The sequence below is a fragment of the Aplidium turbinatum genome, chromosome 2, assembly GCF_918807975.1.
Source record: "Aplidium turbinatum chromosome 2, kaAplTurb1.1, whole genome shotgun sequence".
Classification (NCBI taxonomy): domain Eukaryota; kingdom Metazoa; phylum Chordata; class Ascidiacea; order Aplousobranchia; family Polyclinidae; genus Aplidium; species Aplidium turbinatum.
This window is the reverse complement of record NC_137473.1, coordinates 38,575,609-38,647,697: the sequence shown is the minus strand read 5'-3', so window position 1 is coordinate 38,647,697 and position 72,089 is coordinate 38,575,609. Positions and strand designations below refer to the sequence as shown.

Below are 72,089 nucleotides of genomic sequence, written 5' to 3'. Positions count from 1 at the left end.
CAAGTAATATAGGTTGGGGAATCGCCAAGCACAGATTAATCCAAATCGGTTCTAAAAAATTATTAAAAAAGAGCCAAATAGCCAAACCCCAAATACGGAGCTAAACACTTTTGAAAATAAGCGATTTTTTTTTAATTTGGCGATAAAATTGCCAGTATGGCTACCCTAGGCGCGCTGTTCTAGACGGAAAAACCTAGAACATCACACGACTAAGGCGAAAGAGAAAATTGAATTGAAGTTTGCATCGGGAAAAAATGATGGTTTGCGAAAATGAGAGAATTGAAAGTAGCTACTTTTAGCGCCAAAAAACTCTCTTTCGCAAACCATCATTTTTTCCCGATGCAAACTTCAATTCAATTTTCTCTTTCGCCTTAGTTGTGTGATGTTCTAGTCGTTACCGTTCTAGACAGCGCCTAAACGGTAGCTACTTTAACAAGTCGAAATTCTGCCACTAAACTTGACTAGAATGAAACCGCCAACCAATCATAAGCTACGGTTGAAGTGACGTAAAAAATGGCGAAAAGAAGATGATAGAAAGCAAATTAAGTGATGGATTTTTTGTCAGCTGGTTGGCTTAGGGGTTAGGGTTAGGGCTAGAAAGTAGTCATTTCATTGACACGGGTTCGATTCCCACCACTGCTATTGCTCTTTTTCTTCTGTAATTACCAAATAAAGTTCAAAACAAGCATTAACTCTCTGGATGAGCGATAGAAGGGCCACAATTGGACGGTAGCCTCTTATAACACGTTCTGATTGGTTGGCGGTTGCATTGTAGTCATTCGCAGTGGCAGAATTTCGACTTGTTAAAGTGGCTACCCGCCTAAACGACGAATGTTAGGCTACCATTGCCAAACTGACAAACTACCTCATTGTCACGTGACTTCAATTTGGTTTGTTCGTTTTATGACGCTCGCGTTTACGTGCATGGAAAATCGCAACGCCACGCAGAGCAAAATCTTAGCGGTCAAGCTTGAGTAGAAGTGTGACAATGAGGTAGTTTCCCTCTCTCAGAAGGCGTTTCCAGTCAACAAAGCGAAAAAATTGGAAAGATCTGCAATCCTAAACAAATTTAATTAAAATACTGAGAAATCACAACGTGTTTTACATTTCTTATCACGGGCAGAATGAGTCAAAAAAATTTGGTGGAGTTGCAGCCCCACAGCACCATTACACGAACCTTCACTGCTGTCATCGACCTTTTTTTGCTGTAGCTATTGCCTACTAATTTCGACTCCTTGCAGATCAGGGTCTACATGCTGTCGGTTTGTAAATCTGTTTGTCAAGAAACAATAAAGCAGAAAATTTCAAACCCAGCACTCACGAACAAGTCGCAGTCACTTTGCATTCGTGAGAACGATGAATATTGTATCACTTTTGTTAAAAGTTCTTCATTGTTGCAAATCAATCTCTCCCGCAAAGATGAATTTAGAAAATCAGCTAACTTTAAAATTTCCCTGAAATGAACAAAAACAAAGATCACAGAGACGTTTACGACGAATTACAAACATTCATGCTAATAATTCAGAAAATTCATGAAATTCTTTATACAGCAGGGACAGCATCAAGTAGTCTTCCCATAGAAAGTTAGTTGCTCCCCAGTTAGCCTACAGCTTGACAAGCATTTCAGCAACTCAGTACGAGATGATAGTTTTTACTCGATACCACATAATGGAAATATGTGATCAATCTGCTAAAATGAATCATGCAACCATATTGTAGAGGTTTACTTCTTTACATATGACAAAACGGTAATGCGTGTCTTGAAATCGCATCACTCCCTATCAGTGCCGGTCTTTGGGGTGTGCAAACCGTGCGATCGCACAGGGCCCGCAAATTAGGGGGCCCGCAATTTACTCAAAAAATGCAGTAATTTTGACATTTTCAATGGAAAAATTCAAAAAGGAATTAACAACAAGAAAACATAGAGACTCAACGAATTCAACCTATTTCGTCCCCTGAACATTTCGTAACCTGAAAAGATCGAGAAAAAAAACACGACATAGCCGAATTCGCTGATCGGAGTTGCCGCAAACATTTCAAAATTTCTCGATCTTTTCAGGGGACGAAAAAAAAAAACATTTGTTACACGATTTCAGGGTACGAAATCGGGGTACGAATTTTTCAGGAGACGAAATAGGTTGCATCCAGACTCAACATAGAGACGTAGCTTTATTTCCGAAAAATGCCAAAGAAAGCATGATCTTATCCTTTTGCTATGCCACCGGACAGCACTATATTACAGTAATATTCATATCTAAATTTTTGTTGAACATGCTCTAAGAATGCCCCAAATTCAAAGTAATTTTTCAAAATTTTCTGGGGGAGACCCCCCAGACCTCCCACCGCTGATTGTCGCCATCGACGATCACGCCGCCCCTCCCCTTTCAAAGTACCTAGCTACGCTACTGAATTGGATCATTGGCATTGGGGCCCGCAAAGCATATTCCGCACAGGGCCCGAAATACCCTAAGACCGGCACTGTCCCTATACATATTTCGCCCAATTAAACGTTACAATATTTTCTATTGACAGCTAGACTGCTAGAATATTTCTTCTATTCTTCAAATCTTCTATTTCTTCAAAGCTAAAAAACTCTCACCAAAAACTTACTCTTTTATATCATTCTTCATATCTTCGTATAACATAACGTGAATGTTATTTCTTTTTGCACTTTCTGCAATCCATTCGGCTACCATCGAAAAGTAGTCTCCGAAATCGCACCCTCCGGACATAAAAATCTCAAAAAAGTCATCAAAAGATCCATCTTTATAGTGATAATATGTCTCGAACCCAACAGTGTGATAGAAAAAGGATACTATAACATCCTTTGGGTTTCTCACTAGAAAGTAATTGCATGCATTGAATAACTCTGGAATATTGCAGAAATGCGCCGAAATACGTTATTCGCTATTCCTTAATTTATCCACAACCAAATGAAGCAACGTAATTCGATATCCACAACTTATGACGTAACAATGATAACAGGGTGATTTCAAGGCTGCAACGTGCGTCAAAAGTTTGTACTGCGAATAGATGCCCAAGATTCTTCTTCTTCTTATGAACCTTTACCTTCGCCACTCCAAGGGTTAAGGGGCTTTGCCTTTTACCACCATTGAGCAGTGGCGCCGACTCGTTCTGGAATAGTGTTTGGGCAGGTGTCGATCAGCCACTGAGCAGATTCGTCATCCAATTCTCGCACACCACGCACACCACTTGGCGCATGTTAGATGGTGCACTGGTGCAGTTGCAGATTGTGTGATCTGCTGTTTGTTCCTCCTTGTCACACACACTCACGGATCCCTTATATCTATTACTTACTATCAATATTCTAATTATTTTTACAGAATCATTATCAAACAATAAAGCAAATAAAGTCAGTTTTTTTTTGAAAAACGAGCATAAATTTTGAATTTTTTAAAAGTTACATTTTTGTCAATAAGGATTTGATGTCCAAACATGACGTGTGCACTGCAAACGTTGTTTTGTCACATTGCTTTTTTATTGTGACTGCAAAGCAGTAATATTTACAAGATTAAGAGAAATTATTGGCTAATTCAAATTCAGTGCCCATTAAAAAAGTAGGCCACTAAAGTATTAGTAGCTTATTGCTTTAATCGCAATTTTAATAAGCTCTTTGGGATCCGATAAAACTACGTCGCGGAATAGATTAAGCCCGAGGGCCCAAGTTTGGGAATTGCTGGAATAGGAAGTATGGCTTCACACGTCTTCCCATTTTAATGGGATGAATTGTGTCAGTTTCACAAACGACGTAGGTTGTTAAACGAAGTAAAGCCATTCCAGTACGTTTATGCAAAAACTTACAAATTAATTTGATCTGTATCTGTTAAAAGTTATCCGTGTCTTCCTAGAAAAGCGCCTTAGGTCAAGAACGATTGGTGAGCGAATTTTGAAAAGTATTAAGCCTGCCATCAACCAAGCGCTCTTTCAATAGTACATGACGCTCGGAAGGGACATCAGTGACAAACGTAATAATCATCAGTGCAAAAGTAATAGCCTACTAAAAACAAAGTAATAACCACCAGAGGCATCAGTGACAAACATAGGTGACCATCGTAATTCGTAATAATTAGCGTCATACTGAAGGCGTATTTGTAATCTGCAGTCGCTGCTTTATACATTGTTTATGATATTATATACACATTACACCAGATGGTAACATCTTTAGACATTTGAACGGCCTCTTATAGCCTGCAAGTCAGTCGGATTATTTCAATTGTTGGAGCACAGTTACCGGATAATCATAGAGAAATTCGGACTAATGCTTTATTTATGGTCCAGCACTTTACTGATATCATTGGTTATTAAACGTTTTCACAGAAAAACATGTCCGAATGACTTGCTAGCCGTCGGACACAGTGTATAAAATTAGGTCAATTTTATCGTTTTTTTGTCCAAATTTTAGGCCACCTTGCAATCGTGTGCTGGAGCACAATGCTAATGCTAATCTACGATTACTTACCAACAAAAGTGTATTTCACTTCATCTCTGAACGGAATTAACTTAAAATATAGATGCGACTTTATCGTACGAGGCTTAGGAATTTTCTGCGTAAATTCTCCACCGTCAAATTCAAGAAATGGAATTACTTTGTCCATGTTAGTATCCTTGGCCAAAGGAACACCGTTGCTACTGATCAGGTGTAATATATTCATCAGCCATGTTGTGCCATTCTTGGGGTAAGATACGATAAAAACGTCAGTTGGGTCTGGCTGGTAGTTGACAGCTGAATCGAATATTTCTTGTGTGACATTGGACACTATTGGATAAGGAGCGTCCAAACAAGGATGATTCACATAGGCATAGGTTGGGATAGTCCGTTTTGTAGCACCATTGTCGCCCATTGTAAGTTTGATAAAGAACAGTCTGTTATCCTCCTAAATAGCAGGGCAAAGTCTATCAAACAAAAACGTTGAGTTTCTCGTCGCGATAATTGAAAACAGAGCTATGGATCAAATCTAACTTACTACAGATAGATTTTTTAACTGAGTTAACAAATTCTATATCTGAATGCATGCTTTTCAATGATTGATTGTGACAGGTGTACAAGGCGCACTCAAATGTGGTGTAGCGGGCTTTATTTCATGGAAATTATTAAACAAATTATTTAGAAATCCAGATAACGTTTGAACCGCTAAACTGAGTGGTAGTCGTGATAGCTCAAGCACAAGCTTTAAAATGGTCGCGGTTTTTAAAGCTGCAGAGTACAGCCACAGCCGAATATTGATTGGCTGATTGATTAATGCTGAATGCATAAAACAGTATATTCAACAGTACATTTATTAGTATCCTATGTCAATAAAAAGAAGATATTTTTTCCACTATTTCAATCACAAAGTAAATTAAATTATTTTGACTAGCAGTATATATTAATTATAGACAGACAATCGATAACAACTTAATAACATTGAATTGCATAATTCAAAATTAATACAGAAATGAAACAGATACATAATTTCAAACGTTTTGGGCAAAACTTTAAAACCTATTCACGAATAATTTTGTTTTGTTTAGATGAATTAAGATATTTTCCTGAAGAGGGCAGAAAGTTTTGCCGAAAACGTTTGAAATTATGTATCTGTTTCATTTCTGTATTAATTTTGAATTATGCAATTCAATGTTATTAAGTTGTTATCGATTGTCTGTCTATGGTTTTTAAAAAGTACCTCTCTACCAAAGCTATATATTAATTAGGTCACGAAAAACACTACCAGGGTGAAGCCTGTGACCTTCCTACTACCACTACTGAAAAATCTGCTGTTTCAGCCTTATTTACAGTATCTTGGTTGTGCCGTTCCTCTCAAACTTTGAATAGCTGCACTCTGGACAAGCGATTGTATGTTTAAAGCACTAAATGGTCTTTCGCGTATAACAGCACTGTACAAAAGACTACCGTTGTCTTTTTAAATATACAACAATGTGGGTACTTATGCTCACAATCTACTTACAGTTATAGAAATCTGACAATTAATAGCCTGTTTGTTTCGTTTTCATTCACTACGTTTTATTCAACGAATTTCACTTCGCACACCTACACCAGAACATAAATCTAAGCTGAAGCAAGATACTAAAACAGAACGACTGATACAACTTTTTGACCGCATCAAGTAGCCTATTAGCCACGCTTCAATTGACTTCTAGCAATGTCTGTAGAAGCAACATTAACGTTTACCCACAGAGTTTGCTGTGCAGAAACACAAAGGGATAATTTGTTCTGTGAAAATATCGTCAGCTGGGCAGCCACAGCAATGCTGACATAACGAAATTCACGAATATCTTTGCTGACTGCACAGCACACTGCTGAAAAATGCGGCATTTAACATGTTGCTGGTAAAACTTTTGAACGCTTCAAATAGCCGTTGGCATTTTTTCTTCTTATACGTCTGTTGAGCGTCTAGTGATGTTCAACACAACAAAACGCGCTACAACTAATCAGTTCTTTGGTTCTCCTTGACGGCTGAGCTATTAAAGTACACAAACGCAACTGAAAGGTTATGAGAATGTGGCAAACCAAACAATGAAATGCATCGGGCTTTGCATGTGTTTGCTTCCGCGTTATACCAACTTGTCAAGACGTGGCGTTGTCGACATTAGTTGCTGTTATGCAATTCTTTGTTCAAAATACAATGTGACAGCTGGATCACTACCCTGCTGGTTGCTGGAGTTTCATGAATAATTTTTCAACAAAGCAAGCAAAGAACCTAACTCCACTTTAAACATTTTATTTCACTGAACATTACCAACAAATGGATAGTTATTATTAGGGCAAGCTTTTTTTGCATTAACAAAGTGAGAAAATTGCATTTACTTTTAAGAAAAGTTCCAGGGAAAAGTTGTATTCCCGCAAAAATTCAAAATGCAGTATTTTATTCACATGGAGCTAAATGTTTCCAAACATGCTGTGTTAAAAATTGGCGATCGTTCACTATACATTGGGGCAGGGGTCACCAACCTTTTTTGCATGCGGGCCACTTTGGCACTTAGGAGAGCTGTGGCGGGCCGCACTAATAAAATTTTAGGTAGGTTGACTCTTATGCTAGAAAAGAACGCATTTCGAACACAGTATCCAGCGTTACATGTTGTTCATATTTATGTTAGAATACCGCAGCAGCAAAATTAATCAAACAACGCTACTGCCAGGCCAAGCTCCTTTTACAACACGTTTGACTTTTTTAACAATGCCTAATAAACTAGGCCACTTGTTTTGCGCACTTATAGCGAGGCGAGCAGTTTCATCAGAATAATCATTGCCAAGCAAGAGTGGTGTTGTCACTTCGCTTCACAAAAGATATCTTGCAATTAACAATTTCAGTAAACAAGGAAATGTTTGACACATCGCAATACAGGCAACAATAGTGATCTGCAAACATATCAGCGAAAAATAGGCTCCAATAACAAGGAGAAAGAAACCAGGCACCATGAAACAAACGCTTGTGGAAATCATTGAAAAATCGTAATTCATGAACAGTCTTCCCTCTAAAAAAGCAATGAGTTGGTTTTTCATCCTTTTTGATTGATTGATTGATTGTTATGGTTTGTTTTATGTCGCTTTACAACATCTATGGTCTTTTAGCGACAGTCATTATTATAATAGCTATTTAGCACAGTTAGAACACAACAGGGCATAGTGAAGGGTGCAATACGACACAACACAACATAATACGATACAGTAGTTTAAACACATCATTAGAGGAAAAGAAATTCTTGTAAGAGATTAGGCCCACGAAAGTCAGGTACTTCTTTGGAATTGCACGCTTGGTGTTACAAACTGAAACAAAATAAGGAAAGCCCAGCCAGCAAATCAATGTCCAAAGACGCTGAATCAATGTAAAAAGCGATCGATCTCTTGCTGGGAGCAGACACGATACGGGTGCACTACAGCAGTGGTCTCCAACCTGTGGGTCGCGACCCCAAGTGGGGTCGCCTTAACTTTTCCTGGGGTCGCCAAAACTCACCGTATTCAATTCATTACCGAAAAAAAAAAAAGACTGATAGTTTTTTGTTCTACAGTAGTTTACATCCTTTGTGTTTTGGAGTAGCCTACAGCTTGCTACCTCGTGTCACAATTACACGACTGTGATGCAATAATCAAAAACAGAATAGTAGCGACAAGTAGGACAAGCAAAAGCATTCACGATGCTAGTTTAGAATTAGATTAACTAGCATTTATTATCATGGTGACTCCAGAACGAGCGAATGGTTATTTATGCAGGTGTAGTGTGCAGACATTTCACCGGCTGTTTACGGTTTGCTTTGCAGCTAGTAATGGTTATTTGTAACTAGTAAGCACAGATAAATATTGTACAAAAATGGCAGCAAAAAATACCAGAAAAAGGTCGTATGACGACTGACGAGACTTTTTTAAAACTTTGTATTACTGATTCTAATTGCAAACTAAAGTGAAGAATGAAGAAAAATAAACTTAAACGTCATTTAGAAACAAAATCATCCAGGCTGCCTGAATGGATAAACCATCTGAATTTTTTGAACGTAAATTGCAATCTCTTGAATTCAATTTCACTATCAGCTACATCAGTAAAACGTAGGATTGAAGATTATGTCCAATGACGTTCTTGACCAAATTGCAACCATCACATTAACAGTGCAAATTAAATGTTGAAACAAATTGACAATTTTGTGTTCGTGAAATTGAGTTCATGTATTAATTAAAACTTCTTAACAATCATTTGGAATACTTCATTGTAGCCACATTTCTCTGTAATTGTGCATACTCACTCGTATTATTTAATTTCAGCATTACTTGAAACATTTTTCTTCGTATTGGAAAACAAAATGGGGTCGCATGGAAATGCTGATTTCGTTTTCGCTTAAATTGGGGTCGCTTCTTAAAAAGGTTGGAGACCACTGCACTACAGTATAACATGGATGATTACAGTGATTAAAACAATAATTTAAATGAGCTTATTGCAGGAGTTTATAAAAGCCAGCAGATGTGTAGTATCGTTTCTAGCACTAGTTGCTACGTTCATCTGATGAAATTGAAAGTAAAATCAACAACAAACAAGATGGTTTATTGTTTCACTGACGTTTCGCGCACCATGACAATGCGCATCCTCAGAGCGAATAATATACAAAATAAAAATTATTCGCTCTGAGGATGCGCATTGTCATGGTGCGCGAAACGTCAGTGAAACAATAAACCATCTTGTTTGTTGTTGATTTTACTTTCAATTTCATCAGATGAACGTAGCAACTAGTGCTAGAAACGATAATTGTCCTGATGAACACCCAAACTTTTCAGTATTCAGATGTGTAGTAGTTGGACGATTTTCAGCAAAATTTTTCACCGATATGTTTATTCCATACTTGCTCAGATTTTGTTCAAGACACTTCCTTTGAGTTGCATATTTACTGCAATGAAATAGAAAATGATTCACAGTCTCAGGGGTCATACATGTGTCGCATAGTCCAGAAGTGTGGCATCCAATCTCAAAGAGGTGTTGGTTTAAACGGCAGTGACCGGTGATGAGTCTAAAAACGGTTGGATGGTCAGGCACTTTGTTTGTTCCTGCACTTTTGGTGTCAGGATATATAGATTTGTAGAGTTGGCCTGTGGTACTGTTTATATAATAATTATTCCATTTTTGCAGAGCTAGATCTTTGGTGAGGTTTTTGACTTCACATAGGCTGAGTTTTGTGTTTGCGGAGATGGGGGTAATGGCTGATGTTGGTATTGCTGGTATGGCTCCTGAAGCAAGTTTTGCTAAGAAATCAGCAGTTTCGTTTCCAGGAATGCCTACATGACTAGGAACCCATAAAAACTTTACTTTTGTTGTATTTGATATAATGCTGAAGTGAAGCAGAAGTATGTCATTGATTAAGCTGTGTTTTGTCCAAGTTGGATTTGAAATCGTCCGTAGTGCACTTAAGCAGTCGCTAATGATGACCGACTTACTTTGTTTGGTCTCTTTTATCCATATAAGTGCAGCCTTTATTGCAAACAGTTCGGCACTGAACACAGATGCGGATCTATTAATTGTGAAACAGCGTTTTATTCTATGGCGGTTTACAAAAAAGGAAGATCCGGTTTTCGTGTTGGTTTTGGATCCGTCTGTATATATGTTGAGAAATTCTGAGTAATTTTTTGTGAGGTGCTCAGCGACTATTCCAGAGATGGCATTTGGATGGTCAAGCTGGGAGGTTTCAGTTACAAGGGTGTAGTCAGTTGTGGGTATATAGACTTCCCAGGGTGGGATAGATGGTTCTTGGATGAGGTTTACGGTAATATTCGTGTCTATTGTCTCGGTGAGGGAATGGAATGGTTGGTAGTTACTTGTGTTGATCAAATTTCTTGGCAAACTTTCCTCGAGGATGTCATGTGCTGGGTGGCGTAAAAATGTCAGAATGTGGGCTTTGTAGTTTAGACAAAGTTGCTCGTATCTAAGTGACAAGGGTAATTCATTGCAGTAGTGTTGTAGGTTTGAAATTGGGGTACTTTTCATTGCTCTGGAGCATATTCTTAGAGCTTCATTTTGTAATGTCAGAATTGGTTGGAGTGTGGTTTTGTTTGTGGCAAAATATGCTTCCATACCATATTCAATAACCGATCGTATTATGGCTCTGTAGATGCAAAGCAGTGCTGATTTTCCTGCTCCCCAGTTTGTGCCCTTCAGTACACGAAGAACATTTAGTCTTGATTTGGATTTTTCTGCAACATGTTTAGCATGGATGCTATACTTTCCATTTGACTGAAATGTGATTCCAAGGTATTTGTAGTCTTTTTTGATGGGGATTAACGATTTTTTTATTTCGAGTGTACACGGATCATATTTACGTTTGTTTGTAAAGAGCACAACCGCTGATTTGTTTGCGGAGATCTTGAAGCCCCATTTTTCACACCAGTCTTTGGTTTTTGAAAAGTCAGATTTGATTATATTAGACAGAGTTGAGATGTCTTCTCCTGTTTTTCAAAAACAGAAGTCATCTGCAGAAAGTGCTGTAGAAGAGGTAATTAAGTTTGGTAAATCGTTGATCGCTACGTTGAATAGTAATGGACTAATAACGCTGCCTTGAGGAATTCCGTTTTCTAGTTTTCTTGTGGTAGATAAAGCTTTGACAACCTTGAGTTGAAAAGTACGATTTGACAGGAAAGATTTGATCCAAGATAGCATGGCTCCTTTGATCCCTAAGTCATATAGTTTTAGGAGGACTGCGTCGTGATAGACCATATCATAAGCTTTCTCAAGGTCAAGAAATACTGTTTGTACTGATTCACCGCAAGATAAGGATTTTTGGATGGTGTCGTGGAGTCTGATAATATGATCTGTCGTTCGACGTCTTTTTCTGAATCCAGACTGTTGAAGATGGAGTAGATTGTTTTGTTCTAGATACCATCTGAGGTGATTAGTTACTATTTTCTCCATAGTTTTGCAAAGGGTGCTGGTTAAAGAAATTGGTCTGTAGGAGGAGGGTATACCCGTTGGTTTGTTTGGCTTATGAATTGGGATGATGATTGAATGTTTCCATTTGAGTGGCAGTGTACCTGTTGACCAGACGTAGTTAAAGAAGTCGAGGAGGATATTCAAACTGCAAGGGGGTAGATGACATAACATTTGATAATAAATGCCGTCCGCTCCTGCGGCAGTGTTTTTATTACCTTTAAGGACTGTCTTCAACTCGTTCATTTGCAGGGGTGAATTGTAAGTTTTATTGTAGAAATGGGTTGCCAGTTTTGATTGTAGATTGTTCGAAATTGAAAGACTGGAATTTTCACGGAATATTTTTGAATAGTTGGTTGAGCTGCTAACTGAGAGAAATTGATCTGCAAGGAAGTTGGCTTTGTTGGTATCACTTTCTGCTTTAGTGGCAAGAGTGGGAATTCTTTTGGTTTCCTTTATGCCTGAAATTTTTTTAATAATTTTCCACACTTTGTCAAGCTTTGTTTTACTATCGAGGGAACAGCAGAAATTGTTCCAGCTTTCTTTTTTTGCTTGGATGATGGTTTTTCTGGCAATTGCTCGGAGGCGTTTAAAGGCTTGGATGTCTGTTGGGTGTCTGGTACGATGAAGACGTTGTAGTGCTATTTTTTTGTTCCTTACTGCTCGTTTACAATCGTCATTCCACCATGGAACGTCATTTAATTTGAATGGTTTGGTTTTAGGAATTGCTATAGACGCGTAGAGTTGGACAGTTTCGGAGAGGTTTTGGTTAAATGTATTTATATCATTTGAAACAACAGAAGAATTTAGATTTTCTTGGCATAATTTTGAAATACTTTGCCCAATCAGCTCTTTGGAATGCCCATGATGGTACAAACTCTGCATTATCTGGGGAAGAAACATTGACTGTAGTAGCGACTATGCAGTGGTCACTACCCAAAAATTCATTGGTGACATCGGTGATGCATTTGTGCCCAAGGGAAGTAGAAGCAATAGTGAGGTCTAGAGTGTTCCATCGGATTTCCGGCTTATTTAAACACATGTGGGTGGGAACAGTGGTGTTGAGGATTACTGCATCATGATTTTCAATTAGTTTAAGTAGAGCATACCCTCTATTATTATTGTTGTTGCACCCCCACATGACATGGTGGGCATTGAAATCACCGCAAATTAATAATTTATCATGGTTAGTGAAAATACAGTTTATTTGGTCACCTGCAAATGAGTTTGTGGGTGGGTTATATATACTGCATACAGTTAGGTGTTCGATTTTAATTGCAATAATTTCCAGCCGTGGGTCTGCATCCGGGATGGGTAGCTCTGTAAAGGAGATATTTCTTTTAATGCAGATTCCGACACCACCTCCTTTTCCCAAGTAAGCAGGTCTGTCTTTTCTGTAGAGATGATATCCATTAATATTAGGGGAGTATTTAGGAGTTAGGTGTGTTTCTTGTAAGCAAATGATATCCGGTGGGGTTTGTGAGCTTGCTATTAGTTGATTCAATTCCGGGATTTTCCTATAAATTGACCGACAGTTCCACTGCCACACTGTGAGGAACATTAAATTATTAGTGATTTTAACATGTCCGAGTTTGTTAGAAATCCCATTCTAGAACCTGCTGCATCGGCAATAATTTGAAAAATGTCAATTTCTTTATTTTGGCTTTGAGCATACGTTGTCTGGGTAATCACTTCTGCTAAAAAGGCAAGAAATAAGATTGGGTTATTTATAAAGTGGCTGCCCTCGTCTCCTACATGGTTGGTTTAGAGCAGGGGTTCCCAACCTTTTTACGATCTCGTACCACTTGGACGCTCTGTACTGCCAAGCGTACCAGTTCTTGCAAAACAACTAATTTGATCGAATCATATTTTATTCAGAAGAATAAAATTGGCTTACTAAATTAAATACCACTAAAGTACCACAAATAAATTTCATGAGATTTTTGTTTACTGTCCACCAATTGGTCCATGCGCGGTGTAAATTTGCCAACAGCGCATCGAAAGTCATTTCCGAGCGGACCAAGTCGGTTTCGATTTTTTGACTTAATGTTCATCATGACCGAAAATCCCTGCTCACATTCCCACGTAAAAGGGAAAATCAGTAGCTGTGAAACAGCATGGGAAGCTAGCGTTGAATATGAAGAGGCCATACTGAGCTAGAAGTTTATTGGAGAACATTCCTTGTAACCAATATTGAACATTTTATTTCGATCCATTTTTAGCTTACAACTAGCATTATTCAACGCTATTTGCAGCTTAAGCTATAAAACAGTAGATGATATCTATCAAGAACAATCATTTGACATAATTAACGCCAACTGTCCCGCGACCCGCAGCTTTGTTGGTAGGCTACGGCTTTTCAAAGTAACTTCGCTCCTTGGTGACAATTGACATGGCCTGTATTTTGAAGATCGTAATGATATGAAACAACAGGAATAGTTACGTAACAATAAGAATAGGCTTCGGGAATTTTTTTTTTTCTTGTAAACAAAACCAGATAAACAAAACATAAAGTTAAGAAAAAAACGGAAGCTACCCGCGCACCACCTGAAAAACCTTTGCGTACCACTAATGGTACGCGTACCACAGGTTGGGAACCCCTGGTTTAGAGGGTCCGGGTTTTTCCATTGTGACTGGAGTTATATTTATACCGTCATTAGTTTGGTTACAGGATAGATTTTTATTCAATTGGCTTGTTTGAGTTGTGCTTGCTACAAGAGGAGGGAAGTCCAGATCATAACTTGGCATTTCTGTATTTACAGCTCTTTGCTGCTTGCAGGCTTCAGCATATGTTAGGTTCTTAGTGGTTTTCATTTTCTGAATGGCTTTTTCTTTCAAGTACTTGGGGCAGTTTTTAGAAATAGCGACGTGATTTCCACCACAATTTGAGCATTTTACTGCTATACTTGGGCATTCATCATGCCTGTGTTGTTCATCGCATCGGAGACATTTGGTTTTAGATCTGCACAATTTTGCTATGTGTCCAAATCGATTGCAGTTGTAACATCTTAAGGGTTTTGGAATGTATTGCGAGACTCTAAATCGTTGATAGTCTATTTTTATTGAGTCTGGTAGTGATTTGCTATTGAAGATTAATAATACAGTAGTAGATGCAATTAGTTCAGACGAGTCAGAATTTCTTTTATTAAACCTTTTAACCGACCTTATGTTCGCATCCTTCAGCGCCGCAAGAATATCTCCATCCTCCATGCCGAGAGGAACATTATATATTACTCCACTTGCTCCAGGTGGTCTTTTGGCGTAGGCGGTGATCGGAATGTTGATGGTGTTTCCATCCGTCAGTGTCTTGGTTTTGAGGATAACCTCTATCTGGCTTGGGTTTGCATTTATCTGAAGTCCTCCATCTTGTCTTGCTGAGCAGGATTTGTATTCGCCTATTAGATATTGCAGACATCGGTCGATCAGTATCGGCGAATACATTTTTAATGTTCTTTTTTGCTCTCCCGGCTGGTTCGATTTCAATATGACTGTAGTAGTATTGTTGCCATTTTCGTCTGGGTTGTTTTCCGTTTGGTACTCCTCTTCGGAATGCATTCGTTTTCTTTTTAGAGACGGCGTCTCCTTCTTGTTTTCTGGGTCGTCTGTCTCCAGTTTGGTTGAGTTGATTTAAAATTGAAAGCTCAAATTTGTATTTCAAACTACACCTTCCTTCTTGTTCTGCACCGCGCAAAACACTTGCTTCTCTGGGCAACTCGCAAGCAAAAAATCGGCTATGCTTACCAGAAGAAATCTCACAACCTTCCTCTAGCTTGAAAACTCTGAAAACCTCATCCTTTTTGTGAGAGTCTATAAAACCGTCTTTCTTTTATTATAGACAACTGTCACTTGCGATGCTTATTACTTATCAGCCGTCAGCGTGGCAAGAATTTGTTGATTAACAACATTTTGCAGTACTTGCTTCGGCAGTAGGCTACGTGCTTCGGCAATACTAAAATTGGAACGATACAGAGAAGATTAGCATGGTCCCTGCCCAAGGATGACACGCAAAATCGTGAAGCGTTTCATATTTCTTAAAAAAAAAAAAACATTTTGCCTTACTAAGCTAAACATTTTCATAATACAATCAGAAAAAGTCTTTGAATTTATATACAATATTTTTCCAATTTATTATAATTGAGTTGGCACACCGATCTATTATGCCAACAAAAACTTGCATAAAGATAAGAATAACACTGCTCGTGAAACACCATAACGATGAAACCCGCACTAGTGTTTACATGATATTTGCAAACTTAAAATAAGCAACCCTATGCTCACAGACATTTTCGAATTTCGAAAACAGACATTTTAATCAACCACTGGGACAGTGTGGCTGGACATTCAGTGGACATCGCATTGGTATAGCTTTAACCAACCCCCCACCTAGAACTGTAATCGGATTGGTCGGTCAGTGGAATCGTATGCAAAGCGAAAATATGCTTCCCGGAAAGTATTTTTTGCCTTCGTGCTCTTTAACTTCTCAAGAAAAGTATTTTTGGTTATACTTGTACGCTGATACCTTCCGTGGGCCGCAGCGATACAGCGTGGCGGGCTGCATGCGGCCCGCGGGCCGCCAGTTGGTGACCCCTTCAATATACATGCATGGCTGAAGCTTTGCACAATACTGCACGAAGTTACTTTACAACGTAATAATTGGCATGCAATGATGAAGTAATGTTTGGCTGGGAGATATATTGGTTTTAGGTCATTATTCAGTTCAAACCGATGATCCAAATGCATGTTCATTTCAACCTGATTGCTGTATTAGTCAAAATGAAACTTTTTCTTTATTATTTTTTCTTTCGCAAAGTGCGAAAAAAAAATTGGATTTAAAAAGACAAAAGTTGCATTGTAAAACTTTTGGAAATAGCTACAGGTCTGTTTATTGTTAAAGCTGTTTGAAACTGCAAAAAAGAATTGTAAACGCAACAAAACTTGTGCATTGCAAACGGTATAGCCTAAACATTTTCTGGAAAGAAAAACTTAACCTATACAAACAGTCTGCTTGAAAGAGGTAAACTATTTTATATCAACACATGCATTGCAAATAAAATCAGTATGAGTGTACCAGCTTCAATTTGACTAACAAAGAATGTTTTCACGTTGGAAACTTAAGAATCTCTAAGAGCGAAATAGATTTTTGTTGAAATTAAAACTGGAATCTTATTTGCTATTCACTACAAAATGATTGCTCTGTTTCATTGTACGCTAGATGGCATTTTTGAGCTACTATGTTTTCAAGCCACGTTGGAATGTTAATGTAGCTACCGCAAATCAGCGCAGTGCTCACTTTTGGTTTTTCAAGTCGCGTGTGCTTCAGGACAGAGAAAAGTCTGAAAATTCTTGTCGACCATGAAGATATGGTGTGATGAAATGTGTTCATGTTGGGTTCGAAGCATGTTACAAGCAGCGTTTGCAGTGACAGAAAATTGTGAAAACCGAAATTTTTCTTGAGGAAACCAACAAACTGCAGTGCAGTATCAGCTATTGCGTTTTCTAATGTTGCTTGTTGGAAAAAGCCTAACAATTGGTGGTTTAATGAATCATTAAGCACTCTTGTGCATTGATAAATAAAACAAGATGATAGATAAACCTAATTCAAGGCAGGAAATCATAGCTTGAAAATCGTAGCCTAAACATTGTTGGCTGAGTTTACTTTTTACTTGTCAGTCAAGCACGACATGTGAGTTTGATGTTATAGGAACAGAAAAAGAACTAAAAGTAATCATATTCATACCAATAACGTTAGCTGTGACATAAGGTATCACTGTGATGCCAAGTATGACCACTGTGAAGTTCTGTGAGTAAAGAAACCATCAACTCAAAGAACAACGTTACAAGTGGCATTTAAACGTAACGCTTCTAAACAAGCCAAGACATCTGTCTGCTATGTTGTTACAATGTTCCTACCTACTTTCACTTGTTGGAGTGTGTTTTGCTGCAACTAGTAAGTAAACATCTCTCATTGTTAAAAATAAAACGGGTAGGCCATTGTTCACGTTTCATTTGTATTCCTGACGCTGCTTTGAATCATTTTGCTGAAGCTTGAAATATTGCTCCATGTAGTTTGCCGAACTTTTTCCACTCTCTGAAGGCATGAAGTTAACTTCACGTGCACCTGTCCACGTACAAACTAAGTAGGATCGGCAAAAGTTCATTGCAACCACTCTCACATGCGATTGGGCACACGATGTTTCATGATATTCTTTGACTCCAACAGTTGGTTGGATGCCATTTTGAATGATGTTGTTTTCATGTTTGATTGCTTCAACATTTTACAGAAATGGGTTTCCTTCAAATAAATTGTCTTAATTGTCTTTCATACTTGAAAAATAACCAACACGTCTTGCATAGAAATCGTGCCCTTTTATACCGATTTTGACCAAATATGTATGACGTGATGTGTAAACACTTTGTAATAGTAGCGGAATCAATGATGTGACGACGTGGTTATCACATACAACCGTCTTTCGCATGCGTTCGTTGTGGACTGTAATCTCTGCCTGTGGTCGCTTTCTATAAACATAGAAAAGACAATGGTAACGCTTGGTATTCCAATGTCAAAAGTCGTCGAACAAGCGTTTGCTCCGACTGTCAGAGGTTTGTATGACTGCAGCGGTTATGAATGGATTTGCTTTTCCGCTTCGCTTTGAGTTTGAATCATTTTGCTGAAGGTTTGATTCTCATATTTTTTTGTCGAGTATTTTCGCCAGTTAAAGCCCAATGGCTTATGGATTTTGTGAATATCTTGACAACTTTGGTTGAAACGTTTTGTTTAAAACATGAAAACTTTTAAATTTTTTTTTCAAACACTTTTTATTGGTGTATTTTCGTCCAAATCTGTTGATGATTAATAACTCTTTAAAACTGCATTTTATCCTTTTGTTTTCTAGCTTACAAAACATGTCATTTTTTACAATTTTCAATGTCTGGCAAGTAGTGGCAACGTACAAACGATGTAGGTTTAATGACGTATGCTTTGCCAACTGGATTTCGAAAAGATTATTCAAAGGTTATATAGGCCTACTAACTGTACAAACAATGTGGCTTCAGGCTACAGAGCTTTCCAAACTGTGGTCCGCGCCCCTGCTGGGGGTAGCAATTAGTTTGTTTTGTGTCAATTCACATACTAAAGGCTTGATAAAATTAAAATTACGTTCAAATTACAAAGCAAAAGTAAATTACCTTTCTCTGTTTTGCACGGCTGAGATTCAAACATGACTCTGCCTGCTGTTTTACTTGCTATATTTCAAGACAAACGCAGACTACACTCAATTATTTGACGTGTTGCAGCTTGTTGAAAGTAGAAGTTTGTTGTGTTGCACGTGCAAAAATCTTTTAAGCTCTGGTGTACAGATTGGTAGCTAGCTGGTTGAAGTGTTTCGTTACGTGTTTTTATAATTTAGGCTTGTCTACGTAAACTGATGAATACAGGCACCAGCTTCTTCTTCATCGTGTGTCACACGGCCGTAGCCCAGAGCATCACGCAGGCTCTATCGTTGAACTCGGCCAAATCCTGTGCAGAGCACCTTGCTTTTAGGTCAGGGCATTCGAGTAGATGTTGCATCGTTTGCTCCTGTCCGCATTTGCAACTTGTGCTCCCCATGGAATACCCCCAGTGTCTCATCAAGGTTTTACACCTACCAATACCAGTTCTTAAGCGGTTGAGGCATCGCCAATACTTCCACGGTTCACGTCTTCCGGGAGGAAGGGTCTCCATGGGTGTGAGCTCCATATTGGCCAATGTCGGTCCGGCTGCCAGTCCCTCCTGTCATAGTTGAACCCGCACATTGGCGGCGACATCGTCTTGACCTAATGGGACAACTGAAGCAAGGAAACTTTTTCTTGACTTCAGACGCCTGTGTGCTGGAGTTTGGCCATACAGTGGGTGTCTCAAATCTATGTCCTGACAAGATCTTTCCTTTCTGCTGGTCACGCTTCCTCTGATGTTAGGGGGAGCAATTCCAGACAGAATGTGCAGCGACGTGATGTTGGTTGGTTTGAGACAACCTGGTTTGAGAGTTGTACCAGGCACCAGCGAAGAACAATTAAGCAGTAACCTCCTGCACATCCATATGAGTTTTTCTTTTGCTACTCTACCGTCTAAATTGTGGTGACTACAATGAATGAGGATAAGCTACGCTGTCAATAAGAAGTGACTCCTCAACAGCACCCAAAAATTAAGTCACAGCAATTTGATTATCGGGCATTTAATGCCTGATATTCATGATATAAAATCATAAAAGAGTTTTGCAAAAACTACAGAAAGAGAGGTTTAATCTTTTTTTAATTTTTTAATTAAATTTGTTTTAATTTATTAATTTCTTATCTTAGTGTGGATGACACTGCGGAGAAAGTTATATCTTTTTGCCTTTTTTGACATTGATCGCGTGTTTGTTTTTAAGAATAATCCTTTGTTCATAAATCTTGTTCCCATGAGATTTTGTAATAGTTGTGAACCAAATCAATTGAGAGAGAATGACACTGTTGTCTAAATCCCACCATCTTGTTTATTACTTTGTGAAAGCTCAGTTTGTGAATTGTGAGTTATTGTGATGTAAGCTTATTGTGTGCTATTATAGAATCTGATTGGCAAATCAAGTAAATAAAATTTCTTTGCTCACTCTCTCTCGCTCTCATTCACTCGCTCTCGCTCTCTACTATGAAGTTTAAAAGTTCAAAACTCATGTCGTGAAAAAACGATTTTGCAAAGCTGTACTTTATTTTTTTGTGAGCCAAGATAGCTTTTCAAAAATTTGACTGCTTACAACTTGTGATTTGAACTACAAAGTTTTCTATTTGCACTTTCACTTATATTTGTTATGCCAACGCAAGCAGGAAATAAAAGAACACGTTTTCACTGAAAAGTAAATTTAAAATTAAACTCTACCTCCGTTTACTTTCTAAAGGTGATTTGTACAACACAAGGTCGGCAACCAGTGATTTGCAATGGACAACGTATCCAACCAATGGAGGGGTAAGCCTGTTACATCGTTATCATCACTGTTTGCGGCGCTATTATTGACAGTAATCATTTTTATTTTACTACAATATAACAGTGAATGCCAATCACAAAAAATGTTCATGATTTTAAAGCCTCGATTCGTGTTTTAAACCTGGCTACTAAAATGAGCTACTTAACAATCGTCACAAAGCCTCTAATGAGTTTTTTTTGTGATGTCTCAAATTGTAACATTGTGCACGCGAATATCAGCAAATAAATCACAATCTTCTTACGTTGAATAAAAGACTGCAGACGTTGAATCAATATAAAAAAGTTTGATTTCACAGCTGGTATATGCAATGTTTAAAACGGACTGAAAAACTGGCTGTTTATGCTTGGGATAACAACATTAAAACTGACCTTGAAGTGACAACATCACTGCGCTATAATATCATACTTTAGAAGAGACAGCTCTGAATATTTTTGCTAAATTTGATCAAAACTAAAAGACAAGTAGTTTTGTGTCAACAATAAACACATCCACAGTAATTTGTATTAGTTTTTTGCTTAAATGCTGTCGTTTTGCTCAACACTCCTGTCTCCTGTCGTACGCCGTTATTCATAAAGATTCAATTTTGCTGCAGAAATATCACCATCTACTGTGGGTCTGTGGCACATGCGTTTATCTTGTGAAAGCTTAAAAGTGCATCACAGTTTGCAATGTAATATTTACTTGTTAGTAAGATGGTTGTTGGGACTCTGAAAGCCGAAGCCTTGTATGTGATGCAAAACTACTGTACAATCACACATTTTCACAAAAAGCCTTCGCATAGAATTAAGACGCAACGTGTAATGATTTCAACGTAACTGGAAATAATAGAAGCCAATTATCATTTTTTCGAAGCCATTTAAGTTCCTTAGGGAGTCTCTCATGAGTGTATAACACTTCACTCATTCATCAATGTCGTTTGTAGATGCGGTTTAGATTGCGGTTTATCGATTAATACTTTTTAAAAAACCAAATCTTATTGATCCAGCTGAGCTTTAATTTCTTCAAACGGTATATTTGTTGACTACCGTTGTTGCTTTTAGCGCAATGGTGCTTGACGGGCCCACGAAAGGCTAAAAGACATCCCCACAAACAAATTTAATTTTACAGATTCATATTGACTAGTGAATAGTGATGTATTGTTTTCGTACCGAGGCTATAAGTTCATTTTTCAGAACTATAACTTAAAACTTCGTAGTTTATACTCTTTGTATCATCATTGTCATGATGTGGATTGCCAAAGCGTAGATTACACACCTCAGTTTTTGTAATGGCCGAACTCAGTTTTTAATTCACAACAAACCAGGTTTCATCTAGCCGGAAAAAAATAGCATTTTTATATCGTAAAAGTAACAGCCTACAACTTTGTAAAATAGCTAGTTTTGCTGACAGGGCAAAAGCCACGGGAATCCTCCCAAGGCAAAAAGATCAAGCATTTACTCTGACAGTGTTTCTTAAAAAAAAAGTGCGGAATATTCAATGGTTCCGCTGTGAAAGAAACCCAATTTGCTTTTGATTGGAACTTTCTGCACCAGCGGCATGGCCACATTGTTTAATCGCTGCATTACTGGTCATGATTTGTGATGACAAGTTGGATGTAGCATCAACACTCGTCGAACGTCGATGTAATGTCTTAGCATGAAATTTAAAAGAAGCTTTTACTGCAAACAAGCTGCAGTCATAATGCTTAGAGAAGATGTCTCACAAAAGAAACTCATTTCAAAATATTACATTACAAGTCGATTTCTTCCATTCACCAAGCCTATCAATTCGAAGAACGACAGACGATCGTATAGATAGAAAAAAACTTAAATGGTTAAGTTATAAAAACAAATTTTAGTTTAGTTTTAAATTCAGGTAAAATTCAAAGTTAGTTTTCGGAATCACCAGCTGTGCTACCTGCATTAAGCACTTTATTTTGCATTTTTTACAATTTATTCCTGAAATAGATTGAGATACATACATGGTTTTTGTTTTACTACACATTGTATATAGCGTACAACGAAGTATGCTCAATTAAATCAGAAACGAATGTAAAAAAAATAACAATATTGTCAAAATTGATATATGTTCTCATAGTGCTCGTCTTTCGAAGATGCTTGTAATATATTTTGTCTGAAACATACGATATGCTTTTGTTATGCGTTTTTGGAATGAAGTCTTGCGTTACATTTACAATAACGATAGCCTGCTGTTTATATGGAATAACTTCATTTTTTCATGTTTAGTGGGAAGAATTGAGCACCTTGGACTTGAATGGAATGCCAGTGCGGTCGTACCAAGTGTGCAATTATTATTCTGAAGACACAAGCAGCTGGGTTCGAACACCTTACATTCCATCTCAGTGCGTAGGAACAATTTTTATAATATACTTGTACTTTGTTGGCATGGTCACACCATGGCCACCTTGAGATGCGGCCTGATTTGTCACATTTTGCAGATTTTAATTACAGCCACTGCTAGTGCTTGACTGACATTTTTTGAGATGTTTTTACTTTTTGCGGTTTCCTAATGACAAAACACTTTTTTGTTGCTCTGGGGAAGCAGTAGCAAATGAGAAAAAGTAAGTTGAAAAACGCAAAATCAGACTGTTATTGAAAATTAACAGTCTGACTAAATTCTACAAAATCAAATTTTCTTTGTTTTTCAACATGTGAAGATATTAAAACCTATTGTGTCATCTGGGGAAAAGAATAAAGAAAGCGTAAAAATCTAACTTTTAGAAAAATTTATTTAAACGTTCGCCCAAAGTTAGAAAAACCTGAAAATTTCTGCAAAATGTGACAAATCAGGCCGTATCTTTTGGTGGCCATGGTCACACGCTATTTTATCGCTACGTTGGATAAGCCATATGAAAATTCAGTTAAATGATCCGAAACTAAACCTGGCAACACACAGCATCCACACAAAAGGAACAGCTGCAGGGGGTAAGTGGAAGAGAAAGCCTTCCATTTGACAATAACAAATAGCTTTGTTCCCGACCCGCTATCTTTCCAGACAGCAAAACCCGTCATTTTTACATTAATTTAACGTCAGTGTAAAAATGACGGATTTTTCTGTCTGGATTGTGGCTTGAAGGCTTCACTCAGAACAGAATTGAGGGTTTTTCGTTTCAAGACCGAAACCTCCAATCTCTTTAAGTTAGGCTACATCAGTCCTGTTAAGCATGTTTTTAAGCGGATTTGAACACAGAGCTTTCATGATGCAGGCAGAACACATGTGCCTTTTTTATCCCTTGGAGTAGTTGAACTGAGCTATTTCAATTCTGAAAGATATCAACTCCTACGGTCGCACATTGAATCAGCTCCCAAAGCAGCTGAATGTATAACGGACTGATTTTCTGGCTGGATTGATTGCACATGGCAGTTTTGAATATGATGTTTGCATCTAGAAAAGCATCACAAAATGAAATGTTGGCAAAACTTCATAAAATAAATAAATTATGTAGTAAGGTCATAACGATGAAGTGAGATGAACCTGATAATAGCAAGAACAAGTCAAGTAGAAGCTATTTTAAACTATTTGCAGAGAGGCTAGACGGGCGTACATTGATGTCGAATTCTCTATGGTAAAATGTGATGAACTGGACACTAACTGTAAAGAAACTTTCGATCTCTACTACTTTGAGACTGACAGTGACGAAGCGTCCAGTACGTATCCCCCCTGGCATGAAAATCCCTACGTCAAGATCGACACCATTGCGGCGGGGGAAAGGTTCAGTATATCGGACAGCAATAGAGAGGGTGGGGTCAACCAAAAGACGTGGACCCTAGGACATCTCACAAGGTGTTTTAGTTTACCCACTGGCGTACTTTTTGTTTGTTTATGTAAAATACGTAACTTTCGTGCAAATTGTTTTACAGTGTAACTGCAGTAAATTGCTTTCTCTGCAAATAAGAGTATTGTGTTTAATCTTTTGTGCAAGGACTACAAGTTAGTTTGAAATCTCAGTAATTAAGTGTTGCAATAGTACAATACTACTGCGTTATTGTAATGTTGTCATATAATTGTAATGTTACAAACATGTGTATTGTGTACACTAAGAAGAACAAACAGAGAAAGTAGCAACCTGAGATCAAATCTTAAATTCACTAAAAATCGATTACTTGTGTATGTGCACTTTTTTTTAATCTGTTTAGTGACTTTGATTTAGCGATGGTTTGTCATTTTTGACATATCTTGTCTCACGAATTACTTCAGAAACTTCAAAAACGGTTTTTACATCGCCTTTCACGACCAAGGAGCTTGCATGTCCATCGTCAGTCTGAGAGTCTATTATTACTTTTGTCCTCAAATTGTGGAAGATCTCGCCAGCTTCCCCCGCACCACAGCTGGAAACGAAGTTACATCTCTGAATCAAGTTTCTGGTTTGTGCGTTCGAAATTCCAATTTTTCCTCATCCTCGGAAGGTATGTGAGACTTGAGATATAATTTTTGCACGATAAAATTTAAGGATGGTAAAATCTGCATTATTAACACAAAACCAAACAAACTGCTGTGTGACTGCCAAAGACTTCTTCATGCCGCTTCTCGAACTATTTCTATGTGTGGGGCTATTGGTAAGATCTAATTCTAATGTAATCACTGCCCGATTAATGCCGCGAGAAAACTACGGTCAGTAGCCCTTAAAATTTACTGATAGCCTGCACCAAGGCCATATTACATGACGTTGCTGACTACATAGTTAGCTGGTCATGGCTACAGCAAAGCCTTGCACAATTTTTAACTCTTAATTTTGCTGAAGTTTGAATTTTTACGTCTCTGTGGCTCGTGTAGAATTACGCAGGTGATTGGTGGGTGTCGCTGCGTCAGTACAACGTCACATAACTATAATTTCACAAGCAACCGGAAGAAAAATATACTTTGGATTTTTTTTTTAATTTCTCTGATGATGGCGTATGAGCGATCTTTCCAGGCTAGATTGGAGGGCAGGAAATCTTCAGCCACTCGGCAGTCTCGTCGTCCAGGATTCTCAGACCATGCGCACCGTGTGGAGGCCGGTGGGTTAGGCAGTGGTGGATGACATGGTCTGCGGTCTGTTCCGTGGCACCACACTCGCATTCTGATGAAGGAGCCAGGCCCCATTTGTGCATGTCCGAACGAAAGCGGCCGACGCCAGTTCGCAGGCGGTTAAGCCTGACCCACGCAAGCCTTGCGAGGGACATCCCTGGTGGACGGGGATCGGCGTTGGGTATGAAGTCACGGAGCGTGGAGGTGTGATTTTGCCACTCCGTGTTCCACATGTGGTTCGCCCAGTGTGCCGCACTTAAACTAAGTTCTTCTGCGTTCTTAAGGAGTTGTTGTGCGGCAGGCACAAAGGGGCGTCTTGATTTCAAGCGCTGCTTTATAGGTGGTGGTCTCTTGAGTGTTGCATGGAGGAGATGGTCGGGGTCCAAAGCGCGGCGAGCGAGAGAAATCGTGGCTCCTTTACGGCGTAGCTCAGCGGGTTGGATGCCTGCTAGGATGGGTAGGCAGTCCGTTGGAGTGGGACGCAGGCATCCAGTCACAGTACGCAGTGCGTCGTTAATGGCGGTATCAATCTGGTGGGTGTGAGAACTACGACACCAGACCGGCGCGCAGTACTCAGCGGTGGAATGAACAAGGGCTAGGGTAGCTGTACGAAGAGTTTTAGCACCAGCTCCCCAGCCGGAACCCGCCAATCGCCTCAAAAGTGCGACGCGTGTAGATAGTTTTTTGCGCAGTGACTTCAAGTGCCGGCGGTACGTGAGTGACCTGTCCAGGGTTATGCCGAGGTATGTAGGTTCGGCACAGTAGGGCAGGCGTTCCCCATCAATCTTGATGTTTATCTCACGCTGTGCCTCCCGGTTGTTAAGGTGGAAGGCCACCGACACTGTCTTTGGCTTGCTGAGCTGTAGCTTCCATTTCTGGAGGTATGCTGATAGTGTTTGCATGTCTTGGCTGAGGTTCCTCTCCACTGACTGCCAGTTTCCTGCTGAGTGCAGGAGTGCCAGGTCGTCTGCGTAAGCATACTTCCTGGAGGTGGTGGGGGGCAAGTCGTAGGTGTATATGTTGAACAGGAGAGGAGCCAAGACTGAGCCCTGTGGGACGCCGTTTTTAAGTCGGCGTAGTCTGCTTCGACGACCGCTACCGGTTGTGAGGGTAAAACTGCGGTTTTGCACAAGTTCCATCATCATATGGACCATGTGTCTGTCAGGGAGCAGACGGAGTAACTTGCAGGTAAGGCCGCTATGCCATACGGTGTCATAGGCAGCCGTGAGATCAACAAACACGGCGCCAGCCTTCTTCTTAGCCGAGAAGCTGTCCTCAATGTCTTGGGTCATAAGTGTGACCTGATCTACGGTTGATCGTCCGTGTCGGAAACCAGCTTGTTCACGGGGGAGCTGCGGATCTATTATTGGTTCGACACGGGCGTAGATGAGTCTCTCGAGGATCTTGAAGGGGATGCAGAGCAGTGAGATTGGACGGTAACTCTTCGGGTCCCCTGGGGGCTTCTTCGGCTTAGGGACTGCAACCACAAGGGCTCTTCTCCAGATTCTGGGAATTCTCAGGTGGCGCAAACAGCAGGAAAGGAAGTCTTTTAACCAGGACTTTAAGGAGGCAGCAGCATGGAGTATCAACTCCGGGCATAGGTGGTCAGGGCCCGGGGCTTTACCTGGCTTTATGTGCTGGAGGGCGGCGGAAAATTCTTTCGAGGTGAACTCACCCGAGATGTTGTCCCCGTCTGGGGTTGTTACCCTCCAGAGGTCCGTCATTTCTTGCAAGACGGATCTATCAGATTCACGGTCTCTCGATTTGTATTTCCCGTTCTCCACAAGTTGTGAGGCGATGGAGTTTGCTGAAACGGGACATTGTTGACGAGAAGCACGTGATCTGCCAGTTAGGTTGTTCAGTGTACTCCATGCTATGCGGCTGGAGTGCGTGAAGTCGATTGATTCAACGGCTTCTGTCCAGCGCTCCTTCCTCTTTAAGTCCAGCCTTGCCAGCAGAGCTGTGGCTGAGCTGTTGGTGTCATTGCCCTGAGGGGCGTGGAGGAAGTCGGAGTAGAGGCTTTCGCACTCCTTATCCCAGCACGGTATGTAGGTCTTTCGTCGGCCGCGGGGATGGATTGTTTTGCCGCTGATGTTATTGCATCACAAAAGTCCTGGTAGGCTTCTTCCACGTTGTTGGTGTGAGGGGATGGGAGATACTGTGTGGCTTCATTGGTGAGGAGGCTATAGTACTCCCAGTTAGCCATTCTGAAGTTCCATCGATTAACAGGCTTGCTCGGGACAGGCATTATGAGCGTTGGAGCCGTGATAATCGAGGGTCGATGTTGGGACCTGGGGAACTTCTCTAGCACACGTCTGTCCGGTTGGCAATTATCGGGGTCATCACTTGCGAAAGCCAGATCGGGGTTTGTACCAGTGTTCCAGCGTCCGGAGAAGAAGCTCGCTGCACCCTTGGGATCGTGCAGTAGGGTGAGGTTGTTATTGGCTGACCATGAGGCCAGGCTTTCTCCGTCGGTGTTGGTGGTGTTGTAGCCCCAATCAACGTGGTGGCAATTAAAATCGCCAGCATAGAGGCTGGGTTGGGGGAACACTGGGATGGCTGTTGGTGTTAAGCGTGACGGTGGTGGCTTATAGACATTGATGATGTGATAGCCTGATATGTCTATGCATAACCACTCTATCTCCGACTGGGCACTGGACTGGTCTATTGGCGTCCAGCTCAGTTGCTCATGGACAAACGTGGCGAGGCCGTGTTTCCTGCTGATGGTTGCGCCTGCGAGTGTGAAGTTGGGTAATACCAACTTATCCACAGATGTGCAGTGGGTCTCCTGGAGGAGAATAACGAGGGCCTGATGTTTTGTGGCCAGATACTCGATGATGCTGAGCTTGCTGGCCGTGATGCCCTCGGTGTTCAGCTGCAGTACGGTGGGTCGTCGGTACTTTTCGACAGAGGAGCTGCCGCGCCCTGACAAGGGCGTTTCCCTATCCACCCTGGGCTGAACCTGGGCCTGGTTTGCTCGAGTGTGACAAGCTTCGTTTCGCATATCTTTTCTCAAAGATATGGTACTGACGGGAGGGACCACGAGAAGGTGCTTGTTCTTCCCCCCCAATTTTAATTTCTCTGATAAATGAACTCAACTGAAATAAGATGCGGGGAGAATGAAGTTATGCTTCTCGATGTTGTGTTGAAAATCGTCTTCATTGCATCACTTGCACGTGTTATTTAGATTCAACTTGATGGTGCAGTGTTGAGACCGATATTCCTACAAACCTAAGAATGATAATGCCATCAAAAAGTCAGCAAACAAGCATTCAGAATTTTTATGAACTAAAACCGGGAGAATCAGTTGCCCTTTTCGAGTATAAGTTGCAGAATATATAAGTATAAGATGCAGAATTGTGTACTGAATGTTCACTCACAAAGTTGAGGTGCGACTTATGTTGACACGAGTTAGACTTATACCCCAATAAATTAAGTCTTTTTCTCTTTCAGGAACAAGCAACTACTGCAACGGCAATGGAGAATGGAAGGTGAGGACGGGATCATGCCTGTGTCTTCCTGGGTATGAAGCCAACTGGAAAAGGACTCAGTGCAGAGGTATGCTTATTGCTTATCTCGTGTTCATGTGTGTAGTTTGCAGCAGTTATTTGGTGTGGGAGCTCGATACTGTATTATTTTATTACCATTCAAAACGTTTTTGACATCAGCATTTGCAATGACATAAATTTTAGGTCTGGTTTTAATAGCCGCTAATTACGATTTAATTACGTTTATCTTTGCTCTTGAAATCTTCTCCGTTGATATTTCTTACAACTTGATTTGATTTTATTGTTGTACAATTTTATTTCTTACAACATTTAGTCGAATGCGTTTATTCAAACAGATTTTTTGTACTTCAGTTTTTGTTGATGTGTTCATATGTTATTGCAAAGTAAAAACAAATCTAGTGAAGAACATAATGTTTTTATCATAAAAAAATAGAGCAAATAGTAGGCTACAGTACTATATTATGGGTAACTGTTAGAAATGCCAGCATTGATACAGCCAACAAGATAAAATAGCTGCCTGCTGATGTCATTTCGTCCGCGGCAGACTGCCGATAGCCTATGCAAGTTGCACAACCAATTGAACTAATCACTATATTTTTGTTGCTGTAGTCTTTATGCCAGCTTGCCGATTGATTGGCTATGGTACTTCCATGCTTAATCCATAACTCCAATAGGATTTCGTTTTTGATTAACCAAAATAAGCGCATTAAGTCCCATTAGGCATCTGTTCAAATTGGTGTTTTTGAAAGTGGTCGAATATTTATTTAGAAATTACATATCAATCATCTGTGTTTTCGGAAACTTTTTGAAGCGGTTGCTGTGTTTATTTTAACAAACCGTACGCATGAGCTGATCGTTTTCATAACTTTTTTTGATTTACGTGAAATTGTTGGCGTGACTTTTACGTAGCCGGTGTTTCAAAAGCAGGTGTTGAAAGCAAGAGACTAGATGCGTGCTGGTAATTACCGCATTTCACTTACTTTCCTTTGTAGTATAACTGACATCGGTACTGTACGCTGATGGCATAAAAAACACAAGTTTTACGATTTAAAAGTATATTCTTTGATTTGAATACCTATTTTTGGGGAAATTAGTTTGATGCACTTTTTAGTGTAGCCCACGTCTTTTAAGCTTAAAATAACTCTGTTGCAATCCAAAAATCGGTTCTTGTTTATGAGGTTGAAGATTGAAATAAAATCAACCTTCAAAAAATAGTTAAAGATTGATTTCATTTCGGCTACCAGTCGCAGCAATTTCAACTTCAATTTTTAGCTTGTGATTCGAGTGATTTAAGCGTACGTATTTCTACAGCACATTTCTTTCTGTTGAATAGACATCAATTTAGCATCGCAAATGAAAAACTATGATGAAATTCATTGCTTACATTACAAACCCTGTGATTTCCTCGCCTCATATCGTACAGAACAGCGGTGATTATCGTGTAAATGAAATTCATTGCTTACATTACAAACCCTGTGATTTCCTCGCCTCATATCGTACAGAACAGCGGTGATTATCGCGTAAATACATTACTTGTTCACCAGCTTTAATCGCTTTTATCCATACAATCACAAAACTTCTTTGCTATTTCCTCCAGGCCGCGTCAGTCATTTTAAATGGGATTGTCCGAATCTGACACTCTAGATTTTTTCAGTAGAACGTTGTCGTTTTGGATTGCAATTGGCTAGAAAAACAACTTTTGGCAAAATGTAGACCTTATCAAACAAGAGTTCTTGAGTCCATGACACCTTGGCAACGGACTGGCGTTTTCAATGGACTCTATTAGCTGTTTTATTGATCAAGCTTGTGTTATGAAACGTTAAATTTTGGAATATCTACACAAACAGTGACATTAATTAATATCTGGCGTAGTAAATTCACAGATTATCGGGTCCTTGGAGGGTGCATGCTTCAATATTCCATGTCCAAAGAATTTGCATGTTTTATCAAACACTGAATCTTTGTGGTGAAGAAATGTTTTCAAACAAAATATATTACTAAATGGCCAAATAAATCCTGAAGTTGTGATAAGATCATGTTGCTTTTTGATTAACATAGAACCGTGCATTATAGTGTTGAACAAAAATTTGTACAAAACGATGACTAAAACTTGAAGCATGTTAATTAAAGAGTTTAGATTTTATTGTTTGAAAGAAAAACCATATAACTGCAGTTGCTGTTCACAATCATTCGTCGTAGCTCGTCGGCGACTGATCAACCACCACAAATGACGTTTGCTTTTTTCTGACTTGTGTGTTTTTAGAATTCTGTAACATTCACGGCACCACAGTCATAAAATCTAATACATATTTAACATTCTTGAGCTTTCTAGCGGCAACAAACCCTTTCAGCATATAATTGTTAAATGGATATGTTTGGAACGTCTTTGTTGTTTTTATAAGTTTGCCTTCAGCCTCCATCATCTCTTCAATACTGGATTCTTATAAAGTTCCATATTGTACTGTAGCATGCCAACACTTCGAACAAATCCGATGCGTATAAATCACTTTCTTTACATTCATTTCAACTTTTGTTGAATCAAATGCTCCTAGCTTGTTGATCTAAACATTGAAAACTGGCTTTTCTCCAAAAAATAACCAAATGTCTTTCAAATTCAATGTAAGTTGGCAAAATAGATCAATCAAGGCAATAAAATTTGAGTTCTTGTTTTACAAGAATAAGAATTTTCTGAATCAAGTATGAAAAATCACACACTACATTCTATTTCTTACTGTAGTATTCCACACGATTGCACCATGGAAATGGAATGGAAATATTCCATTATCCAACTATCTGGCCAGATCAGGTTACATAGCTTTTATTAGACTTATTTGCGCCTGGGTGTTGATCTGAGAGCAAAGAAATGCTAAGTGCTTTTCTCGTTTGTGAAGATTGTGAGAAAGAGGCCAGCAAGTCTTTCGTTCACTTTCTAAATAGTGAATGAATTTGTAAAGCAAAATATTTTGCAAACTTGGTCTGTGACTTAAAGAAAGGGAATGGACCGAAATACACGAGATTAGCTTTTCAAATTTGAGCATTAATTTGTGGAAAAACAATTACCAGTAAGGTAATTATTACCAACTTTGCAAACCGCCAGAATAGTTCGCCTTTTTTACAACCCGACCTTTATAGAAAGTAGTTCGGAGATAATTCTATTATAGCTTGCGCTGTTTCACCATCGCTGCGTAATGTGGCAAGGGTCATAGGAATGACCCATTGTCTGATGTGTTATTTTTATAGCAACATTGGAAACCCACACTCGTGACGTGTGACCTAACAGTTGGTTTCAAGGCATTTGAGTTCACATAAAAAGAGTGCTCGTCAACATGGATGCAACAGTCACTTTTACAGCTGTTAAAACGCGTCTTTTGCGTCGATGGAACGTATCTCTCGGCAATTTTTAGAGTGATTTCTTTTGTCCAGATTTTAATTAATCCACGCGACATACAATGTTCATGTAATGCCCATATCAAATGAAGCAGTATGAGATTTAATATCCTGATTATGTTAAGTACACAAAAAACATATTGAAATCGCGATGTCATTTTCCCTGTGGAAAGTTTGAGAAATTGTATATCAACCGAATTCCCCAGTCGAGCATGTCCCTTCTCTGCACCGTATCGATTTGCAATCCTGTGATGTAAGAATAATAATTTTTCTTACAGTATTTGTATCAAACCCCTTTGTGAACAAACAAAAGGTGTCATATGTCCAAAGTTGTGCAATTTTCAATAGCAGTGGAATTGGTTTGACAGAAACTTTCCCTTGTCCGTGCTTTGTAAAACTTTCCATGTAAAAACCGACAAGTGACTTTTTATGTAATTGTTTTTCTTTTTGTTCGTCGTTTCATTAAAATGATCCTAAGCAAAGTTTATTAGGTCAAAACGAAATTGTTTACAAAGAATGTAATTCAAATTAAAATCAATACAGAAAGAATGCGTCGAAACGAAACAGATCATTTAAAAATATTTATGTTTTTAGCTCTCGTAGACTTCAAAAATTGGAAAACCGCTTCGAATTTACAACGAAACGAAATTAATAGCAAAAAACATCGCTTTCGATGTGACAGTTGACGAACATTTGCATCGAACTAAGCTTCGTGGCATAAAAGTCACATAGGCCTATAGTGAGACTGAGAACCAAAAGATCTGCAAACAGTCCAACGTGTGGGTCTGCAGCCAATGAGATTATCAAGACGTTTTATTCCGTTCTGTATGAAAATCTATTATCTCCATACTGTATTATCACTACACATTAACTAAATGTATTTTTGTGTGTGTTTGATGTGTGCAGTGAGTCATCGATTCCTTATTAGCGCCTTGTGGTAACGTGTCGTCGTCTTTACGAAATGGAATGCGCGTCTTCATTGCGAAGAAATTATTTTTCTCTAAATTTTCTTCAAAATATACTTCTCTGGACCGGGTGTTATGGTTTGCTATGTAGTTTGTTCTTGTTGGGACAACGTTGGTCGTGGTTGTAAAAACATTGAACAAGTTCTGTTGATTTGTTTTTGGCAACTGCTGTTTTAGCAAGTTTCGTTCATGTCAATGTTACAGCCTCATTCTTCGTAGTAAATACAATCAAAAAGCAGTGGTGTAGCTAGGGAATGCTAGGGAATGTGCCGCCCGGGGTGGCTTCAGATTTTGCCGCCCCTTCAAGAAAAAGCATGTGAAAATGAAATGCGTTTTTTTATCAGATTATATTCAAAATCAAAAATCGTAGTCTGAAAGTACCTCTCCCCCTAGCTGCGCCACTGTCAAAAAGTTCATCTGATTTTCCAATGATCTGCGCGTTTTCATCTTTAGTGTTCCGTCACATTCACACAAAGCAGCCATTGGTCTTTTCAATGACCTTAGTCACTACTTTAATTTAATTAGTGAAGTAAGGGCTTCAATGGTTAGTCATTCGGTTTTGTCAAAATGTCAAAGAAATGCCATGGAAGTTGGTCATACTTGCTTACTCTTTCCCATCTTCCACCTCGATTTTGCTGTAAATATCCGTGTTAGGGAGAATCGAAGATCAAGTAAAAAATCCATACAAAAGTAGATTGTACTTGAGCTGTGGAAATCATAAAAGAGCAATTTTGGTAATTTAGCGCTTGTCATTGTTAGAGGGTTAAAATCCATGGTTTACCTTCTCATCTCTGTCGCACTTACTTACCGAGAATCCTATGAGCATAAATTTCTTAAAAATTATGATGGATTTTTCATGTAGCTTGTTGTGGTCAGTGTGTGGACTGAGTTTAGTCAAATTTCAATTAATTAGCCGATGAAAAGCATGTTTTTTAAACTAAAGTGTTTCGTAGGATAGTGCTGGGATTTGAACAGTGTGGGCAACAATTTTAATCACCGATTTTTAGCCGGAAAGGTTTTGTGTGCAATAAACGTGCCTTTCATCAACTGTGTCACATTGCAAACTTAGCAATGCGGCACAACTAAATGATAATTTTTTTTAAATAAAAGTAGCATTGGTATACAGTAGTTCGACGAAAAGAATGACAAAGCTTGTTTTGTCTTACGAGGTTCAAATCATTCATCTTTGTTTTTGCAAACAAAATTTTCTGCTCTGGTGAAGGATTGAGAATTTGATACAAAGATAATTTGTCAACTTATTGAAGTGTTAATGCACAGATGTGTTCTGTTGATTCTTTGGAGCATATTCGTGCTCTTGCTTACTTACATTTTCCAGTTTCATTTTGGGTCAAGTTTCAATTGCCGTGACATGCGGATCTTTCATCTTGGATCGATTTCTTGTCAGTTTCAATGCTGTGTTTGCGCTCATGTTAAATAAACTTCTAAGCAATTGTTGAAGCAAATACAAAAATAGCGATAAAAAGTTATAATAAAACAGTGAATACTGTTGCTAAGTTTTGATTGATTCAGATTAGTTTGCAACAACAATTGTCTGCATCATTCGTAGTCTAACTCATGTGCGGTTCTATAAACTTTCTTTTCAGATTAAACTTTTTTCAATCATTTGATTGAAATTCTAAATCAAGCTGTTTGCTGAGTGTTCAAATCTCTATTATTTTTGCAGTGTACTTTCAACCATGGCCCCCTCTAGTGTGGCCATGTTTCAACATTGAAATACAGTAGTTTTATTTGGTTCGGCCAACTTTAAGTGCATAACGCTTCAGAATATTAGAATCAGACAGTAAAATCCATGATGATTAAATCTTTTGATACATTTCTTGTCTAGCCCTTGGATTGTTTACTTGTATCGATTTTGCTGACACGTGTCGTGTATGCAAGTTTTAGAATGTAGCTCCAAAGATATTTCGGAAAAACTTTAGAATGTAATTTTGTGACTTTAATTAAATCACCTTCACCTCCCGTAACCAGTCCAACGCTTGCCTATTGCCGTTTGGTTATAGTACTGTATATACGTTTATTATTTTTGTTTCATAAGGCATTGAACGTTTTTGAAAAGTTCTTGACGGTGGTGTCACAATGTCGTTCATGTCCCATTATCAAAGAACTGTCACAAACGAAACTAAAAGCAGATCGGTAATTTTTCAAGAATTCAATTCCATTTAACAAATAAAAGAATTGTTGACAGCCTTTATTGTGCTTCACAACAAAAGGTCCTCTTTTAAACGGTGATAAATGAAAGTCGTTATCAAGCAAACAAACTTTGCGATTTTTACATCGTTTCAATGTCCAGCACAACTACTGTTCACTTTTTTTATAAGGTGCATTTGCGCTGGTAAACTTCTCAAAAGAACACAATTGGATTTTGTTCCTGTCATCTTCATGCCGTGTTATAAAAGCAAAAAAAGATATCAGTGCATGTGGTCTTGGTAAACTTTGAAATTATTTCTAGTTTTAAAGATGTGCACCGGTTTGGTGTGCAAAGTGTTATCACCAGTGGCTTAAAGTTTATCTTGAACTTGAAGTTTACCTTGAACTTGAAGTTTATGCAAGGTTAGGTTAACTGACGAAAGCGAAAAAGGTTTTCAACAATTGGATAGGTACAACATTTTCGACACAATGCACATATAAATTTATTTTTCCAACATTTTTCCATTGCCGCTTGCTTACGGTCTTACTAAACCTCATGGATTGTGAGAAAATATTACATTTCATTCGCTTTGCTAATAGTTGCCAAAAAAAAAAACTATCTAAATGTTTATTTGAATAAAACATTTTGTTCTGTGTTCTTTACCATGTTTTATAACGCATTCTCACCTTCGCAAGCAGCAGCAAAAAATTTATTTAGTAATAAAAATAAATTAGAATAAACATTAAGCGAATTGTTGTGGTTTTCTGAAGATTCTCGGCCATAAAATAAGTAAAACTAACTGTACAACTCTCACGCCCGTAACCACTAATCTTACAAGAAAAAGCACTAGTTTGAAAATTCAGTTTGTTTGTGTACAGGCCTCTACTTGAAACTTTGTTTTATTTACACTTTTTCTTGATAAACGTAGCTCAGCAGCAGGGGTTCTATCCACTTTTAGAATTCGGGGGGGGGGGGGTGATTTTTAGACAGTGGGATAAAATTAGTCATTCCAACCCACTCCAATAAGTGGGGGGGTGATCACCCCTCTCACCCCCCCCCTTTGGATACAGCCCATGCGTCAGCAGTCATGGCACAGGTATTTGGTAATTAAAGCTCTGAAAAAACCTGTTGATGTTGATTGTAATGGGTAGAATAATATCACAATGACTTCGCATACATTCTCACGCTTTTTAAATTGATTACAGTCTTGGCAGCATGCTGTTTCTTTTTTGTTACTCTGTGGTGCTGTTAACGTTGATTATTTAAATTTGTTAGTACCTTGCTTTGTTTGTTTGCTGCTATTGATCAAACTAACTTCAGTTTCTATTTCTTTTCTTTGTTTTTGTCTCATCGTCTGGGGACCATGTTTACTAACTCTCAGACGAAGTTGGTATTTTTATGGGTTTGTCTTTGGTTGTTTTTTATCTATAGCAATCAAACAATGGAATGATCTGTTCCTACTGGAACGGTTAAAAATTTGCTTGCAGTCGCCTTTAAACACTGTGTTGTAAAATGTAAATTTTATTTTTATTTTGAATAAAGTTGTTCATAAAATTAGACAATATTTTTAAAAGTGTATGTAGGATAGGACCTACACGAATTGGATTGAAACCAACATTTTCGTGCGTTATTACAAATGTGACTATCATTGTAACAAGTTTTGGCAACGATGGACATCATAATGTTTGTAAGAATTGTAACGTGTAAGCAACTACAATAAGTATGACGATTGTCTAATCAAGTGTTTGCCTTGATCTTACTCTAGCTGTGCCCATTTTATAAAATATAACTATTATTGAAACGGAAAAACAAAAGGTTTCAGACTTTGTAAGAAAAATTATGTCAAACTGGATGTGCCACTGAGTGATGTGATGAATAATTTTGCTTGTTTCTCTTCAGCATGCAGCCTTGGAAAGTACAAAAGTTCTCATGGCAACCACAAGTGTAAGCGGTGCCCCTCTCACAGCGTCAACTTTGTGGGCTTGCACAACAAGTCGACTCAAGTTCAATTGAATGCAAACCCACGTTCTGACTTCTGCACTTGCCTGCCTGGATATTATCGGACTCCTGATGGAAACGTTCACTCTGCTTGCTTTGGTAAGTGATTGTGTTAAAGCATGGCATCGTGTTATCGGTATCCCGTCATTTTACGTCGGCCTCGCTTGCAATATCAGAAACTTAAATTGTAAAATAATTATTCTTTTTGTGCGCTGGAGCACGTTCGATATGTCACATTTTACCAAATCGTGTTTGGGGAAATGCTGTCTTTTATTTTATAACTGTGGTCACTCATGACTACATAAACTTGCTAAAATAAAATACATAAAAATATATTTTTTCGATGTAGAGTCGTCGTGTCGTCGACACTTCGCTTTGATTAACTGTGACGGATTGAAAACTTGTCTTCAATGTTCCTGAAATATATTTGTATAACCCCATGTGTCCATCGCAGGCTGCTATATGCTGCACGGTGGCCAACATTGTTTCATCACAAACATTGCGGTCTGGGTGATGGACTGGTTTTTAGCAAACACTTAAATCGAGACCATGCATATCTAAAGCACACAATATCTTGCCTGAATGGAGTGTAATTATTTAGGCCTATAGTTCAGTAAATGCTGTCGGTCGTTTTCAGATTAATGGTTGTTGTGGGTTTTCAGGAGGCTCGAACTGAGCTAGGAAACTTTGCTAACTGACGTTATTTCTATGTGAAATAATTATGAATAAACGTCACATCAGCGGACTTCTCCGGATAGGAAATCGCAGTGTACTCGCGTTTTATGACTAACTGTTTCAAGCAAATCTTATTTACTCAGTGGCTGTTGATCATAAAGATATTGTCATAAGCCATTTCCACTTTCATGACGTTATTGTTATACTTTGTGTAACCAAGCGAGAATACGTCATGTGACCCCAAGGTCACGGAAGCGATTAGAAGTTTTATTGTTATGATGATGATGTATTATGACAGCTTTAGCTGAAATATGTACGCTAACCGTTCAAAAATAATACTTTTCTGAAAACCGGCTATTACATTGGTTGTTAAAATCTTTCTCATAAGAGATTGGCGACGAAAATTCCGTTTTATTATACTGATGGACAGCAACCGCATGAAATTAGGCTTTACCAGGTACACTAGTCTCCAATCTCATTTAAGTACAGCAAATAGAAGGTTTTTATGCTGACAAAGTTTTTAATATTGTCTCTTGTATTGTAACAGTAAAAGCGGAAGCGAAAACTTGATTTTTATCATCTTATATCGTCATCACATAATGAAAATGAGAGTTTTGCATTGCATAAATTTACATAAGAGTGTCACTACATCTACTTGCGTAGCTTTCGAAGTTATCAGTTTTGCACTTATATTTCAGCACCTCCAAGTGCACCAACATCTGTGAACTTTGAAGTGAACGCAACTGCTGTGCTGCTGTTGTGGAAACCACCAACAACTACTGGAGGAAGAATCGATCTTTATTATAAGTAAGTGTGATTAAGTGTAATGGTGATTCCAGTTTCACAAGTATTTTTACATTTTGAACTAGAGGTTTCAAGACATATTATGAATGTAGTAAAAGTATGCCGACACAACTCTCCCCCTACATTCTTTCTACGATCTACTGCCCAGTGCCCACTGTACATGCAATATCACTGCCACACGACCTGAATAACAGTTTTTGTAACCGACTTGTATGGTGACATACATCTGATGTACTTTTGGCATTGACAATTGAGGTCTGCTGGGTCAAACGTATGAGTGAGAGTGGCTGGCAGTGAATTTAAATTTTCTATTCAGGTTTTCGCTGTTTTGAGTGCAATAAATAGACATAATCAGAGGAAAATCAGTTTGTGGCATTACCTATTGTGACTTAATTCAATCAACAACATAACGAAGTGACCTTTCACCAAGCACCATAGCTTTAAGCATTTGTATTGTACGTTACCGAGCGTTTAATTTGCATCCAAATTTCTACAGATGGAAAAAATAATAGAGCATCACTTGGCAGCAGTAGCGTGACAAATAAAACAACAAAAATCTCTTAAACGTGCTTTATTTACTTTCATTAATACAAGCACCTTTGTTTCAATGAAGTTGAAGCAATTCTACTTAGGTATTACAAAGTAAACATGCCGCCAGCGTTTTCACCGAGTTACTGAAACGAACCACCAGAATTAACAGATCCCCTGAGATGTCATAAAATTAACAACAAAACAAGTTTACAAACTATTCCAGTTCTCGAAAGAATTTGTTAGTTTTTTATATACAGTATGACATCAAAAACCGTAGTACTATCAAAATAAAATACAAAGCGTTAACCAAATTCATCTCAAGAAGTAATGTAAAGTTGCCATTTTGATATTGATACCTCGTTCGTCGATCCTAAAGTGTTATGGCACAACTTGGAATGAAAGGAATTTTGAGTCATGAAATGGCTAGAGGTTTGAAAAGAACTAAGACACAGTTAAATTGTACTTTGTTTCTTCATCGAAAGACGTCAATATGACTTTAAAAATACTCACTTTCTTCAATAGAGATTTGGAAAAGTTGGCGTGCGTGCACCTTTTGAACAATGCTTGTCTCTTGATAAAAAGAAAAGTCACGTTTCGGACGCAGCTAATTTTTGAAAAATGTCTATCGAGTCAGATTCCAATTTTGGTGATTTGACAGGCATTTGCAATAGTCATGCAATGTACTGCAACAGTTAAATGTGCATTAATGGTTAAATGATCAAACTTTACCTAAATAAGTTTTAAGAGTCATTTCCAACGAAGAATAAATATTCTTTCGACCACCTTCCAAACAAATTTGATCCGCAAAACTTCTGAAAATGATTGTAATTGAATTTTTACCACTGCTTAACATCATGAACTAATGTGTTTCCACAGCATCACATGTGACACTTGCAACTCCAGTAAACTTTCCCGCCCTAATGCATGCGTGCCCTGCCCACGCGACGTCATATTTCAACCAGCCAATCACAAACGTATCCTCCAAGAGCAGCTCTTTGCGTCCAACTTGAGGCCATTTACGTCATATCGCTTTCAGGTAATAGATCAAGTATGTTGCTCCTACTTGATAGAAAGTACCAGCTCACATTGTGTGAGCACCAGTTCTATACCTTAGAAATACTCTGCTAACAGAGCATTGCAATAAATTCTTGCCAGGTAAAAGCCAAAAATCCTTTATGATGTAATTTAAATATAATTTTTGCAACTTTTCTGTCATTGGGTAATTATAAAAATATTTTAGTTGGAGCTGGATTGTCTTTACTTGGGAATTTCGGTTTCGAAAAAAAATGTTAAAAAACCTTCGGCTGTAGTTCTACAAGAATGCGCTAAAATTGTCTGCATTATTAAGTGTTGAGAGCAACGCATGCCTACGTTGAATGCAGTGATCTAGAGACACACTATCATTACCGCATCAAAGACATTGTTTCACTTAATGATAGCTTGCTGTAAATTGATATCTATTAATTGTAGGCTACATGTTTCACATTATTTCAACGTTGCAATTTCTTTCTCAAAATGCAAGCATATAACCGTGCATGCATTATGACGTCATTCGGTGGGTTAATTGCATGATATCTTCTTTCGACTTAGATGGGTTGTGTTACTAATCTTAGTGAATAATTTATCACAAAATATCGTAGTCTTCTTACATGTAATTGAGATGTTACTTTGGTGTAAAAGGTAGTCTGTGGATAGTCGTAAAACAGAGCTTGCTGATTTGTGTTGCCTTGTTATTTGCAGCACACTACTAAATTTCACTTTGCGCATTAAAATCGTCCCTGGAAAAAGAAATTCTATCCTTGAAGACATTAGCTTATTTTTGTCTGTTGTGAACTTTTGCACCCCATCTTTTCAAGTACGCTACTTATTTTTAGTCTCTGATGCTAAATATACGAAGCATTGCGTACTTGAAACAAAAAAGAAACGATGTAAAAGCGAATCATTTATTGCGGTTAATTGGGTGCTTTGGTTTGTACTTGTAGCTTTTGTGGAGAGTTCACACTGCAAAAGTGACAATAGATCTAAGAGCTGCTTACGACACTGCATTTCATCGCGTACTACTTAGTACGTAAGCTGTTTTGCCTGCTTTTTAATTTAGAAATAACCAAATGTCGACGTTGATAAAACTTTGGGTCAGCATTGGCGACCGATCGTGTGCTGCAGTACAATTTTGTGCGTTTGTACGTTTACTTTAGCGTTTTTTTCTTGGTGACGTTTCATTTAAAAAATACATATGATCAGAAATGTCTTTATCCGATGTTTGGTCTCAAAAAACATGTCCATACATTGTCTCACAAATAACTATGCTAAAATACCGAGTTGATTTTTTTTCTGCAAAAAGAAACGTTTCAAGATATACGTAATGCGTATATATCCCATGGGAGTGTATAGATCTTGCTAGAGAAAATTACTTGAACTCCGAAGTTTTCCGTTGTGATTACGCATTGGCAGCTTTGTCCCTGCTCAAATAACTATGATTGGTAACCTGCCAAGCAAGTATCATGTCGCCTTGAATAATTTATTCCAAATTTACGTGTAACAAGCTAAAGTCTTGGTCGTCTGGCTAACCGAGGTTTATTCAACATGATAGAATAGTGATTTTTCGATTAAGGATATGAAACAAATCTACCGTCTTTCGACGTTTCTTTTTGATGTTTTCACGCAAAAGTTCAAAATAGCAGCTAAAAAGCTCAAAAAACAATTTTTGTAAATGAGTTATGGCTCTTAATTAAATCCATACATCGCTTTACATCACTTACTCAATCTGTTATTTTTCGTTGAATAAGCGTGTTGCAACGTAAAGTCAATGCAATATACGCAAGCTTGTTTTCGGAAAAATACGATGTGCATTGACTTTTATTAACAGTGTTCAATGTCAAATTTATCTACATTACACGAAGGCAAGCTGCGTTCAGTTTAATCTCTATAATGGATTGGAACGTTTCGGATTTGTCATTATGTCATATCCTAGCTCAAGCGTATGAATACTCAGATGCTAATAGCGATAATTTTTGTTTTGATTCTGCAAGGGGCTTTGTTAGGTTTTGCGGCATATTTGTCAATTTTTCTTTTGATTCTAATCACGCACAAGGCAAATGGCTCATAATAAATGAACTATGAAATGCAACAGCCACATAACCCAGTGGCTGGCTTGCAACTGCAAGTGGACACGCCAGTTAGCTGTTTCTATGCCTTTCCACCAAGTAAATTCACTTAAAGCAACAAAACGGTTTTCATAGGATTTGGTTCCAAACCGAAAACTCGTGCATCGTTTTTCTACTCGTTCACCAAAACTGGATAACACATTGCTGATGCAAAAACTTTCTCAGCCTCAGACGTGTAGCCGGCCAGTGACCCTGCGTGTAGCCTGATTCTTTTGCTTAAAAAAGAAGGTTTCCTTTGAATGTTATTACGCTAACGAGACGCAACAAGATTGTCCATGACTAGTTTAAATTTATTAAAATGAAGACGGTTTTGTTTTACAGTATCTTAGGTTTCTCTAATTTCAATACAGGATTTTGCCAACGAACATATTGAATGGTTCAAAGCGAGAGGCCCAGAGTCATGCTCTGAACTTTGATTGTATTTGGGGACAATAGCACTGCGTAAAATAAAATTTTCTGGTTAAGTGTTACTTTTTATGAATAACATTTTGCACTGGTTGAATGCTTTCGAGTTATGCTATCATTTTGACATTTGTAGTTGAATAGTTTAAAATTCATCAATGCAATATTACTACTGTATATGTAACGTTGTTCATACGTATTTTCCCGAAAAGTTTGACTTATCGGTGCAGTTAGCGCTTGCTGCAATCTTAACCTTTCCTGTCATGCTGAGCAGAATTTACCAATTGCAAGTTTTGCTGTAGCCTACATACAGTCTTTTTTTATATATAATCTTTGTACTGATTAATATTATATTATGTTGCAGATACTCGCTATGAACGGGGTTAGCCTTCAAAGTGAAGAGAAACCTGCTTTCGCTACAGCGCTACTCGTCACCAAAGAATCAAGTAGGAACGAGAAATTGTCTATTTTATTTCATGTTCTTGGTATTTTCAACTGTATTTAAGTAGTATGAGTGAACTGACTTTGTTATCGCAGTTCCTCAGTCACATTTTATGATATTTTGTCACCATGACTGTTTTGTTGACTTTCCGCTCAAGTGAAGTCGCAAGTCAGTGTTGTTTTGATTCCGTACCAAAACCAACTAAGAATTGTTTGCGGACTGCTTTGAGTGCAAGAGACCTTTTTCGTACAGAAATGTTTTTGTGAAGGTTTTTAAGTGTGCATGCTGAACGCAGGCAGCTAATATTACCTAATTGTTTAACAAGAATACATTTGTTACATTTTAAGAACGTTGAACAGGTAACCTTAATAACTAAACTTACTAAAATCGCGTAGGTGATTGTGAAAGTGGTATATGACAGTCATAAATTAGTCCAAAACATGTCAGATTTAAACGTGACGTGCAAATAGATTTTGGTCAATCTCACAATCATTTACAGCATAATTTTTTTTTCTTTTTCGATGATTGTTTTGGGTATCTGTTACAAAGCATGGGGTAATAACATTTTTGAGACTGATTTTTACTGTTCCTGGAAAAGCTTAAGTGGGGAGGCTTGCTCTTTGTGTAGATTGTTTTTTGTCCATTTTTGGGTCTGCGTTTCGGTGCTTTCAAAATGCCAATGAACTGACGTGTTTCTGAACTTCTTGTTTCATGAACAGTTGCCGCTTTCTTCATTCAATTAAGATTTATCACTGCGCTGACAATGTTATCATCACAGTGCGTTGCATACGATGTTGACAATTTCTTGGTGTTATCTACAGACCAGCGCTGAAATTTACTCAGAATTTTGTGGTAAAATGTGTGATGGTGGTCCCTGAATTCTTGGTTGATGAGTAATTTTTTTTATCATAATTACAAAAAAATACTCTTTTTATTCTACTTTTTAATACAAATCCTTCTCATTAGAAGGGCTTCTCTTACAAGTTTAAACTGTAAAAAATACTTACAACAAACCTAATCCGAAGGACAAACTTCAACAAAAAACTAAATGAAGATTGGATGTTCTTAATATTTTAACCAATTTTACTGCTTTCTAAGTTTTGAGTGAGGCTGTTCACCAGGTATTTAGTTCAATAACAAGAGACGCTCTTATGACGTAAACTAAGCTAAACTATCACAAGGTGATTGAAATGATGCAAACAGGACTATTTACTTTTGCGTTTTGGAAAAATGCATATAAATTATTGCAGCAACTACAGATTTTTTAATTTATGCTAATTTCTGTTCATCTTTTGTTTGTTTCTTGTTATGCACAACACGTAGCCCACACAAACCAATGAGTTGTTGTTTCAACCTTACAAAGTAGATGATGATACCGGAATTTATATATTCTTATTTCTTGTCTTCATAGCGCCTTACTACACAGCTTCAAAATTACTATAAAGTCTATGACATAATTGGATTCTTTTACAGGCTTTCTAGCCATTCGGTTTCATTGTTATCAGCAATATCACTTGCTCAAAAAACTAGAAACAAGTATTCGCTACAAAACAATTGTTTGCTACCCAGGATAAAAACAGAGCCAGTATTATAACCTCAGATTACACTAGACCAAGTTTGGGGCCTATCAATTTTTTTTTGCTAAATTTACCGAGAACGTATTGAAGAACGAATTGTGGAAAATATTCTCAGGTTAATTTAGATTCAATCGGCATTAAAAACGTCACCAAAATTGCCTCAAAGTGTTATTTTGAAAAACAATTGCTGAAAAATCTAAAAAGAATCATAACATCTGAAAGATAACTTTCATTTTGCAAAGTGTTCAAGAGCTTTTCTAAAGATAAAATCAATAGATTGGTTTTTAGTCGGTTTCATTTGCATAAAGGTTTTGAGAAAAGCTTTATCGTTCAACTGAAAACAAGCCTTGGCGTCCTTGCAGCGTTTCTTTTTCGATCAGGAGCAGATACTGATCAAACAACTTTGCGGCTGAAATTTGGAGTGAAACTGTTAGACTTTGTTATGACAAGATGTGATTTCCTCTTCGATCTACAAAAATAATAGTGATTGTTTGTAACCATAACTCCAAAAATTTCGAACAAATTTGTGAAAGATAATTTGCTTTTACAAGCAGAGCATAAGTTACGATTCCGTGGCTGACAACAACTGTTGCAACTGTCAAGTTGCAACTGTCTTATAAAGCCAAAAGAGATGGGTTTTCCAAGATGTAGCCTAACTTTAGCTTGTTTCCAGAAATATCTTTGACCGTAAATTTACCATGCCTTGAGATATTCTATTTAAAAAAAACCTTACCATGATATGTTTAGACCGGAACTACGGATAGTCTCTTGATATTTGAACTTCGTTCATTTGCATTTATCTTCTTTCTGTCAGACGGATATTTTAGAAATGATAAATGAGATTACTGTACTTTTATTTGTGTTTTGATCAATACAAACTGTCATCGAAAGCGATTTGATACTCTCTGGAACTGTATGTAACTTCTCACCTCGTCAATCTCCAACAACGACCACAGTTTGTTTTTGTGCGCATTGAAACCCGCAACGGTTTATGGACACGGCTGATCGCTGTAATCCTTTGATTGTTGTTAAACTTCTGTAATCTAAAATTTGGCGTCGGATTAATTCTCAGTTCTAGGGTAATTTTTTTCTACAGAAGGCGTATCAGTTGTTTTGCATCGACTCAACATTACTCAACGTTAGAGTAATGTGTAGTTTTATAATCGAAAAACAGTAGACATACTTGAGTTTAGTGGAAAGATCAGTAACTACTAAACACAATGCTTTAAACGTTATTTTCTCAACCGATTAACCAAAGTAACAATCTCACTGTTGCATATATACATTGAAGCTCTACAACTGTTTTGACCTGCACGTCTTTTCAGTATCGTACCATCTGTTCTCATTTTTTCATATTTTACATATTCATATGTTACATGGATATTTTAGAACTCCTGTATTGAATACAATTTTAGCAAGATGTTGACAGATACATTTTGCAGCTCCATCTGCAGTCAAGGGAGTCCAGTTCACTTCGATTGGCCGCAAAAACTTGTCTTTGGTTTGGAACAAACCTCTTCCAGCCAACGGACTGATAAGAGGTTATCAAGTATCTGTCAAAGATGTCACTCCTTTCGATGCATCTGTCAGTGATAAGATAACTTCGCTCAGAGAGCCTTTCTCGATTCAGGTGAGAAAATGTTGCTAATCCGTCAACGGTTTGTTTTCCCGTAGACACTGATTGTGTGATGCGTAACCTGCATGATGTTAATCAATCTAGCTAGCTGAGGAAAAAGAAGAAGAAAGTAAGGAGACGCTTCTTCAAATGACGACGATGATGTAAATACTTATTCCGCTTCTGAAGAGAAAATCTGGACATTGTATTTTTTCGCATTTAGACCTTAAAGACTAGCGGCAACATTGACAATTTGGAACCCGGTCATTTGTACTCAGTGAGAGTTCGATCCTTAACTTCAGTGGGATATGGCCCCTACAGCGCCACTACCACATTTCGCACTGTGCCCAATGGTAAGTTGTTGTTTTTGAGATTTCTTTCTGTTGTCCACATCAAACAACAAATCCTTGCCATTTCATCACAATATCGGTGACCAGGAATATGTTAATGGTTTGAAGCTTCTATAAATGTGCGAAACTGCTCGAATATTCCGAAAATATTTTCTGAATCTGTGCTTGTACATATTTCCAAAATTAACCAAAATGTTAAAACTTGAAAATAGTTTTCTGTGCGAAGAATAATGTGTACAGTAATATATTGCACTCTCTCAGACATTTCACTGCGTGATTTTATTCCAGTTCCAGACGACTTGTACGAAGTACCACCATCATCAGTGGGGTTAATTGCCGGGATCTGTGTTGCTCTAGCTTTTGCGGCCTTGGCCGTTGTATTGTTCGTTTATTTCAAGTAAGTTTCTGATTTGGAAAAAAATGTTTTTGCTTGGCTGCATCAAAGTATTTAAGTGGCTACTTCAACAGCAACAAATTTGTAGATAAATTTTCATCCTTCAAAACTGATGAAGTTGCGTTGCGTCGTCCCCTGGCTTTAGTTCTCAATAATCAGTAGCCTATTATATATTTACCTTGGTCAAAAAATTACTACTAACTCCAGCAAAGAGAATAAAATAACAAGAAGAATATCACTTGGTTGGCAAACCTTCGGCAGAGCAAGTTCAATGTTTAAGTCATAATTGCCCCTTTCTCTCAAAAAACAAGTCTACGACCAATGCATTCTTTCAACTGTTACATAAGGCGCGGAAACTTAGAACCTTACAAAAAAGTTAACTTTTAAACTAAGATCAATGCAAAGAGCACATGAACGAATTATGACGCGTTTAACATGCTCAATGGATTCGAAATCAAACAAAATTACGGGATATTGTGATAATCAAAAAACTAAAATGGTTTATAGTCCATCGGCTGGTACATTCTTCCTCCACAAGAACCATTCTGCACGTGATGGTATGATAGGTGCACAAGATAGTTCATCGTGCGTTGGCCACAAATGGCCAGTGCCATGGAAGCGCGTATTTAGATTCGACTTAGAGTTGACTTCTGCATTGGGCGTATTACTTTTTACGTTGACTTACTCATTACTTTCATGTGTATGTTAGTTCGCCATTTTCTAAAATGTTGAAGCAAACTTGCTGGTTGGATCTGTGCAATCCATGGTACAATATCTTGATCGTTGTTTCATTTTTTAGGAGAAAGGGATCCTCGGAACGAAAAAGCATCAGCGAGGAGTCTTCCATTGATGAAATGGCAGCTTTAAATAATAGGGCATTGATTGGTAAGTAGGTCGAACCATTTATTCAATAACAAAACATAACCTAAAGTTATACTGTACCGTACTGTTCTTTTGCTTATAAGCGAAAACGTTTTATATTATAACTTGCTCAAGTGGAACATTAACAACAGATTTTTAATTCGCAATCTTTCGCTATGATGCAGTGAATCTTCCTCCAGAATCAAATGATCATCGGACGTATGTTGAATATCCTGATCCTCATGAAGCCGTCCACAGTTTTTCATGTGAACTCAATCCAAACTACCTTCGAATTGAAACAATCATTGGCCAAGGTAACATTGGCGTCTGGCGCTTCTGTGAAGATACAACATTAAAAGTCACTTTATCTCCCACTTAGGTAGAAAACATTGCAGATTTATCTATAATTTTTAAACGAATGATTCTGAAGTTGGAGAGGAAGAGAAAGACGGAAAAAGGTGAAAACTTCATTTTTATGATCGACAAAGGCATGCTATAGAGGCCTTATTCTTTCCATTCGACATACAACAATTTTTATTGAAATTTCTTGAATGGTTAATATCAAAGATCTACCGTTTCTGTCATTTTTCGGATGTTCTCTCGTATAATTTTCATTTTTTCTTGCAGGAGAATTTGGCGAGGTCTTTAGTGGAAAACTTCGCTTGAAAACAGGACGCTTTATCAGCGTTGCAATCAAAAGAATGAAAGAAGGACTCACAGATCAAAGGGCCTTTCTCAGAGAGGCGTCAACCATGGCCCAGTTTTCTCACCCTAATGTTGTCCAGCTTAAAGGAGTCGTTACTGAAAGTAAGACTGAGATTTAATCGTAGCAATACCACCACGTTTGTAAGCAAATAAACCGTTGGATATAAAAGTGGCCGTGTTCCTAAGGCTCGAACTCGTATGAAGCGTAAAAATCAGTAAATACAGTAGTTGTTGTACACTATCAAAAACTCAAACACGACATTATCTAATTAACCTGTGTGTGTAATGAGCTATTGTTGTGGAAAAAATAACGCTTGTATTTGTTTTCATCATGAAGATCTACTTTAAAATGGAAGTACAGTATATATTTACGGTAATTTCTAAAGGAAAAATGTTGTATTGTTCTTTGATTTAGAAGAAAATACATGCCAGCAGTATTCATTTTTTGTACACAATGGGGTAGCTTGCACTAATGCTTGGCCGTTGACTATCAAGACTGCTGTCTTCAATTTGCTTTAAAATTTCAACTAAATATGTTGCAATTTATGGCAATGTCTTATGTCTTTACGAATGCACAGCATGCAAGCCACACCAAAGCAAAAAGCAATGAATACACCCTTCAGTAGTACTGCAGTGTAAAGATTTGGCGTATTCAGTTGCGGTATTTAAGATAATATATTAAACTCTTTACTTTATAATACATTTGGAAATAAATACGTACATTGCCTACGTATTGAAATTCTTTGTACGACGTTAACCATCAATATTTGAAACTTTTAGGCAATCCGCAAATGATTGTGACCGAACATATGGAGAATGGCTCTCTGGAAGAGTTTTTAAAGGCAAGTTTTGAGTTTGAGTTAACGGTTTTAAGCAGAATACCTCTTTTTTCAAAAGTGACTTATAACTTTGTTTGTATTGCCATCATGCGTCGCCTTGAACGGCTTGTTCTAAATATGTCTTCACTTGTTTTTGACTAACCACGAACGTTAGGTGAAATAACTTCAACTTGTGTCAATTGAAGGCTATGCCATGTGTATTTGACGTCTGGCAAAATCATGTCTTAAACGTGAAACGAATGTGGAAGCTTTTCTTGGTGTTTTATATAGCGTCGCATGCTGATGGAATCGAAAAGAAATTTTAAGCTTCAAAACAGCCTGTTTTAATTTATGGGACATTTTCTGCATGTAAACTGTCGTAACATAATCTTAGACTACAACACATCGTAAACCCCAATATAACTGAGACAACCACCTTGTTGAAAAATCTTATTTCTGCAAGAGCAAGATAATTTATTATCTTTTGCAGGAAAAACGTGGCCACCTGTCGGTAATCCAACTTGTCCAGATGTTGAAAGGAATAGCGAGCGGTATGACGTATTTGTCGAATATGAAGTACGTTCATCGAGATCTTGCTGCTCGTAATATTTTGGTCAATTCTGAACTTGTTTGCAAAGTATCGGACTTTGGTCTTTCACGAACTCTTGAAAATGATCCACATGGAACATATACAACTCAGGTTAGTTATGGCGTGTCTTGCATTGCTGTAAATGTACCCAAAAGTTGTCGTTTTCATATCACGTGTACTTGAGTTAAACAATATCTTGTTCTAGTGAGTGCATATAGGCTACCATCATTACCCTTCCATCCATGTGCGAGGAAATATCATATTTTGTGCTGTCAATTTAACTTTTTTGTATCAACAGTTGTATTTCTAAAACCACTGAGGTTGCGACTACGAGATTTTTTTCCTTTTCCTAACTTTTATTCACCTCTATTGAGCTGAAATTTTGAGCAAATAAAGGTTGTAAATTGAGAGATATAAGGCATTTCTCAGCACATCCTCGGAAATATTTCATATTCTATTGTTCAAAATTTTCCCACCAGCTGGATGAAAGTAATTAATTTGGCCCATGTCTCGTTAATCCTAACTGTTTCACAGCGTGAAGGGAATTGGCTGCATGTAAAATTATGTAAAAAAATTTAATCACAACATTGCAATGCATGTTCTTCATTACTCTACCAAAAAATAATGTGTAAACTCACGCTACAATTACAGTCATAAGTCACCTCAACATTTCAACGTATATGAGCATTGAGTAGTTCTAAAATTCACATAATTATAATTTTCGGATATGCTCAGCGTGAATAATTTTACAAAGTGAATCCCAAATTTTGAAACCGTGCCTTAAAAAATAACAGAGCTATCACTCCTAAAGCATAACAATAATCGACAGCCCCTCACCCTCCAACCTGAGCAAGACTCCAGGAGCCCAACCTTCTAAGGGTTAAAGACTTTTTATTGTTTCAGGGCGGAAAAATAGCCATCCGATGGACGGCGCCAGAGTGTATTCGCTATCGAAAGTTTACATCTGCCAGTGACGTATGGAGCTACGGCATCGTGATGTGGGAAGTGATGTCATACGGGGAAAAACCTTACTGGGAGATGACAAATTTGGAAGTAATGGAGACGATTGACGAAGGTTACAGACTGCCCGCTCCTTTCGTAAGTTACAGTTTCGCAAAAGCAATTTCTTGTGTTTATTACAAGCTTAGGTAGTTTACACTTTTCATTTATCTCAAAAAAGTCAACTTTTTTGATTTATTACTGATTACTTTTGTCACTCCCTTTTCCTTTCAACAATGCTTATTGCACATTTTGTAGTTTTGTTTGTTGTTTTTCTATTCCGTTACTGACTGGAAGCACTGAAGAAAGTCAATGTTGAGATTCAGTAAATTGACTACACAACCTTGCTCAGCATTTCAGCCAATTCATGAGTTTCGTTCATTTTCGTGAAATTTATGTTGTGGTCAGTCACTCACAACGTCAAGCGTTAATCCTCTTTAGACAAGTATTGTTCAATCGTTTCCTAGACTGCCTGTCTCGCTTTCAGAACAAATTTGCGGTCAGCTTGCCTTTTCTAAAACCACAATTCTAGTGATTTGTGGAACCCAACAGGACTTTTGTACTTGCTGACTTGATCTTGTTCGTAGTAGGTTGATGTGGTGCACCGCAAGATATGTTTGGGTGTGCCGATGCTCTGCGATCAAATTAATTTAATTACAAACTTTTAAAATTTCAATCCAAGTAACGTATGTGATTTACAGCTTAAGCCTAAATAACAACGCATTTCTTTTTGTAATCAGTAATTTTATTCACAACAAAGCTAACTTCCAACATTCTGTAGTTTGTTTATACTCAGCTTATTTCTCTACATATGTTATTTGTCAATAACTTCTCACGAAAATGATGAGTTTGTGCAGCAAATAATCATACCGTTTTTACGCACTGATGGCGTTCACCACCAAGTGGTGGGGACCATATTATTTCATCCTTAATTCGATTCAAAATTGGATCAAAAATATAAGGGGCCTGGTTTTCATTAAGAGTACGTCTAAATACAAAAATTTAACAAATTAAAAAACATAGTGCACAAACAAAATAAGTAAAATAAAAATAAGCTAAAGTGAGAGTGGGGACTCTTCCATTGCAGTTAGGAATATGGTGTGATCTTTCCATTTATTTGTTTTAAATGGGAAATTTATCTTTGGGAAATAGATGTACCTTGTTGTTCACTGCAGAGATAGTAGCTTCATAAAAATTTATACTGCAATATTTGTTACAAAGACAATTGTAGGGTCTATCTTGTGTTTTAAGTGAAGTTTTTTAGACTGTCTATCTCGATTTTGAAACAAATTTGCGGCTAAATTGCTTTTTTGTTTAACTGCAGTTGCAGCAATTTGTGAAAGCAGATACGATTGCACATAATGATAGCAAAAAATGGACCGCGGTTGCTTGATCCTGCGAACTTTGACATTCCACAAGAAGGCAAATGTAAAGGCACTCATGATTGACCATATAAAAGTTCTAACATTTCCTAAATTCTTTTGGGCTTCCAATGGATATATGGGCATAGCAAATATGCTTTTTATGTGCAGACACTAGATACCCTTCATTTCGTTCCACTCTTTGATACAGGCTGCCACTTTTTTATCCCTCCTCCTTTATTCCAGGGTTGTCCTGTGAGTTTACATCGGCTCATGGTGGAGTGTTGGGCGTTGGATGCAAACCAACGACCCAGGATGGAGACGGTCTTCAACCGCTTAGAAAACATCTTACACCACCCTACCTCTTTGTCCAAAGTCAATTTAGAAGTGTCAACTACCCCGACAACTCCGTGTATTGACGAAGCTCGGTGAGAATGATATCTCGACTGTTGTTTTGTGACCATCGTCTCCTTGAGCGCTTTTTTAAACATGTCATGTAGATTTTAGCAATGGTATTTCATCACATCACATAATCGTCTACAAGGATTAAGTCAAAGGTTTTTGATGTGTGTGTCATGGCCTAGGACTGGCTTATCTGACAGCAAAAATCACCCAATTATTGTATATCTATAAAGACTCCTCTAATGTGTTGTTTTCATGTAGGATCCTGTGAGAGATAATAAAATAGAACTAGGTGAATTATTTTGATCCAAGCTCGGGACTGAAATAAAATATTGTCCCACAAAACACACAAATTTTAAACATAGTCTAAGTCTCCTATTTGTTTTAATGTTATTTATTATCAACATAAAAAAGTGTTATTGGCTCCTATGTGGATTGTGCAGATAACTGACTTACGGAATATCATCTATTTTCGAGCAGAACAATCTTTTTCAGAAATTTGCAATTGTTTTCAAACCCGATGCTAATCATTCATTAAGCTACCAAGGCTGACGTTTAAAAGCGTTTTTTGATTCCGGGCTTAATCTCAGCAAAGTAATTTTGGCTATTCTTCCATATTTTGCAGTCCTATTGTTCCTTCTTGAAGATTAAAGTAACTGCCATACAGTATACTCGATGAAACTGATAAAGACATCTCAGGAGGATAATAGAGGAGTCAATGGAATCTGTATTCGTATAAACACGTACTATTTATAGTTATTTAACATCAGAAAACGTCTTTTATGCTGTAAAAATCAATGAACAATGGAATTATCAAGCCCATACCACCAATTACAAACAAGAACTTGAACAAATGAGGATTGGCCTACTTACTCCTATTTTGTGTTCAATAGGCAATATTTGTTTTCAAGATATTTGTATCAACGTTAGCGTGAAGCCAATTAAAAAAACAAAAAAATTCACCAAATGAAAGTATTCGTGGCTTGATTAGTCAAATTTAGGAAATACAAAGTTGCCTGAATATTTTGCCACGTTTGTGGTGCAAAAAAAACTTTTTTCGATTCTGTACCAATAGATGAAACATCGTTTGTATTTGCCGTATGTTTCAAAAAATCAAAACTGTAATGAGTTGTCTCTATACTATAAGCTATGACCACACTTTGAGTTTAGAAAGTTTGTTTGGTAGCTTTTACCTGTTTATTTCTGCATTCAGCGAACGATCCTTTCATGTGACACTGACAGTCTAAAAAAGCAGAAAGATTGTGCGATCACATGTTGGTTTGATCTTAAACAAATTCGTATTTCAACGACGTTTAAAGCCATTTTTCTGGCATAACTTTCAAAGTTCATATTACCAAAAATACCACCAGGATAACCGTCTAATGTCTGGTGCTGTTTTTATGATGCTGTGGTTGTTATACTTTCGCTTGACGCGCACACCTGTAGGGCTAAACGTTAATTTCCATGTTTTTGATGCTACTTTTCTTATGTTTTAAAGCAGTGTGCCATCGCATAGAAATGTGCGGCGCTACTTTTACTTAAGAATACGAATTTTTGTGAATTTCCCAAACCAGCAAATCACATAATTGAAAACGACACACTCCATTGTTGGTGCGAAAGTACAACCGGTATAAACCAGCCTCTTAAACGGTTTGCTGAGTTATGTATAAAAAGAGATGCGAAACCAATCTGGCCGTATAAAATCAAAGCTTCGATTTGTTTATAGGTTTTACCAAGTTTGGATTGAAAACGTCACGTTAGCTTTACCAGTCTACGCAATACGTTGTCATGCGTGCACTGTTGCGTGATGTCATATACTCATTGGGGTGCCGTGTATGATTAGATCTCATAGACTAAAATACTTCTTTGTAAATTTCTAAGTGTTACTTATGTCTTCCGGTTTTTCTTTTGTACGATCGTGTTACGAAGAGTAAACATAAAAACATGTTGCATTTTTCACCGCTATTCGATTATGGTAAACTAGAAGTAGCAACGCCTCAAAAGTGTTTCCATGTAATGTTTTTTAAATATGACTTGGCAAAAATCAACTTTTGCGACGAAAAACGTCAATGATGAATTTACAAACGTTGTTCTTGCATAATTTTGTTGAGCAACGATTCCAGACTTGAAACAATAATTTATTTCACTTCAAACCAAGTTTTCAACAATGGGTGTTTTGTTTTATATTTCGGAAAATCTTTCGTGTGTGATTTCTGATTTGCACATCTTTGTGAGATGAAGGTGATATGTCATGTGTAGATGGGACCAAGATGACATGGTTGTTGTAATAAATTCTGCCAACTTTAGTGAGATTTATGATTTTTCATTCAACCGTTGTTTTAACAACCGAAAGTAGGCCTACTTTGTCTAGAAGTCAAGTTACTTGTGCGTTTATATTTGCTATTGCATTTCACTTTTCACTGTTTTTATTGTGCATCTTTTACGGATACTCCACTTTGCGAGTGATATGTATTTTTGCGTTGATTGAAAGTTTTTATGCTGTCAGATCGCCGTGGCAATTGCCAAGTTTTGACAGTGTTTTCTAGGTTCTAATTAAAAATAAACGTCAGTCAAACGTCTTGCTCAGTTAGCTGTAGGCCTATATCTTATTTATCTTCGTCGGATGAGGATTCAGTTTCTCAAACCTTTCATAAAAGTTGTCACTAGCAGCGGTTCGTTAAGAATTAATACCAGTAGGTAGGATGTGGATCAACTGTTTCAAATGAGACAAGATACATTTGATTCTCATCAGAACATTTCAGTTTTGTATACTATGTATGCTATTGACTTAACGTCAAAATGCTTGTTCATTTGTATTCATCTGAACTCTTCAGATTACACAGCAAAATCGGGGCAACGTTTAGCCACGAAGGAGCCACTCAAGTGAGTTGGCATTTGTGAATGTGCCAAGCAACAACTTTATCACATAGCCTATAATTATCTGGAAGAACACTTTCCCATTTTCTCACAGAGAGACATATATTTGTGATTACATTGATTGCCTTCCAGTGATTTATTTTGCCTGAGATGGGGCGTGAAATGACTCATAGGCTTAAAACTGCATCTCCCATGGCCACCTAAAGATACGGCCTGATTTGTCACATTTTGCAGAAATTTCCAGGTTTTTCTAACTTTGGGCGAACGTTTAAATAAATTTTTTTTTAAATTAGATTTTTACTCTTTCTTTATTCTTTTCCCCAGATGACACAATAGGTTTTAACATCCTCACATATTAAAAAACAAAGAAAATTTGATTTTGTAGATTTTAGTCAGACTGTTAATTTTCAATAACAGTCTGATTTTGCGTTTTTCAACTTACTTTTTCTCATTTGCTACTGCTTCCCCAAGGCAACAAAAAAGTTTTTTGTCATTAGGAAACCGCAAAAAGTAAAAACATCTCAAAAAATGTCAGTTAAGCACTAACAGTAGCTGTAATCAAAATCTGCAAAATGTGACAAATCAGGCCTCATCTCCAGGTGGCCATGCATCTCCTTACAACGAACATTGGTTAAATTTTAAAAGAAAAGGTTTTGCACGCTGAGAAGCCCATATGCAAAACTACCGGATCGAACATCTCAAACAACTGATTAAGACAATTGACTGCACAGGCAAATGACATCAGTGCCGGTCTTTGGGGTGTGCGAACCGTGCGATCGCACAGGGCCCGCAAATTAGGGGGCCGGCAATTAACTCAGAAAATGCAGTAATTTTTGCCATGTCCAATGAAAAAAATTCAATTCGATTCCAAAGCAAGTACCGGTATCCTTGAAGCACCTTTACATGCTTTTAGGCCCCCCCACGACATTTCACTATGTGCCAAAAGTTAACATTGCAGGGTGACAACAGAATTTTGTTTTGTGGCAATTGCATTTAAACAGAATACATGTTACTTTCTATACAAAACCATTGTTATTATGCCATATATAATGATATGTAGTTTTACAACTAATCATTTAAAGGGCCCGGATTTTTAAAACGCCATGTATATATCAAATCACTTAATATTCTATGAATTCAGGAAACTTCACTCTTGTGAAAATTTAAATGTATGTTACTTCCAGTATTAAACTATCATTATTATGCCCTATGCATGTAATTTTTAAAATCTGATAGTGAGGGGCCAAGGTTTTTTCAAAACGCCATGTACCTAATTTAACATTGCTCAGTGCACCAAAACTTTCAATCTTGTGGCAACTGTGTTTAGATACATGTTACTTCCAGTAGAGTACTAAAATATCATTGTTATTCCATGGGTTGAAAAATAACATTTAAGGCGCCCGGATCTTTTAAATTGTTTCAAGTTGATTACTCTGTAGTACCCAACCTAAACAATTTTTAAATCTTAATAAACTTGTTATTGTATTTAGATACAGTTTGCGCAGTAGGCTACATTGTACACTTATTCATTGTTTGGATTTTTTTACTGAATAGTAATATCATCCTGTGATTGATTGATGATATAGCAATGTAATTTTTGTACCAGCAAAGGTTGTTGAACTCAATAATAGAGTACCATTAGTGATTTATCCATTAGCTATGCCTAATCATTATAAAAGTGGAGCAAAGAAAAACAGGATTTAAAAAAAGAGTTGTTGAGCAATTATACAAAGCATTCTTCAATTTCTAAGTTTTTAAAATATACCGTACTCAATTTACTTTCAGAGAATGCTGGGTGTAATATTAAAAATATAGGTGGGTAAATTTTCTTGCCTGTAATTCTCATTAAAGGATTCTTGTATGTATTCCTGCAGTAAATACAAACAACAATACAGTAGCCTACATTTTGGTAAGTACTAATATATTTCCTGTTGCTGATTTTCCTGATATGATTTGTGCAATCATATACCTGCAGACAGGCTCCATTGTTTTAACTTCAAGGTCTATTAATCAGTGCACTTGGTCTATATAGGTATAATTTTAACCAGTAGCCTGCCTTATACTTTTTATACAGAATATTTAAGTGGGGTTGTTTTTTATTTGTGGTGTGTAAAACAATATTTGTTACTCCTACCTACCATGCCAAAGTGCAGAAGCATTAAGCAATGCACAAGCAAAGATGAATTTAGTTGTTCTATCTTGATTACTTTGATAAGAAATTCTAGCTAGCTGGTGATTTTGTTATGTTAGTTTTTCATTGTTATCATGCACCGCATACCGTACATTATATTTGGGAAATTTCTATAAAAGCCTGCAGATTTGGGAAAATTTACGTTCTGCCCCCCAAAATGGTTTGGTCTCGTACGGCTATGTAGCGAGAGTGAGAACTTAGTATATTTTTTTCTTGTAATATGAAATGTATAAAATCTATATATCTTCATGAAATTATGCTTTGTGATTGTGTTAGTCCTCGCTTATTCCCCTAGTTGTCCTTACTGTTGATATATTCCGCAACTTAGTATTGTCAATTGTCACGGGGAGTTTGTAAATGTAACCTTACAGGTTGTTGTTACTCTGAGCTACTAGATGTGGCATGCAAATAGCAAGTGCAGTGGTTTTCTTTTTTTTTTATTATGTTATATACTTCATATTTAACTTATTGAGATATAGGCTACATCTCAATGTGCTTTTTTCCTTGGATTGAGTAGCTGTATTTATTTTTCAATATGTTTGTATATATAACATGAGGTATTTCACCGCAAAGTATTAAGATGCATGATTGCATGGTTTACGTACTTGATGCGTGATATCTTCAATAATAACACCTTCATTCGTCTTCAAAATTTCCCCTTGTTGCCTTGCCTGTTGTGGCTTAGTTTCATGTACGAATCCATTTCTAGCCTGCTTGATTATGTTTTAACTTGCATTTGCAGGAATGAGGCAAACAATTTAATTCAATGCTGCTCTGCCACTGTATAGAAACTGACTCTGACAGAGAATATTGCCCATCTTCAGTTGCAGGGTTACTTTGAGTTTGGCAGCCAGCAGTTTTAGTAAAACATTTTTCTAAAGTGAACCTGCTGGACATTTTGCAAGCATTTCAAACAACTTCAATCTTCAAACTTCAAACAACTTCAATCAGTAATATTCATTATTCATACTCAAATTTTTGTTGAACATGCTCTCAGAATGCACCAAATTCAAAGTAATTTTTTCAAAATTTTCTGGGGGAGGCCTCCCAGACCCCCCGCCGCTGGGTGTCGCCTTCGGCGAGCACGCCGTCAGGCTTCGCCTGCCGGCCGTCAACACCCCCCTCCCGTTTCTAAATGCGTTACTGCATTGGATCATTGTCTTTGGGGCCCGTAAAACATATTCCGCACAGGCCCCGAAATACCCTAAGACCGGCACTGATGACATGGCCTACCAGGAGTATCAATCACAGAAACATGAACATTCAAGGTGTAGGCTAAATATGTTACGAAAGTGACAGCATTGGACCTCAAAATTTTAGATTTTGCTTTTCTCTTGGCTGAGTGGTTTTGGTTCAACCATTTTAAATTATCACACGAGGTAGACTGCACGTGTGCAAGTTAGTTTCAACACATACGTGTTAGTGCGATTCCCAAACTATTATACTGAGTAGCGTATGGCAGACTTTCAAAACGCACATAGTATGCTACAACAAACTGGTAACATCATGGAAACATATTTTTGTTCTGGCTATATCCTTCAAGCATTTTAAGGAGATTTCTAGAAAACAAATAGGGCTAATGTCTTATAGTTGAATACAGTAGAGAATCAATTGAGATCTAAAGGGGTTCATAACGTTGTCGACAGTTACTAGGCTACTATTTGTTTGATTGATTTTTTATGCTCGGACTGGAAAAGCGTCTTTCAGAGCATGACAGTTTCGCATACTTCTAAATTCTAGTATAGGGTTTGAACGTCACTGACGCAAAGTCGGTAACCGAGATTGACAGCGAAGTATTCGATTGTTGAAGTGTTGTCGGGGAATTCTTTCATCCATTAGGTACCGCTGGATGGGGAGCAGTCCTAAACATGGGTTACTCCAGCGCACACCCCGAGAATCGAACCAGCGCCGCTTGATCTTGAAGCTTCTTCGTTCACGAAGTCACGTGCTAACTAACTGAACTATCCAGAGGGCTATAGTGAAACTAACAGCACTAACGTATCCTATTTTATATTTCTGCAGGTTAGCAAGGAACTAGTCAGTGGTGGATCTAAATGAGAGTTTGTTTTGTTATGACAGCGGCAAAAATACTTTTTTGAAAGCTGTAAAGTGTAAACTTATAAGTATAATGTAGTTGTAGTGGTGCGTTATCGAAAAATGAAACATGTTAGGCGATGTCTTTCTTTAGAAAACTTGTTGTTTTAATGCACTTTGACGCGGGGACAGGGGGGCAGTGGTGCCCTTTTAAAGCCATGTAAGCTACTGCACATTTTGCAATATAACAATTTCTGCTATTCGCTTTTAGCCTAATTATAACACAGGCCAACAAAAAAATTTTGGCACAAATAAAGGTGAGAGTCATTTTAAAGTATTTCAAGGCCCCTGATTCCGAAAATGCACTTAGTTTTTTCGAATTGGCTGTAGTTTTCGAGATATTCGACAATGAAAATATTTTTGAAATCGTTAATTAAAAGCTTTCAATCAAAAGCTGAAAATAGTATTCACAGCACAAATTCTGCAACACAGTAGGTTACATCATTATAACATAGCATGATGTCCTTCTTTGTATACCGGACACTGGTATCATTAGCCTACTCGATAGTGAGCTGATAGATGAGCATAATCGCTATATCTTATCTTAAAAGCTTTAAAAAAATTGGCCTTTCAGCAACAAAAGTGCCCTTTTTCATAATCCTTCCCCCCCCCAAACAAAAATTGTTTCGGCGCCCCTGCTGTTACTCGTGCAGGACATTTCCTTCGAAAATTCTCAAATTCCCAATAAGTAGTTTCTTGCCCTTGTGCGTTAAGTGCACTATAATCTTTGTAATAAAGCTGGCCACCATACAAAAGTTTTGGCTTTCCTTTTTCGCTGCCATTCTGAATCAGGGACTCTACACTCTGCCTGCTCGTCTACAGCACGTCACATCTGGCACATCTCTAGCACGAACAACTGTTTACGAAAAAACGTCGGACACCGTTTTTGTTTACCCACTCCTCATTTTTTAATTCCAAATATAACCTACTGTATATTCATGGCTCATGAGCTAAAACCTTGAAATATTTCTTTGCAGGCACAAGAGCTTTTTGCAAGATTTTCACTGTGCTCAAATACCACAAAAAGTAGCTTAGATTCAACTTTGTTCTTACAAGACAGAAATAAAACACTCTAGTCTAGTATGTCGTATTATGGAAGCTTCATTATCAGGCCTACTGCATAGTACGAGCTTCTAAAGTTCAAGTCTTGCAACCGATCGCCCTGTTTTTGACTAGAGGGCAACCACATCAAACAGCCGATTGATTTACAAAACTCTCACCAATCTTGAGTAAACATGGTGGAGTTTTGATACATTTAATCAATTTCAAGACCTTTCGAAAAAATATTAATCAAGCCTTTGTGGACCCATGCTGTAAGGTCAAGATTGTCAAATAATTCCCCGTCGATAACCCAACAACCAGGTTTGAGAGATTGGGAATAATCGTCAACTTTCTGTGATGCGGTTTGTGATGTAACGAATGGACTATCTTTAATTTCACTATCTTCATGACTCAGTGATTTGAGCTCGTTTTTTGGCAAGGCTCGAAAACGCACAGCTTTGACCCGATGTGTTTCGATGAATGGAAAGTCAAAATGCTTTCCAGGTCCAGCTCCAGCTTTCGAATAATTCAACAAATCTCTTCTTGTAATCTTTTGCACTAAAATCAAATCGTTGGTTCCATCAGCTAGATGTGCTGATGGTACAAAACCGTTTGGTGATGATTCGTATATGCACGCTGTGTTCATTAGAGTGATCATATTAAATGGACCACTAGAAATCTGTAAAACAAGTATATTGATTTAGCTTTTTGTGAAAGTTATAGCCAGGAAAATGGCTATAGTTCGCTTGATTTCTAAATGTCGAACTTCGAAAGTGCTCACAAAGAAACATACGATTTCCAAGTTTAAAATTAACATTTTTGGCCACAAAATCAAGACTTTTGTATTTGCCGCCAGCATATTACCAGCTCAAATTAAGCATTGTATTAAATCAATCACATCTAGGTCAAAATCACCAGGTTGAAATTGTTGAGCTGCTGTTATTTTGTACAAAGGGGAGAAGGAATTAAATGGTGTATGAACCCCAATGTCACAAACGTTGGATTGGCCACTTGGGTGTGTGTTTAAGCAACACATTTTAAAGAATGCTTTTGAATCAGCAGCACCCAGTGGGTAGAATAAGTTACAGACAACGGACGCTTCAACACAGGGGCGTATCCTCAATGGAAGCAAGGGAAGCATTGCTTCCCCTGTCAAAATTGAAAAAAGAGAAGCTGATATTTTTCAGTAAAACGATTTCGTAATTTCTTTACCTGAATGCGATTTAGAACGGTTTTTAACTCATGCCCCCCGTATGATATTAACTCGGTTTTAATTTTAAAAAAGTTGGAAGCTAACGGAAGCAAAGATTCGTATTGCATCCAGGGTTGCCAGATACTCAAGCTATAATAAGGCCAAATCCATTATAAAAAAAGGCCAAATTTTTTATTTCCTTCTAAGGCTAAATAAACGCTAACAACTTAATTGAAATAATTTTTTGAAAATGCCATTTTACAATCAAATGTGACAGATAATAATTTAGCACTGTCAGAGCATAATGACCGGTTCGTTTGCATAATTTGATTAATGAAAAATTACTGTAGTAGCAGATAAACTAGAAACCTTTACTACTTCAATTCATGGACAGTGCTATTCGGAACATCTAGCTAAGCAATAAGCATGAATTTGTCTTATTGAGTATATGTACCAGGGAATCAGGGATGTCTACAACTACAGGATTGGAAACTATTTTCAGTGCTATACATGACTACAGAAGAATTATTAAAATAAAACACTGTTTGTATCAACTAAAGAATGTCTAAATTCAATTTCGCAATAACAATATAAAATATAGCCTTCACTCACATCAAAACTTATTTTATGTATAGAAGTTTAAAACCACAAATCTAAAAAATCAAAAATAAACGAATGCAAAGATTCCCTGTCGTTCTGTAGCATTTTGCGTATTGCAAACCGGATCAGAAGTAAACGTGGAGTGTTCAACAATCAGTGAAATGTGTTGTCGTAGGCTTTTATAATAAACGTATTCACAGACCAACCCAGTACGAAATCAATACGTTTAAGATGTCATGAGAACTAAAACTTATACTCGGTTTTGAAATTATTAAGCAGCAAACAAAATACGACAAGATTGCACAAATGGAATGCAAACACATCACATTAACAAACAAGGCAAGTGTATACTTTACGGTTTACGGCAGGTGCAACTTAATAGAACCGCCCTATCCACTGCTAACACATTCTCTACTCTCTACCTATGTCTCTACTCACGAATTAAAATTAAAACGAATATAAGCTAGGCTCTAAGTGATGATAAGTGATACTTTTATATTACAATTGAAATTGAATTTCCTTAAAATAATACTTTCTAAACCGGTCAAAACTTGCAGCCATAAAAAGGGCCAAATAAGGCCAGATTTTCTGGCCTTATTTGCATCAATTTTTTTAGGCCAACTGCAATTTAAAAAGGCCAGTTTTCTGAAATTTGGCCTAAAAAAAGGCCATTTGGCAACCCTGATTGCATCCATTGCTCTCGTTTTTGCAATAAGAAGAAACAAGTTTGAAAGAAAGGAAAAAAGCAGCGCAAAGTTTGCGCAATTTACATTTTTTTTTTAACTAACTGTGGAAGCGATTTAAAAGTTGCTTCCAGTGGCGGAGTTGCCAGATTGGCCAAATTCCGCGAATTAGGCTTTTTTTAAATTAACTCTTCAAAATGCATAATAATCAATATTTCTCTAATATCGTAACTATACCAGATGAAACCATATTCACCATTGTTCAATACATGTTCTATACTTGTTTAATACTCGTAATGTGGCGGATCAAAACTCATCCGCTATGGTCTTTTTTATAGGCTAACTTGCTATTTTTTGGGCTACCTTCAGAATTATTTTTGCTACAATCTATTAAAATCCGCTACAAGTCATAAAATATATGTACATTTTATTATTTTTGATAGAAACAGGTAAATATATCCATTTGGCTTTTTTTGTCTAACTCCAATATTTTCTTTGTTTTGGCCTTTTCTTTGTATTATTTTGGCTTTAAGACCTTTTCATAGTCTGGCAACTCTGCTCTGTTGGATGTTGTGCCAGTGGGCTATGGAATAAAATCTAGGGCAGGGCACTGCTATGGTTATAATATCGGCCTTGTAAGCAAAAGTTTGAGCCAAATGTTGGCTTCACACTGTTATCCTGGCTGGATAGACTTTGGCATAAGACAAGATATGTGAGGTCTAAGCTAGACTTGACTTTGTAGCTGAGTTTTGGTGTTCTCTAATTTTAGCCGCATTTTTTGCCCTTTGCCCGTTCGTGTGTAAGAGCTACCTTTAATAAGTTAATACCTGTTTATCTGCAATAAATTTCATACAAATATTACCCTAAAAGTGTTTCCAGAAAGCAGTATAATCCATTATTTGAGTGTAATTTTGCAAAAATTTTCCGGGGGACATGCCCCCGGACGCCCCTAGAGCTCTATTCCCCCATGAGTTTTATTGCTTCCCTTGCTCAACCAACCAGGATACGCCACTGCTTCAACAACAAACGGAAACATCATTTTGATAAGCTCAGTGATCGGACCTGCGCGAGTGGTTCAAAGCCTCTGCAAATATTCGAAACTGCCAAGATTAAGCTCTTAAAAGGCAATCTCCCGCAGTCCAAGAAGAAATAATAAATCAATAAAGATGTCTGCAATAAATTAATCATGTCACAGCAAACCATGAACAATTAAAATTTATGCAAATTTGATTTATTTCGCATGCAAACTATCAAAATGCGTTCTCACCTGCCAACCATTGCTTTCTCTCGACTTGGTGGAACTACAACCAGACGAGTGGTGGCCATCTTCCTTCTTTTCACCACTTTCGTTTGTATCTGTGATTTTCACTGGAGAAGAGTCAATGTTCAGGTCAACATCAGAACCGACATTTTTATCATAACCTGGGTTTCTAATTTCCCTTCTTTGAACGTTTTTCTGAAAAACTGTGTCATCTTCAGAAGTGTTCTGTGGTTTCAAGCAAGTTGAACAAGGATATCTACATGCGAACTTTTCTGACTCAATATCAATTGGATCGTCAGAACTTGGAAGAAATGAGATTTCACCAGGATAATTTCGAAACTTAATGAGAAGTAATGCGGAAGCCATTTTATAACGTATTGGACCCAATAGTCTCATTTTCTCACTTAGTTGAAACATTTCACTATACAAACCGTAATTCAACCCAAGTGTACTGAATGCAATAAATTTTCCGCGATCATCATAAACAGAGGTAACATCTAAAGGGTGTGATTCACCACAAATAATATGTAGCGTTGCTGTTTCGACATCATTTGTGCCTTGGGTCGTGTAGTTCAAAACATTTCCTGACCCAGCTGGTATAAGACCAAGTCTAATTGGTGGTTTGTTGAATGTTATTTCCTTAGTAACATCCGCATTTTGACTATCTAAAACTATGTCTCTTTTTCGTTGCTCGTTTAATAAAACTCCATTGAGGATTTCATTAAAAGTTCCATCTCCACCAATTGCCACTACACCATCATATTCTGATAAATCACATGATTCAAAATACTCAGTAGCATGGCCACTGCGCTCAGTCAAAACCACCGTCACTTCAATTTCAGCTTTTTCCATTAGAGGAGATACAACATTTTTATATATAGATTTTGCAGCTTTTTTACCAGCATAAGGATTTACAAATACAAGTAAATTTTGTGGTCGCAATTTTCCACTTTGTTTGATGCAATCTTTTACTTTGTCATCAATCTTCCTTCTCCATTCTTCACAAAAGTTATCATCAAAAGTTTTCAGTTTAACAGTTTCAAGCTTGCGACAATGATTTTCCATCTTAACCCAGTAATGGATACTTAATGAGAAACAAGATGACCATGAAGACGAAAAGTAGTTTCGGAAAACGCTATATTCAAGCAGTGGCCCGTCTTGGCCAGACATCCAACGATCAACATCACACTTTATTGATATCACATCATCGACTTTAATCGACTTGTTTAGCGTTGACAATGGAAGTGAAAACGACTGCTTAGTTTTAATGCATTTCGCTTGTAAATAATCATTTTGTATTTCCAAGTTGTACAAGGCATTGTCCAATAAGAAGAAAGGAAGTTTTTCTTTTTCTTGTGGAATCACACTCATAGTAATAAAATCAATATTTGACGATCCACAATTAACCTACCAAGACATGTCGTTATCTTAAAAGCTTTCATAAAGCATAAGAAAACAAATGATTGAAACGTTACCTACTCTTTTCAAAGTCTGACTTTGGAAGAGAGTGTTGTTACGACAAGTCTATTAGGGTGCATCAAACCTTCCTCATGATAAACTTTTCTTATGGCAGTACATTGTAGTTGTTTTATGTCTAGAAAAAATCAATTGTGTAAAATATAACCAAATTTGGATGAACTCTACCGGGTCCACAGCGAGCTTGAAAATATGAAAAATAAGGTCATTCCACATAAAAACAGCCAATATGAAGATATCTCGAATATGATGCCTCTCAGATTTTGCTAAAACGTTTTTATAGTATTCCTTAGGCTACCAAACAAAAGAATTTCAGGTTTTAGATGAATATCTCGAATGGTACGTCCATGGCGGGCATTTGAATTTCGAATATCACCCTCGTTTTTGACTTGTGGGGGTAGCGTATAACAATTTTTGCCATTTTGAGGGCCCCATAACTTCTATTTCAAAATTTATGGAAAACTAAAATTTGCTATGCTAGCTCATTATCAACTATACTAAACAATTCAACAATAAAAAAACAACATTTTTTGATGCATGGGTATTCGGTGGATTACCAAAGTCCTAATATTTTGCCAATAAAGCTTTTTTTTTAATTTTTGGATGCTTCTGACATTCCAACCAATCAGAATATTCGTCTAAAACATGATTATTTGTAATACTTAAAAACTTTGTTTTAATGAGCAGGTATAGTAAATTTCAGTTTTCCATTACATTTACAATAAAAGTTATGGGGCCCTGCAATGACAAAAATTGCTATTACATACGCTACCCCCACAGGTCAAAAACGAGGGTGGTATTCGAAATTCAAATGCCCGCCATGGACGTACTATTCGAGATATTGATCTAAAACCTGAAATTCTTTCGTTTGGTAGCCTAAGGCAATGTATGACAACTTTTCAACAAAATCTGAGAGGCATCATTCTCGCGATATTTTCATATTGGCTGTTTTCAAGTGGAATGACCCCATTTTTCGTTTTTTCAAGCTAGATGTGGACCCGGTAGAGTTCATCCAAATTTGATAATACCTTACGCAATGGTTTTTTTCTAAGGGTAGTAGGCTACAACTTCAATATACTGCCACGAGAAAAATTTTTCATGAGGAGGGTTTGATACACCCTAACGTCTATCGTTCCCATCTCGATGGTTTATCACAGGATGTGTTAAAGGAAACGTTTCTAATCTGCAGCAACTAAAATCTAACGGCTATGTAACAAACCACACAGGCAGTTGAAACTTTGGATGACTTTAAAGGTAAAGATGAGTCCCACACTTGATCCAAGCATCGGGGATAAGAAGATAAGCTTTTTATTGTGCTAAGCCAAGGGTGGGCAAACTTTTTATCTCGAGAGCCGCATTAAGAGTCTGAATTTGTTCGAGGGCCACACTACACTATAGTATAATTAAGATTATAAGCCAAAGCATAAAATCTAAAATAGTTAAAATATAAACTTTTGTTAAAGTGACTAAAGAAATGAAGATTTTATATATTACATAAAAGATATACAAAACGTTTGTCTCAATTATTTATTTAAATACAACTCACATGTATACAACTCACATGATTTGTGCAGTTGGTCATTAACCTACTTGTAGAAAGACTATAATTTATCTTTATCAAGATGAAATATATGCAGAAAAAGTTTAAATTAGGCCAAGTCCTTGCAGTAATTAAGCTTTTCATTTAAGCAATTTTTTTATAACTTATAATTGCTTCAGGCTTTCGCAGGCCGCACAGAAAATTGTCACGGGCCAATTGCTAAGCCATCGGCACTAACGAGAGTAGACTGGCCAGAGCATTTCTCTCGTCCGCCTTTCCTTTAGCAACTACACCCACCCAATTTATTTCACCCTTGATAGAGGTTAGCGATGTTTTTCAACAACCAGCTTGAATTGGGAGTGGAACCAGGATTGCAAGATTACAGTAGAAAGCGAGCGCTTTATCTGCTGCACCATCCCACCTCTGGGTGCATGTAGCCAACGCTACAATACATCGATTTTACGCTTTAATAGTTTATTGAATTTAAGTTTGTATATTTGAAAATCGTTTAGTTCTATCCTGCATCAACAAATCCTTGTTAATTTTGTTTTTCTCTACAAAACTAATATACCAGAACAGAAACTATTGAAACAATCAAACGTTCTTACTCTTCGTTTCTAGCACTAGTTGCAACTTTCATCTGATGAAAGTGAAAGTAAAAGCAACAACAAACAGGTTTATTTATTGTTGCTTTTACTTTAACTGTCATCAAATGAACGTTGCAATTAGTGCTAGAAACAATAGTTGTCCTAATGAACACCTAAACTTTTCAGTATTCAGTTGTTACTTCTAAAGGTTTAGTATAAAATGTGCTTTGGACGAAATAATATTAAATTACTGAGTTCCATTGTCTTGCTATCTGCTTCTGCGTAGTAGAGAGGTTATTGTTGTAAATCAGGCTAGGCTTTTCATATGAGACACAAATAAACTCACAAACGATTACGTTGTGTTAACCTTACAGAAGATGATGTCGGTTTTATATATCGAATTCTAAGCTACTTTTCATCAGCGTGCAAGACAATTAGATGTTTCCGGTTGACCTTTTGCAAAATATTGCCATAGTTAATGCTCTGGCTGTTTAGGAACAATAATATAAAACACAATATTAAAATTTCTGAGTTTTTGAAATCAATTTGTCTCTCACTGTGTGAGATATGTGGCCAGTAAACAGGGTCGTTGAGAGGATAATTTGAACCCGGGCCAATACGACATTTCCCATGCATTTAAAACTGCTAATACTGAAAAAAGTTAACAATAGCAAACACATCAAAAAAGAAAGAGCCTACTTGTCTCCCAAAAATCACCAGGTTTCTCGGAAATACATGGATTTGATGCAAATGCACCAAAAAAAAATAGAGAGGCATTCCTTCAACTTTCCGGGCTCACTTGAAAGTTTCCAAACCATCAATTATTCCTGGCCCTGGTCCAAAAGTATTTACTAGACTCCACTGACAATACCACTGCTGATACAAAAGTCGATGACCACAGAACCATAACACGAGTAAACTTTTCACAGCTTGGCTCCGACTGAAGAGATAAATGAACACAATAGAAATATGAAAACGGTGTAATGATAAATCGAAAAAAGAAAACCTACTTTTGTGGACGCCACAAAACTGTCTATAAAGGTTTTACAACTGTCTACATTTTGCACATGGGCAAAATCTTCAAACGAATCATTAAATGCCATGAAAGTTGAAACAACGTTTTCAGTACGCATCCGTTTTAAAAAAGTTTTTGATCTGACCTTAAAATAACCAAACGGAAAATAACAACAAAAAACATACACCAGCCAGAGCGAATGAGTTACCAAATTTCAAATTACCAGATTGGCACTAGTTTGAGTTTAAAAGATCCAGTTTAATCAGGTAAATAGGGGAGAAAATATTTCCAGCCAATCTTTATTTTGGCAAAATTGTTAGCACACATAACGTTCTGCAAAGTTGAAAAGACTTTTACTGCGACTGAATTTATATTTTCTAGGCACAGAATTTACCTTGAACTCAGCTTACAAACAATAGGCTAAGTTTACTACTTTTTTCTAGCCCATTCTCTGTTGTAGGCTACCTGCAGTGTTAATGTCAATGATTTGCTGTAATTAACAATGAAATTTACTACCGTACGTACCGCAGTGCTGTATTCGTAGGGTATACGGCGGTATACGCAGTGTAGGCTACTCTCTGCTTTTTCAAGCAACTATAGTATACCCTCTGGTTTTCCAAATAGAGTGCGTATGCTATCCTTAGGCTACTGATTCTTGACAACTAGCCTACTAACTAACTACTTAACCCTTTGAGGACCAATGGTATACGGGTGTACAATGGTACATGGGTGTACCATGAGCCCGTTCTGAGAGTTTTATCATTCAATGAATTCATTCAGAGCATTGTTAGCAGAATGCAAATGAGACATTGTGCTAATGCTGACACTAACAATGGTCAGCTACTGGTTGATATTGCCAACTTTGCAACCTGAAAAAATGATAGAAGAAAATTTGCGTCATGGAGAAGCAGAGGTGAGAAGAATTTTTAGACGCTTTGACATTGATGAAATACAGTCAATCCAAGGATTAAGAGACTTTAGTGAAAAAGTTGAAATTGTGCCCAATAATTTGAAGCCTATCTTGACAGCTATTTCAACTTTCCTTGTTCTACAGCAGAATGTGAACGTGGTTTCAGTTTATTGAACGATATTATCACAAGTTCAAGAGCACCTTTGCTTATTGATCTGGGCTATTGATGTGGGCTGTTCGATGTTTACTAAACTTAATTGCAATGGACCACCTGTGGCTCAATTTACTGCTAAAAAATGTGTAAGATCCTGGCTGCCAAACCACCAATCAGCTAAGGGTACTAAATCCCAAATTTGTAAAGAGGATAAAGATGTAGATTCCTCTCGGCAGGTTGTTTGGAATGTAGGCCTATTCATAAAAAATAAACAATTTTGTACCTCTCGTCCAATTTTGATGTTGATAATTCATGTTATGGTAGAATAAAGATTAGTATTTTGCAAGTTGTGTATTTATCATTTTATCAAATCTGAGACAGTATACCCCGTGCTTTTTTTACGAATACAGCACTGCTAACGTAGCTACGTAAAATGACAAACACATCGTCAAACGTATCAAACTTTTTCCTGTGTAATAATTACTCATTTCTATAAAAAGCTTTAGCCTATCATTCTTTGAGTTGATTTCTTTGATCAAAACATCTACTACCACTATTGAACAAAGTATTAAAAGTGCAGTGTGCTGGATAACAGTCATGATTCTTCTTCCGGTTATGAATACATGCAAATGTTTGCTGCAAAAACGCTTAAAGACACGCTCGGTAGACCTGTAGCAAAAGTCCTAACTTTGGTAACGTACAAAAGTAGGAGTCTGCGGTTGCTTTTTTAATTGAGCCCATTACAAATTATTAATTTTTGCTAAGCTACAAAATTTTACAACAGACAACAGGTGACATATTGTGCGCAGTGTTCATAGTGTTCGTGTAGGTTGTAGGATCTGCACAACTTACAAGTTGTATGAAAAAGATAACCCTTGGCAGGCTACGCTATAGATACAAGATACTTTACTTTTACAAGTAAAAGCTATATCCAACAGCGTATTTAGAAAAGATGCATTTAGCCGGCTTTCTTATTTTTTACTCAAATTTTATCAAATGAACCGATAATATACTTGTTCTATTGCGCCAAAACAATGCATTCCCATAGGTTTACTTTTATGAATTTGAAATAAAAAGGAAGTTCAAGCAAGTAAGTCAATATTTTATATAAAACGTAGACTAAACAAGCTGCATTGTGATTTAAAGGAAACGAATCATTTACAATGAGTGTGACATCAACGTCCAGTTGCTTTCATTGATAATAATCGTTATGGATGTGACATGATCTTACAAATAACTTTAGCTGGTCAGCCAACTGACAGGCGCTCCTGCGTTTATGATCAGTTCAGTTTGTTTTTATTTCTGACCATCACAACGAAAAACAATACAGGAGGCCAAACATAGAAGTGGT

At 37.5% G+C, this 72,089-nt stretch overlaps 3 protein-coding genes and 1 pseudogene across 3 annotated transcripts in view; 2 read left to right on the top strand and 2 right to left on the bottom strand.

The window, feature by feature from the left end:
* Window positions 1-4,899, bottom strand: part of LOC145764550 (sulfotransferase ssu-1-like) — a 7,524-nt gene extending 2,625 nt beyond the window's left edge. The window contains exons 1-3 of the mRNA XM_082576172.1: window positions 4,481-4,899; window positions 2,611-2,839; window positions 1,322-1,454 (exon numbers count right to left, since the gene is read on the bottom strand). Coding sequence (XP_082432298.1) covers window positions 1,322-1,454; window positions 2,611-2,839; window positions 4,481-4,862 — 744 coding nt within the window. The 5' untranslated portion in view covers window positions 4,863-4,899. The remainder of the gene's footprint in view (window positions 1-1,321; window positions 1,455-2,610; window positions 2,840-4,480) is intronic.
* Window positions 4,900-15,353: 10,454 nt separating this feature from the next.
* Window positions 15,354-15,449, top strand: LOC145765795 (U6 spliceosomal RNA; annotated as a pseudogene).
* Window positions 15,450-17,142: 1,693 nt separating this feature from the next.
* LOC145764680 (ephrin type-B receptor 2-like) lies at window positions 17,143-55,686 on the top strand. The gene is made up of 21 exons (XM_082576328.1): window positions 17,143-17,364; window positions 20,327-20,394; window positions 22,639-22,754; window positions 23,939-24,196; window positions 24,611-24,819; window positions 28,874-28,978; window positions 37,330-37,527; window positions 38,802-38,910; window positions 40,315-40,474; window positions 43,369-43,450; window positions 46,466-46,653; window positions 46,862-46,991; window positions 47,277-47,385; window positions 48,182-48,267; window positions 48,429-48,557; window positions 48,871-49,050; window positions 49,729-49,790; window positions 50,257-50,466; window positions 51,259-51,453; window positions 52,962-53,143; window positions 53,743-55,686. Exons 1-21 carry the CDS (start codon window positions 17,307-17,309, stop codon window positions 53,759-53,761), a joined length of 2,853 nt encoding a protein of 950 aa, XP_082432454.1. The 5' UTR covers window positions 17,143-17,306; the 3' UTR covers window positions 53,762-55,686.
* A 5,643-nt stretch (window positions 55,687-61,329) lies between these two features.
* Window positions 61,330-67,037, bottom strand: LOC145765210 (ceramide kinase-like). The gene is made up of 2 exons (XM_082576993.1): window positions 65,063-67,037; window positions 61,330-61,999 (listed from the first exon to the last, which is right to left on the bottom strand). Exons 1-2 carry the CDS (start codon window positions 66,425-66,427, stop codon window positions 61,535-61,537), a joined length of 1,830 nt encoding a protein of 609 aa, XP_082433119.1. The 5' UTR covers window positions 66,428-67,037; the 3' UTR covers window positions 61,330-61,534.
* Window positions 67,038-72,089: the final 5,052 nt, after the last annotated feature.

Coding starts and splice junctions, on each gene's coding strand:
- LOC145764680 (XM_082576328.1), top strand. CDS start 17,307: ATGTTGTTACAATGTTCCTACCTACTTTCACTTGTTGGAGTGTGTTTT. Junction 28,979..37,329: donor GAAAAGGACTCAGTGCAGAG/GTATGCTTATTG, acceptor GTTTCTCTTCAG/CATGCAGCCTTGGAAAGTAC. Junction 47,386..48,181: donor GTATTGTTCGTTTATTTCAA/GTAAGTTTCTGA, acceptor TTCATTTTTTAG/GAGAAAGGGATCCTCGGAAC.
- LOC145765210 (XM_082576993.1), bottom strand. CDS start 66,427: ATGAGTGTGATTCCACAAGAAAAAGAAAAACTTCCTTTCTTCTTATTG. Junction 62,000..65,062: donor GAGAAAGCAATGGTTGGCAG/GTGAGAACGCAT, acceptor CTTGTTTTACAG/ATTTCTAGTGGTCCATTTAA.